Below are 60,948 nucleotides of genomic sequence, written 5' to 3'. Positions count from 1 at the left end.
ATTTGGTGGGATAGTAATATTTTTGTTTAATTTATCTTTGACATTTTTGAGTTTTATTTGCATGGTCATGATAACTAAACCATAACCTGCATACACTCATCCTTTTTGCCAACACCAGTCCAGTCCAGTCCCAAATTTGGAGGGAATTTGGTTATACATGTACTTTGAATAAAGCTTTATGCAGTAGCAGATTAGACAAGTAACAAGTTTAATTCCAGTCCTTAGATATAAGATCAGTTTCTCTATATTCTAAAAGACTAGACGATTGAAAAACGTGCTAGTCCAGCTGAATCATTTATAGTACTTCTCACAAGATTGTCAGACGTATCAAGATTTTATTGACATAGATCTGTTGAAATTATGAAAACTACTAGTCCAACAGGAAAATTGCTAGCCTTAGGCTTGGGACTATTGCCAATTTGAAGCCCAGAATTCTACAGAAGTGAATAGCGAAAAATTAATGCATATTGTATTAATGAATTATGATCAACATGCCTTGAAAAAATGATTGCTAAGCTAAATCCATTTGATATATAAAGGTTATTTTGCCACAAATATGTAGTTTCAGTTCATGACATGTTCAGAAACAAGTGCTGTACAAGCTTGCTTTATCTTGTGCTTAGATACATTGAAGACACTGAATGAATAAATTCACCTGAAGTAGAATTATTCGACTTGCTTTCTGTGGAGAAGTGTTTTTTTCAGCTTGTGAAAAATTTTCAAAATTGCCATTTTAAACTGCTGATCAAAGAGCAGTGCTTTTAAATGCAGATTGTTTACTATCATCAAACCTGTCAAAAATGTTTGTTATCATGTCTTCGTAATCATTTTAAGGACTGTTTTGCAATTTGAAGAAAGAAAAAAATGTTCATCTCGACTTGAGCTCCAGTTTTGGCTTTGAGATAATTATGATTATCTAACATTCATTGTTGCTGGTCAGGCTGGTCATTTTCAAAATCTTGTTTTAGTTAGTCCACCCAGTTGGGAGGATTTTCATGAAATTTAGTATACATTCATCCTAAAAAAAAATTTTGTTTCTTGATAACAAAGGAACTACCCTTTTTGATATTAATTGTGATCACTGTTTAGCCAACTTAAAAAATAATGATCTTATAAACTATCAAGAGGATTATCACAAAACTTTATTGACGTAATCATCTCTAGTTCTGCCTGGTCCTAAATTAAAGTTATGCCCCTTGGATATTTGCTATGCTTGACAGGGTGGCCATTTTGAAAATCATATTTTTTTCTCACCTTTTTATTGTGTAAACAATGCTTGCAACACGAATAATAGTAATAATAATAATAATAATAATAATAATAATAATGAAGGACTGTAAATAAAATTAGATTTAGTATATATAACGTGCTTTGTAGTTAATCTTCTTTTTATACATCGGGAAGAAAGGTAGGGATTTTTATTAATTTTTATACATCAGGAAGAAGGGATTTTTTAAAATCAGTTTTATGAGGAAACTGAAATGTATATACTTAGTGTATATACTCACTTATAAGACAAGTCAAACTGCACAGAGCCAGGTCTGATTTCACATAATGCGCCAGCAGATCTGGGTCAATGCAGTTTGTTGGGAGTAATCATTAAAACAAACAACATAGACCAGATGTCCCTGTCATATAATTTTTTATATTTATTTATTGATGCTTGATTGAAAAAAGGAAGGCAGGAAGGAAAAGACATAATCAGAATGTTCAAATCGCTGCTTATTAGCAAATAAATCTTAATTAACCCCCAGGAACATGAGAAAGTCACCTCGCGGGGAAGGTATTAGCTTTACAGAAGTTAATTTCTACAATGATCTGGTTCTCATGTTCTTGAGAAAGTGGTGTTTTAGCACAGGTGGTTGCTTAAAACAGTATATTTTTACCACAGTTCTGAACAACCATGTATTAAAACACAGGACTGCTTAGCAAACTTTGATCAAAAGTTTGCATTTTTTGTGCATTTTAAAACTGTAGAGTGCCTGTCCAGCATGTATCACTTGTCAAGATTTTACTTGCAAAAAAGAACAAAACCAATGAACTCACTGCTATTTGTAATGCAGATATCACGTTTATTCTTAGATGAAAGTTTTCCATTTTATGAACATTACAAATCCAGCATTATAAATGGTGGAATAAAAGTAGCAATTAAATAAAGAAATACTTAAAAATGAATATAGTTCTCACATATGTAATGAATTTTTGTCATTCGTCAGCAACCACGTTGCTAGTAGTTGAGTACATTGTACGGTGAGCTCACTCTAAATGATGGCTCAAGTTTCACAACACAAAAATATTGTTATCGCCCTTCCCCCTTCCTAAGGTTTCTATAATATTTCGTGTCATCATCGAACCCTGCATCCGTCGCAAAAGAATGTGGTCTATCTAGTCGATCTGAAGGATTCAAGTGGATAAAAAGCCCATTGAAATTTCGAGGTTTTTCTACGCTGTGACTATAATCTTTTAAATTGTCACAATGCTGTATTCTGCCGTCGCAGACTCGGTTAATAGTGAATCAGCGCCATTGAACCCCTCGTCGGTGTGGACATCCTCTGCGTCATTACTGTGTTTTGTTTTCTCCAATATCTTTAACCAGCGTCTTCCTTGATAATAATCCCACTTTGTCGTGTCCTTTTCCTGGGGAACTTTGGTCCAAGAAGTGTTGTATGGTATTTTTGACCGTCTGTTTTGGTTTGGAACAAGGAAATCAGTTGGCTTAGGGTTTCTAGATCGCCTTGAATCGCGCTTTATGCTTCTTTTATTTCGCCTTGATGTCTGATCACGAACTCTAAGTTTCAATCCTGCGCCCACGACTGGTCGTGGCTCTGTTTTCTTTAGATCTGCGTGACTTATGACACTTCTCTGCTGCAAAATTTGATGCCGCAGGGACTCTTCGTTTTCAGACAGATCATTCTCAGAGACTGCACAGGATTCATATTTCTGGAGCCGAGATTCGAAGATTTCATGAATTGTGGTGCGATGACCTCCATTTCTTTTTCTCTTAGTTTTACGATTGGTGGTTTGATCCTGATTACTGTTTTCCGCCATGTTTATCACGTTTTCTTCCGTTTGGTCGGAGAAGTTTTGAGTTTCGTGCAGTGGTTTGCTATCGTCAATGCTATCTGTATTTGCAATTACTGTAATAACACTGATGCTCTTTACCATACATGGGCGTTCAGAAGTAGACGCTGAAGAGTCATCACTTTTGCTGTCGGTCATATCAACCTGAACCATTGCAGATTTTGTTTCCTTTGTTTCTCTTGATAACTTCTCGTTCTTGTTTCTAGATGTTGTCATCTCGTTGAACTGATTCAGATCATTGCTAATATTCTTTGAGTAATTTGATTCGTGTGTGCCCTGGTTGTTTGCTTCATGGCTATGCTCAGCAAATTCATGGCTATGATTATCAAAATCTGCTTTCCATTTACTCCGATTTCGTGAAACGTCCCAGTACTTCGTTGAATTTCCACTTTTGCTCAAGTCATCTACATCACTGGAAGACTCGGACGAACTTTCCAATCTTTCAAATCGTGGTACTCTTGGATCATCTGTAGTAGTGCTCAGATCGGATATACTGCCAGATATGCTGTCCGTTCTCAAGGGTCTTGGACGAAGAAATTGCATGTTTAGAGTCCTACACTGACAAATGAGTGTTGCCTCTTCATAACCCTTAATTTCTTTGGAAATATGTTGGTATTTGCCTTCCAATGACTTGATTAAAATGTCCCTGGCAAAGACGCGCACAGAGCTGGTGTTTAGATGAATGAAAATTCGCTCCCAAAACGAAGATTGATTGCAAAACCGGGGATCCCAATCGATGATATTGTCATATAGGTCGTCATCAATTATTTTGTGTCTCCACAGATCATCCATTATATCCCTCAAGTCCACGGTATTTTTAATTTTGCAGCATAAGCACATTCCTTTTACTTTTTTCTCTTTGGCCTTTTGACTGCAACTGATCTCTACAGCGTCTCTCAGATGCGGATAGTCTTTACCAAGAATTTCTACAAACTTTGCAATTTTTTGAGGAGCCCTTCGTTTGATTGTGCGTATTAGATATCTGACTTTGTCCCCAGGAGAAAGTTTCGTTTCAAGTATTGAGTATTCATCATCAGTTATACAACTGTTCTCAAGAAGCTCGTCTGCTAATGACATATCGTTGATATAAAGGTTGTTTACAAACACGCTAATGTTTTCACGAAGCACTTCGGGTAGATATGCATCCTGCTTGGATATTTCTTTGTCTTCTAAACGATAGAATTCAGATATTACATAACATCAAAAGGAAATTAGCAAAAGTAGCATACAAATTCTCGTTGATTAATTTGGATTGATTTAAATCTAACCTCATCAGTACTAAAACGAAAGCAAAAATGAACTGTTACAGCAAGGGCTAGACAGTGGGAAAATGTACGAACTGAGGAAGATGACTAAGCTATACAAATACAGGTCATCATTGAAAAGCAAACATCTTACATATCTCTGATGTTCCTATTAATTTCTTCTTAAAGATCAGGTTGATATTCAACAAACTGGAGTCCCGGTTGTCTTATTGATAATTATGAAGGAAATAGAACATTGCCAGTCATGTCATTGAAAGTGTATTCTAATCCTCTATCGTCGAAGAAAAACTAGCCAGAGAACACCTTTTTTTGTGCCTTATATCAGAGGTTGATTTAAGAGTCCAGTTAAGATCTTTCTTAAAAATAACTAAAGAAAATTCTTTGAAATCTAATTTTCTACTTTAATTACTGCAGCTTAACAGTGCCAAGACGTGAAAATTATACCAGTTAGGATACCGGTCTTGTGTAAACATTAAGTATTTTGTTTAAAATAAATTATATACCAGGAGTAGCTTGATGCTCAGAAACCTGGTTAGTTTTGTGTCGAGGTCTAGGTGTTGCCTCCCTTCTTTCTGGACGCTGACGTTCCAACGTGGTAAGGCGACCAACTGTTCGGCTGATGTACTCTATATTTGGCTGAGCCAATTTCGTCAGCTCGCAAACCTGTTTTACCATTTCACCCTGCTGCTCCAAAATCTGCCTAATTTCTGTTATTTCTTTTCCTTGTTGGTGCAACGTTTGAATCATGTCAGTAGTTTCTGGTGTGTCTGTAGCTTGTATTGGTTTCATCGGGTTCATTTCATCATGTGACATTTGCATTATTTCGGGCACCTTCTGCAAAATAGCATGGCCTATTTTAAGATAAGCGTTATTTACAACAGTGTATTTTTTATTACATGAGGTTGTCTCTATGCATTTTTGCCACGTGTTATCAACAGTTCTGTAAACTGTCTAGATGTTAATCAATGAATATTTTGCAGAATTCAACGTACTGCAAGTTGCCTTGTAATTATGGTAATAAACAAGAGTATCACACATCATTTTCTGCCATGCTATGGAAAAGCGGCGCTTTGGATAAGAAAGGTTACTTTTCGTTTGATGATTTTAATAATTAAACATGGCAGTTATTCTGTAAACAGTAAACTAACACAGTAAGATGAACAGGTCAGTAATTCTAAACGCAGAAATAGCTTGTATATATGACAGTAAGTCATACATAAAGACATAGCTTCATTACATTATATTACAAAATTTAACACCTAATAACAAAGAATATAATAGCCGTGCTCACATAATTACACATGCTCTCCATTATAGCATTACATACATCCGACACTGAAAAATGGAAGAAAATGTGAACTATGAAAACGGCAAGTTAAAAAGATGTCGAGAGTTAGTTTTCCAAAGTCGTTGATCCTGAAGAACTAACTTGTAAGAAGAAAAAAGAAACGAAGAAAAAAAAAACAAGAAAAAAAAACAAGAAGAAAATAAAATAACAACATAAAAAACCAAGAACATAAACAAAAAACAACAATATAACAAACGTGATATATGAACAACAGTATACATGTAATTCAGCAATGTTGATAAAGCTAACATCCGCATATACACTGGGATACCTATGTACAGGCAAAATTATTGCCTTAAACAGAAATGAGAGTATATATATTCTCGATTCTTGTCATCTTCGCTAGCCAAAGTTCCGATGTGATAACCCTATCGAGTAGATGTTTTTGTGCTTCGGGTCTGAATTTCATTGGATGCGGCGGCAAGCCACTGTATCCAGTCAAAATTAAGCTGTTCAAATTTGAACAGCGTTCCTACATGATAGAGACAAGGGGAGTACCCAATTTGAATGGACTGATAAACAAGCAATTTTCCACTGCCGGTCTGTGTTTTTTGCACAAATACCTTTCACTCTGATAGACCTATAATGGCTTCCCTCCGGTACGTAGTCATACTTTTCGATGTTAAACTTCCAAAGTACCCTTTTTAGATCAATTGCTTCCACCATTTACGGCCAGTGTACAATGCACCATGCAACTGGTTAGTTGGCATTAAATACTAATGGAAGTAACTCATGAAACCCAATAGATGTCGCTAGGACAAAACACCAGTATATCTGTTCGATCCGCCACGGTGTAGATAGGATTATCGTATCGGAACCCTAGCTAGCGAAGATGGATCCTTGTACGATATGTAGCGAACGCATATATTTAATGACAAAATAATGATAATCATATTGGACCAACAAAACTGGCAAAAATGTCAAATTATGTTAGTGTCTGATTTGCACTTAAGCTACGATTAGCTTTTGCGATGATCTTCACACTTGACAGGCTAGTCATTCAGCTTGGTATATTAGTTGGGAAAAAAGTTAAGCATAGGTGTTATTTCTGCATAGGCGTTCATGCTGTATGACTTCCATAAATCTGAACTGTTCTTAACATTGAAAGAGAAAATTGAGAAAATGCCTGTGATTGTTTTATTGTAACTTTTACGTGTCCTACTTTGAACGTTTCTGCATTCTGTCTATAAGGCAATATTATGGTGGGCATAGTGTTGTATTTGAAAACAAAGTTTGTAACTTTTGGGTGTGTACAAGTAAAGCTGATGTTAAGGAAATTTATGTACAAGGACAGATTAACCTAAGCTGGTCATGGAAGGGGAAGTTTGATTTTACTTCAGTCTAGATAACGTATTCATTTAAAGAATATTTTGAGTGTTAGAACAACGAGTCGTTCCGTATACCGGAATACAGGTCGTCTTGCTAATGTTTCTCGATACAAGTATCAAGTATATTCGATAAGCCAAAGTTCGAGCGGAATTTGATAAACGAGTAAATAATGTTTAGTGACGTGAACTGAATTATTGATGGAAATACTTTGTTCGGACTTAATTAACAAGACTTCACTTTTATATCAAGATAGTTCGTAAGAAAAAGAAACTCACATTTGGCACAAAGAGACAGCTATGGCATGCTTTATATGTGGGCCCCTCGACACCTCCCAGCTATATTAGCTGGTAATCTTTAAAGCGTCCTCTCGTATTGCCACAGCTAGCTATGACATGCAAGTGAATTAATCATAACATAACCGACCGCTCCGTTGGCCTAGTGGTTAGAGCGTCCGCCTCGGATGTGGGAGGTCGTGGGTTTGATCCCCGGTCGAGTCATATCAAAGGCTTACAAAAATGGTACTAACAGCTGCCTCGCTTGGCGCTCAGCATTAAGAGGTTAGTGTTAGGACATGTCGGACTGGTGTCATGATAATGCGACTTGGTGGGACATTATGATACATGTCTGCGGCATGATGCCCCAGTGCTAGACATCACTATAAGCTGTTAAAGCTACGTTAAAATTCCAAATCAACCACACACATAACATAACCATGTTTAAATGGAATCAGTTCGTGTTCCAGCGTCCATGTATATCTTTGACAATTTGTTTATGATTTTATTGTACCAGGATCCCATTGATGCTTAATCCGGCATGAAGCGGTACTTGGGCATATAAGCCACTATTTACGTTTCATATGCATATGCGATAAATGACCATCCACACATTTAATAACAGCTATAGAGGTTCCGTTTATAATTCGAAGTATTTCTAACGTTTATCAACATTTTTCAAATAATGTTTCGTCTTCACGGATTTACAATGCTTGTCCAATCGGACGGATTCGGGTGAAACTGGACATGTCGAGTAACACTGGACACGCGCATTCTTATTATTTTAAAATTTAGAACATACAATACAGAGAAACAGTTTGATAATCAATAGAGTTACCGGTAGTTCCATCTGTTCAGTTATGAAGCTATAGTGTACTTATTTGATCTGTTTATTAGGGGATCAAAACCGTGTTTTTATATGTATCACTGTTATGGTTGTAGTAAGAAGCACACATTTACTTTAACAAAATGTTGAAGAAATAAAATAGAGAATTAATGAGGTTATGCATAACTTCAGTAGCTTTTGATTCCACACAGTAAAAACTTTAAACGCATTGTTATTCTGATAGCTTTACCTTATATTTCCCTGTTAATGTTCGAGAAGAGGCGAATGTGTGAATTTTTTGTATTGTGAATTCTGACACCCACGTGCGTGTTTTAATAAGTGTAATTACATATAATGCCATAATCAACACATCGTTTTCTCTAACATGTGACTTATATGTATTTAGTCATTAAGTGGGTATGAAAATAAGGAGCATCAGTTTCATTGGTTAAATGCTTACTAACTGCATACAAGCGCATGCGTTATAATCTAAACACCCATCCAGTTATCCAGAAAATAGAGATAGCTCGATAAATGTTTCCTCGGTCTACATCAGACGATACATACATAGAATGAGGAAGTCGACACGTATATTTAAAGTGCATGATGGGAAGCGTTTGGAAATCAACCAAACACGGTCTTTGGAGTTCCGACCCCTCTGTACTATACGAAGTTATAAATCATTTAAATTTGTACTGTTACATTGGAATTCTGCTTCCTTAGTTTGGGAACTAGACTGCAATATATTAATGTTTCGTACATAATCTCACGTGTGATTTGAACTAAACTAGTTTCAGAGGAGACCAATCTGTTAATTAAGGTTAGAAAGAGATGGTTCCTTTACGTACCAAAATAGATTTGAAGAATTCCCTAGGCCTTTTTTATTTCAAAAACGTCGTGGTACATTACTACAGGTGTATCAGTCTGAGTTTAGAGTATACAAGCCATTATCTGACATTTTAAGCATAACAAAGTCATACAATTTGTATGTAATACTTTCTGATGTTTTTGGAGACCAGCAAACATCCCGTCTGAATAATAATGATGTCAGACTTCTCAGATAACTTAGACCGGCGGATTATTTCTATTCTTAAACACAAACAGCACGTAAGTTTTATGTCCCTCTGCTTCGATAAGAGCAATCAACTGTGACTATCATGCTTTTAGTTCTAAAACATAAGTTGGAAAAGAAACAATCACAACTATTCAGTGCAATACAAACAGCATACGTGCACGTACATTGTTGGACCTATAGTCAGTACCCCCCCCCCCCCCCCCCCCGACAGTCGTCGCAAGCCTCAGGTGAATATCTGTATTAAAAAAAGAAGCGTATCGGATTTTTGTATCGTTGGCATACAACGATGACTCTGGATATACGACAGTAAATCTTAATGACAATCCGACAAACTAAGAGCGAGAAAGAGAGACGGAGGATAAAACACTATTTCGGTCAGCGCAGCGGTATTTATTTCACAATAGTGTCATAGATCAACTGTAAATAACTTTAAATATTTGAATTACCTCCTTTTGGTTCGTCATTTAGCTTAGCATATTCCCATGCCTTTCGATGTACTCACCGGTGATCAAATGGAATGGCCACACTTTCGCTATTTGGGACGCTAGCCATGGACTTTTTGTAGTGCTTGCCTTTTTTAATTTAGCCAACGTTTTTGGTAAGAGAGTTCTTTATTTGATAAATATAAATGATAATATAAGTTCAAAAGTGGATCAAATTAACCAATTACAGAGGAATTTGAATAGCTGCAGAGCAACATTTTGTAGCGGACACATTGGGACAGGTTTTGAGGCGCTCACTCCCGTCAGTTTAGTTTCCTGTCAATTTTAAATCTATCCGAAGTGAAACGTGTATTTATATGTGGTATAAACGAAATATCTGTATATTATGTACGCTGTAACTTTAATATACCACTCTTTGTATAAACAAAGTAATTGTTCTATTAGCCTGAAAAAACGAATTGTTTTATTAGCTTGAAATATCGAATTTTTAAACATTTTCGCTATTGTCAAATTATTCGATATTAGTAGTTAAGGGGGATATTATAGGGTCTATGGGACTTATCATTAAAAATACCCTTGGGACAATATAGGGTCTATGTAAATTTAACATGGAGAAAAATTGTGGGACAATATAGGGTCTATGGGAATTAACATGGCCAAAACCCCCTGGGACAATATAGGGTCTATGTAAATTTAACATGGTCAAAAAACCCTGGGACTGTATAGGGTCTATGTAAAATTGAAACAGGGAGGGTCTCTATTTTTTTAAAAAATAAAATAAAATAAAAAAAGGGGTTGGCAATGGAAAGGCTATCTCTTTTCGAGAAATTTGGCTGGCCCTGAAAAGGGCCTTTGGGTTTTCTTCTTCTTCTTCTAATTTCTTCTTTTCCTCCACCAAGTTCTTATTTTATCTCCTACACTCTTCTTCTCTTTCTTTTTTTTCTTCTCCTCCTCTTCTTTCTTCTTCTCTTCCTCCTCTTCTTTCTTCCTCTTTTCATTTTCTTCTTCTTTTTCAATTTTTTCGTTCCATTTGCGTATTCTTATTCTTTCCTCTTCATCCTCCTTCTCGTCCTTTATCTCTTTCATTACACCACTAATCTTGTCCTTTGCTTTTCTTAAGTTATTAATTTCCATCTTTACACGATGGGGACTATAGGAATAATGGTCTTCAACGAGTCTTATTAGCATCTGTTCCATTATTCCTAAGTTGTCTAAAACGTCTTGCAAGGTTTGTATTTTGTCCATTTGGTTTGACGCCATCTTCTTTTTATTCTTTGCAGAATGGTTTGAACAACGAACACTGTGGGTTCTTATAGTGAAAGCGCGGACGTGAAGGAAAACATCCCCCTAATAACATAAAATTGATCTTACCTAGATCATGACCGAACATCGCGCGTACGTGAAGGAAAACATCCCCCTACTTTCTCATTTCATATAATATAACCACAACTATACTCTCCACATACGCTAAGAAACAATAAAGAAACCCATAATCTACTATTCACACTTACTTCAGCATTTACAAATACAAACACACAAACACATACACTTCCACTATTAATAAAGAGTTAGTGTTTATATTCACACTACTCTACCTACACACATTGGCAAATCGATCGTTATTTCTTTTCTAGAGTATTGGGGTAGCCCTGAAAAGGGCTGTTTTGTTTGGAACTTCATGGACACCTGGTTAATGGTGGCACCTTCCAGGCCTGGCGCCACATACACATCTTATCCCCCAGTTACTTTTTACCTTTTGGGGGGAGAGAGCAGAGGCAGGATATGTCGCTTCAGAATCCCAATTTTCGCTCTCTGGGATTTTGAAATTTCTTCTCTCCTTTTCCTCCTCCTCTTCTTTGTTTCTTCTTTCCTCTTTATATCTTCTTTCTTCTTCTTCTTCTTTATATCTTCTCTCCTCCTCTTCTTTGTTTCTTCTTTCCTCCTCTCTTATCCTTCCCTCCTCGACAATGGCTTCCGCGGCCAGTTCATTTAATATGCGCCTGGCATATTCCAGATGCACATGAAGCTCCAACAGTTTCTCAAGTCTCGTGTTCATTTTTTGGTGTTGATCAATCAACAAGGGTAGCTGGACTGCCGAACGAGTTTCAATTTATACTGAAAGCGCGGACGTGAAGGAAAACATCCCCCTAATAACATAAAATTCATCTTACCTAGATCATGACCAAAAAAACAACAACGCGCGGACCTAAAAGAAACACTCACTCACTTTTTATTCTACCCATCACTATTGTAAAATTTTTTATAAATCACTTCAATAGACTATCCACATACACAAATCAATCCAATCTAACCCCAAATATACACCTCAAACACTAAGAAAAGATATCATTTTGATCTACTATCCACACCAACTTATGTGAGCGCTTACAAACACAAACACACCAACACATACCCTCACATTTTTTAAAAAAAGAGTTAGTGTTTATTTTCACACTACTCTACCTACACATTTTGGCAAATCTATCGTTATTTCTTTTCTAGAGTATTGGGGTAGCCCTGAAAAGGGCTGTTTTTTTTTGTTTGCTATGGCATTCTTTTTTAGTTTCTAAGAATGCGATGTCCTCTGAGGATAGACTTTCTGGCAATAGGTCTGCTTCTTCGGAAAGAGAAGAAGAACTCTTTGGTGTCGATACGGCAATCGACAAAGCCTCTGTCAGGTTCAGGTTGTTGCTGCTGTTGTTGTTGTTGTTGTTGTTGTTGCTGCTGTTGCTGCTGTCTCTGAAGTCTGTACTTCTCTGTCCATTCTTCTTTTTCCCTGTTCACTTCTTCTCTGAAGAGCTCTTCTATTAGGTCTTCAGTGATTTTTAGCATTCTCACATTCTCTATTTCTTCTGGCTTTGGTATCAGACTGTGTCTGACCCTATGCAAATTCACGTAGGCTTCGTTGAGTTTAGCTATTTTGGAGCACATCTTCTTAGGAGGATGAGTCGACAATGGATGGTTAGACTAGAAACAACCCCGGTTCTTAAAGTCAAAGCGCGGACGTGAAGGAAAACATCCCCCACACGGTTTTCGAGCCGCAACGTTCAGTGAGTGTCATGAGAGGGATAGTAAGAAATGAAAGAGCATCAATCCAACATTCTTATAGCTAAACAAACCACAAAGGCATTTTTTTCATAACACAACATTTTTTATTCAAAAATCACTTAACACTAAACAACAACTCTAACATTTTTTAACAATAATCCAACACTACTATAACATCAAACAATTTTTTTTCAAATCACTAACATTTTTTCTCAATGTACAATCTACTTTAAGCAAGGCTGACAACGTTGTGAATGAAATCGTGATTTCCACTGTTGGAAATCATTAGGCCATTGATGGACACTACGTTTCCTAGCTTGAGACAAAAGATAAGCATAATGGTCACTAACCCATTGATCTACTTTCACATCGTTTCTAGCAGAAGAACGAGGATCGAAATGAGTCACTAAATGTTCTAAGGAATAGCCCAGGCTGCGATGATGCAGAAAATACACACAATACTTTCCACACACCAAGGAATCTGTGCCTTGTAATTTCACATTATTGAAACGGGTGATCTGAGCATTTCTTCTCATAAAGTCGATGATATCGTCTTCCAAAGGGGGCAATCCGTACGAATCGAAATATTCCACACATCCTTCTTGAGGAAAGTAGACGGCTACCCAGTGGGTTCCTGGGAGATGACTGTCGTCCGTGTTGATCACGTAAGCTTGATGGTCTTTAGGTTTGCGATGAGGGAGTTCATCTTTAGCACAGACGACAGGATTCCAAGAAGCCGTATACGAACTGTGGTTCAAAAGGTAATGAAGTTTCCAGGTATCCATTTGTGTGGTTTTTTTCTTCTTCTTCACAGGTAATAATAAGTCGTCAATTCGATCCTGACTTTTTGCTTGAAAATGTCTGACGAATAAACGGTTATTCGTTCTGTTTCCTCACTCTGATTCAGGAGAGCTTCGATACGATGGATCTCTTGAGTGGTTAATGGTGGACAAGAATGTTCACGCAAGTCTTTATACCACTGGTGCAACACGTTTTTGTCCGAGATGAGACTCCAAGCTTCGTCCAGATACTCGTCCAATTTTTCTTCTTGACTCAACATCAGGCATTTATCGTGTTGAATTTGACTGGGATGATCGTTTTGACATCCATAGCAATTTTTCTTGATCAATTCTGTTATTTTGTCGACCAAGTGTTTGGCAAAACAGGAGACTAAATGGGCTTCTTGTTCTGGCCATCTCGACTTCATCATGATCACTTCTTCTTCTTTTTCCAGGGTCTCCTCACATTCCATGTCCAAAGTTTCTCCACTAGGTAAAGAGGGATAACAGTCTTCCATGGCTTCTAATAATCTAGAATGACTTCTCTCAAACTGTTGATTTCTATGGTATTATCGAATTCGGCATACAGGATGACGTTCACTGTCTCTGGCACTTTATCTGCAAACTGAAGTTCCACACGAATCTGGCCCGATTTTATAGGGTGGAAATGTCCCTCGTCGCTGCCTTGGTCTGGAGTGAAATCGAAAGCCCACAAAGCATAACCTCCTGCATAATCTTCGTACGTAATACCGTGACTGGTGTTGGTCCCTAACTGACCCGTGGCTTCGTACAGGGACAAGTACGATCTCAAGTAATTCTTCTTCTCAAAGTCAGGTTCGAAAGGTCGGGTACACAAGGTTTTGCCATCGCGACTGACTTCGATTTTCTTCACCTTGAAGTGTTGAAAGTTGAAAGGATTTTTACCCAAAGCTCCGTTGAAGGCTGCATTCTCGACGATACCAATGATTAAACGCTTGGGTAGCTGTCCTTGGAACAGATGATCTTCGATCATGGAATGATGTCCAACGGGAATGGTGAACGTTTTCACTTCCACGCGTCGTATGGGATACTTGGCGGTCGTTCTGCTCAATGTTTGACTGATGTCGTTACCCACTTTAGGTAACACTTCCACGCGTCGTACGTAGAGCCTGGCTACCTCGATGTCAGTTTTGCAAGTGGTACTACCTATCAAATGGAAAGCGGCACTGCTACGATTCAGTCTCAGGCGGATATTCACCCCGTTTAGCAAATATTTCTCTTGCAACCACATGTCCAAATGCAAACGATCCATCAATTCTAAACTCTGTCCATCTATGTTTCTCTTTCTTCGTTCTATAAATCCATCATTGTTTTTTTTTGGCTGTTGCATCAGTTTCGAATGTTTCAAACTCGCTTGCTTCGTCAGCTTCCCATAGCACACAGGCATTGAGATGAGTGTTCTTGGCGTCTATTCCGTACGTCAAGAGATTTTCCAGGCACGCTCGATAAGGGTAAGTATCCATGCTGCTACTGACTAGTTTGTTATTCAAGTACAAGTCCACTCCACTGAACAAGGAATGCATGAAATTGTTGACGGGAGCTATTACCTCATCGCCATCTAGGGTCGTATTATCCTCATCGACAACTTTGACTTTCAGGTACAAGTAACTGCTATTCAGATCGATGTAATCTTCGGGCTGTCCCTTGATTTCAAACTCGATGGGAGCTGAGGCTATCAATGAGGAGACGGGGTGAAATTCCACCCATTGGGATTCTTGCATCGTCATCATGGTGGGGGGCATGGCAAACAGATCCAGTTCCGTCTTGGAACAAGCGCAAGACTCTCGGTGCATCATTTTTTGTTGCTGTGTCTCAATAATCGAAAACGTCTAAGTCTCGAACGGTTCTTCTTTTCTTGGCCTTTCTTGCTTGAAGTCTGGTGAAAGGGTGTTTTCTTCGTCGTCTCCTTCTGCCTTGTCCTTGCTGAATGCCTGATTCGGTAACGTGCAGGGCATTTATAGGTGTGTCTCGTCGACCCAAAATGTCTTTACCCGTTTGCAGCAGGACATTTTTGCCTGCCCTCATGAAGGCTTCTTTAGGGTTTTGTTTGTCGATGATGACATTTTGGAGAAATTCTTTGCCTTGCGTCAGTGCCGCATCTTTCAAGGCATGCAATCCGCGTGTCACCATCGGTTTCAACACCGGGGCCACCGAACGAAAGGCCGATTTTAACATGTCTCCTAAACCGTGTCCTCGCTGTCGTGCAACCCCTCGGTACACTGGATACATGACTTACTTACGAGTCGTGAGAGAACCGTTTTCGAAAATGGAGTTTCACCGTGACTTTTCCTTTGGTGAATGGAATATTTTGCCCCAAATCTCCTTTTATAGTAATGTTGACCGTGTCCAAATACGACTTGCTGACAGGTAAATAGTGAGGATGGACAAATTCGCGGTGGACGTGGTAAGTGTTTCCACCTTCCTCGTCAGCGTTTGCGGCAGAATCCACTTTGAAAGGAATGACACGCAGTAACGGTACGGAGGTGTGTCCCACCACGTTGTACTCCACCACATCGGACTACACGAACATCAAATTCAGTCCTTGGTTCAGTTCTACCGGGGTACGAAAATACTTGGCAAAAGTCTCGTTGTCAGAAATGACTGGTAATTCACCTTTTTCTACTTTCTTCCTCAGCTCCATGTCACCGCCCAACATGTCAAACAATTCAGGACAAAATAAGAAAGACATGATTTTGGGCCCCTCAGGAAATTTTATCAGGAAGCGACGAGCTGTTTTGTGGTACTCCAGGGTGACACTTTTTTTGACACTTTCCAAAGCTTTCAGAAACACACCATTAAACCTGATGGCTATGGTGCTGACCAAATGTTGACCACTAAAATAATAGCCTGGGGGAATGAACAAGTGATAGGTGGTCCACTTTGGATTTTGTGGGCTACGGGTTTTCTTGTCATATTTGCTATGGATATCCATCCACTGTTGCACTTGCTCGTCATGAACTTCCACATCAAATTTATTTTGATTGGGAAGGACATTGAGAACTTGGGTCGGGTGAATCATTTCTACTAAAGCCACTTCCCAATGGGCTTCGTGATCTAAGGGGATGGCCTGAGGTAATTTGGCCGTGTAACAGCACAACGTGTTGTGGGGAAACACCTCCATGGAACTGTCACTGGGTAAGGTTAAGTAAAATTGGTTTTGGTGACTCATAATTCCAGAGTTCTGTGGCTGTCCGAGGGGATATTACTGGACGTCAGAGGCGTGTCTCCGCCCAAAATGGGGTTCTGGTTGTGATTGAAGTGGTGACTGGCACTGGCACTGGACACAAGGTTCCCGGGGTTCCCGTTCGAGGAGAATTTCAGGGAGGGATTTGGAAGCAGGTAACCGATGCAACTGCTCAATAAAATGGTCCACAATTGTTTGTCTCCTTGTTGCAAACTCAAATTGGCGATGGCTGCCCCGATGACACAATACACCACAAAGATTTGGCAGAAAAAGACGATTTGCGTTTTAGGCACACGTTCTCCACACCACACCCACAAGGGTTGTTTTTGTAAATCTTGCACAGAAGAACTAGGTGAAGAAGGAGTGGTCGACGTAGCTGCGTCTGCTGTGTGAAAGGGCATGATGGTCACTTCTTTTTATAGTCGATGACTTGCGAAGCGTCGATCCAAGAATCAAAACTGGGTGGATATCCTTTCCAACGTACTTTGACTTCTTTGACACGTCGTTTGCCCACTTTACGGGTTCTGCGTTCGAGAATGCTTTCGATGTCGTACACGTCGTCTTCTTTTTTGGTGACACGTTGTAACTCGGGTAAATAAAACGTTCCTTTGAGTACTTCTCCGTTCATGTCTTCCAATTTATAGACGGTAGGATGACGACCATGCACTCGTCCAGTGACGCGAAACAATTCGGTCGTCCAGTTAGGTAAGTAACCTTTGTCGAAAGTGCGTTTGGTTTTGCCAATGCGCACCCAATCTCCTACGGTCAACTCTCCACTTTTCTTGGGGACAGCCCTCGTCGGGGACGTACCGAACAGGCGCTCGAACACCAGCACTTCGTTGTCGGGAGTCACGTCTTGCGGGGCACGTCCGATGCTTCGATGGTAAGATTGGTTGTACGCTTGCACCAGGTGCGGTAAGATGTCGATGTACTTCAGAGTGTGGTGATGCGTAAAATATTTCCACATGCGTTCTTTCAAAGTGCGTTGAAAACGTTCCACGATGCTGGCTTTGGTTTCGGGATTCTCGGTGGTAAAAAAATGAATGTCACGTTTCTTTAATTCTTTTTGGAAAGCTTGGTTCAGAAATTCGGTGCCTTTGTCCGTTTGCCATCGAAGAGGGTGACGATCGCTTTGTTTCAACACCCGTTGCAGGGCTCGCACTAACTCGCTGCTCGATTTGGAAGTCAAGGGCACGACCCAGGCAAATTTGGAAAAGACGTCGATGACACAAAACAAATATTTGTAGCCACGATTGTAGCTGGCCAAATGAGAGACATCGGCTAAATCGGCTTGCCATTGATGATCGATGCCTTCCACTCGGGTGCGACTTCTGGCAAACTTGCGTCGAATGGGTTTGTGTAAAGTGTAGGTAGCTTGTTCTTGTAACCATCGTTGCACTTGAGGTAAACGGAGACTTTTCAGTCGCGTTTTGGCAGCACGATACAATTTTTGAACTCCTGCGTAACCTGCAGGATGGGAGGGATCGTAGTAAATGCTGGCTAAGACTTTTTCCATTTTTTTGTGTTGGTTGGTGTGTTAATAAGGCACCCACTCTTGGAGGATGCTACTCTTTTTCTCTTGGGGTATTTTCCTGGATTGCAATGCTTTGCGTGTGCGACCGGCAATAGGTGTCGAAGAGGAGGAGGATGTCTGAGCGGGGGATATCGGTTCTTGTTTCACTTCTGTCTTCACTTCTGTCTTCACTTTCTTTTTCTCTTGTGATGAAGAAGGGGTGGCCATCATCTTTTTAATCCATCCAATTCTGGAGGTAGGTGGTGTTGTTAACTTGCGTACTTTTTCTGGTAGAGTTTGAAACCCTTCTTCTTCTTCTTTTCCTTTTTCTGTCTTGGTCACTGGTACTGGTACTGGTACTGGTGATGGTGCTGGACTTTTCATCAAGGTCTTAAAATCTTTCAGAGTGGGTAGAGCTGTTTCGTCTAAAGCTTTCTGGTGAAAGAGTTGCAGTCGTTGCAAGAGTTGACCGTACTTTTGCGATTTTTCTGTTTCGGACAAATCTTGGCGATCCATCAAGGACTGCAATTCGTGTTGTAACTGGGACATCTCGCTCAAATTGGGATTGGGAGGTAAATGCGGGGTGCGTTGTTCTTGCCACCGATGTTATTCCATCCATCGTTTGTAAGGCACTAAAGCTAGTTTTCGTCCTTCCATGGGGTTGTCAGGGGTCGATTCTGAGATCTTGGGATTTTCGAAGGCCTTTTTATCTTGCTACCATCAGTCCTCCCAACATGGTTCCCAAGACTCCTTTCAGTATGGGGCCTAACAAGAGAGGCAAAATGCCTCCACGTTGGACCAACATCTTCTTTTTTTGACGAATGGGAATTTTCTTTTGAACCATTTGGCGAAGAACGTGACGATGTTTGCCTAAGCATTGTTTCTGGTGTTTGGACAAAGGGATCGTGCCTTTCAAAACGTTCAAACAACATTCGCACACGGTATCGATGACCTCTTTGGAGGCCGTTTGAATGAGTTTTTTTCGTAGGGGTGGAGAAGCTTTGGACAGGACAGATAACAGGTCCCCATGTTTGGCTAAACGTGGTGGCAGTCCTTTCCTTTTCTTTCCTTGGGGTTTTCTGGAGGGTGACATCTTTGAGTCTTTAGGAGCACCAAAAGAACACTGATACCCTACTTGGTCACAGGCCTTTTTTATACTGGAACGCGTCGCCACTGATTGTCTTTACGGCGTATCAACTTCATGACAGGAATGACACGTCGTGCAGGGGTACGCAACGGACTAAATCGAGTCAGTTCTTGCTTGGACAAATCCAGTAAACTTTGTAACATGCCCGATCTTTCATGGACTTTGATTTTGGGAGAAGGTACTTTGTGAGCAGCAGCCACTGCCACTAAATTGGAGGGTCCTGCCACTGGGGAAGTTCTTTTGGGGGTCATCAACGGAGAAGTTCTTGGTGTGATTAACGTCTCCAAGTACTCTTCAGTTCCTGGTGACATCAACGGAGAAGTGGATAAACGTGAGGCTGTCGGAGACGCAGTCACCGCTGTGGCAGGTCGTGGTTTGCGAGTGTAAGGCTGCGTCCTGGCCGCAGTGCCTCTCTTGCGACTAGTTTTCTTCTGTGGACTTTTCTTTTTCTGAGGACGTTTTCTCTGTTTCTTTTTCTGGGGGCTTCTTTTCTTTTTCCGGGGTGGTGACTGGTAAGAGGAGGATCCTGCCACTGGAGAAGTTCTCCTTGGGGACCTGGTCTTTTTCTTTTTCTTCTTGGGGCTTCGTTGAACTTTTGTCTTGGGGATAACTTTGGGGGCATTAGGATCCCATCTTAAGAGTGAGCGAATGATGACCCCTCCTAGAGTACCGCTCCCTCCAGGTTTCAAAATGATTTGTTTTTTGGTTTGAGTGTCGATGCGGGGATCGGCCAGTTGGACCAAAGCGACTTTGTTTCGATCGAAAAAGCGTTTGGTTTGATGAGGAATCTGAATGATTCCTTGGAGTAATTGACGTGCTGTCACCGTGAACCATCGTAAGACTTCTTTGAGACTAGCTTCTAAGACACGAGCTCGTGTTTGTGGATCTTTTCCTCGACTGATGCCATACAAGGCATAAATCAATTTGACGGGAAGATGCGACTGAAGGGACGTTCACACTGTGTGAGACAGACGAAAATGGTCTGAGGTTTTTATAGATTTTTTTATGGGGAGTGAAATGAAGTCGAGGACGGAGACGTGTACAGGACAGGCCCTCCGTCTTGGCACCAGTGGTGAAACAAGTGGGTACGAAATCGCAAATCCTCGGGAGTCGTAGGTTTCAAATCGACGAGTAAATAGGCGTGTGGCGTTTGAGTGGCATCGTCGTACGCCTGAGTCAGCCAAGGCGTTCCTAACTGTTTGGCTAAGACTTGCACTTGCGATTTATCTCGAGGGCTTTTAAACAAGACCACGTAATGTGCATTGAGACTGATGGTGCGATGGGCTTTACTATGTTGAAACAAATTCTGGGTGATGTAAATGACACTGGCATTACGGTGATGCCCTTTGCGCGTGAACCACAATTTAATTTCTTCTTCGTCTTCTCCTAACATGTCGTCGAAAATGACCAAATGGGTTTGACGGGAGTCAGAGACGATGCCGTCGTCTTCTTTAGGAATGCCTTCCACAAACACGATGGAATCGCCTTGACTTTCTCTCAAGAGGCTGTACGCCGATTGCCACTCTTTGTAACACCACACGATCCGTTGAGGGGGTCGATCGATCAAATGATGTTTATGTTCGATCAAACGTTTGACGAATTCGGTTTTGCCTGAACCGCTAGGTCCAGCAATGAGCATGTTAAAGGGATGGCGAAGATACAAAGCCTCCCAACTGGCACGATCTAAGTGTTCGTCGATGACTTTGACAGTAGAGGAAGAGGGAGCAGAGACAGCAGAGGTAGCCATGGTGTGAGAAATGTCACTTGTGACACGAAAAACAAACAAGACAAGAGTTTATATACTTTTTCAGAACACGTTTATTGAATGTTTTTTTTCAAACATGAATACGAAAGACAAAAATACATAAAAGCCAAAGGCTTAAGTACAAGGATAAAAGGCACATGATAACTATGAACGTGGAATAAACACAAGTGTCTGTACAACATGTTTTGGGTAATGTTCTAACCAGTTCTATAGTAGGGGGTAAGGTCACACAAGTGTCCTCCCGAAAGGGTCTTTCAGGTCTGTCCACGACAGTCCTGTCCTGGGTGACGGGTTCTTCTGGCACCGTCACTAACACGGGTTGAAAAGTAACTTTTTTCCTTGAACAACTCTCGTGCATATTGGGCCACTTCTTGGGTCCAAGCCTCAAAACCCCATTCTTTCCAGGCACGGACATCTGTCCAATGGGGATGTAAGTCACAAGCTACACACACATCGTCATACACGTCTTGGGTAGCTAAAAGTTGACGAATCTTTTTTTCCTGTTGAGGTCGAGAAGTATCCAGATGAAACCGCAAGGCTTTGAGCAAAAGAAGTTTTTCGTGACCATTTAAGGCCATGGAGGTGGTAAGTACTGATCGTAAAGAGTCCACAAAGAATCGGCTGGTAAACGAAATCCCAGAAAACAAGTCACTAAGACACACACCACTTGTCGTCCCAAATTGAATGGATACAGTTCTTGTAATAATCGACGGTAATGATCCACGGTTAGAATATGGTCATTGAGTTCCTTCCACGGAATCTGTTGGATGACATACGACATAAGTCGTGGCATAGCAGCCTGTTTTTATAGTCTCTTTGTTTCGAAAAGAATACACGTACTTTCTAGCCAGTGATGTTCGTTTTCCAGTTGGGAATGTAAATCTTGCATACTGTAACCGAAACGTCAGAGTTCGATTAGAAGTTTCCTCTTCCGCTAAGCAGATTCCACGTAACAAATGTTGGTAATCCTTTACCTCGTCTTCCTCAAGGGGTTGCTCTAGGTGAATCTCGAAGTAACCAAAATGATCAACACGTGAATCATCGGGAGCCTGGAAGTATTGAACAAGGTCTGACCATTGAAACAATTTCTGACGAATCAGTTCTCTTATACCATTCAGGTACCAGTGGTTAAAAATCTGGTGACGTAACGGATGCAATTGTTCTTTACGTTTCACTTGTATTTTGACCAGCTCTCGGTAAATGCGTTCTCTCAACTCCACAGGCAAAGCACGAATGTTCTCTAGCAAAGTATCCATGAATAGGTCATACTAAATCCTCTTTGGTCTGACACAAGAAATGTACTCTTTGCACAAACATGGTTTTACTTCAGTGTCGAATTTAAATCGTTGAGTCACTAATTTGCACATTACAATTCGTTCAGAAGTTTCCTCTTTCACCAAGTTGACATTGTGTTTAAGATGCTGGTAATTCGTTAACTCTTCCTCTGGAATTCGATGCAGTACGTTTACAATGATGTAGGTAGAATCGTCCATACCAAACCAATCCTTTTTAAAACTAGAGAATCGTTGATCAATGTCCGTCCGATGGAACACTTTCAATTGAATCAGTCCTTGTATAGCCTTCAGGTACCAGTGGTTCAAACACCGGTGACGTAACGGATGCAATTGTTCTTTACGTTTCACTTGTATTTTAACTAGTTCTCGATAAATGCGTTCTCTCAACTCCACAGGCAAAGCACGAATGTTCTCTTGTAAAGTACTCGTGAATAGGTCAGTCTGTACAATTCACAAAAGTAATCCACATAGTGAGTAATTTCTGACCACTGCCATTCAGGGTAACGTCCAAGAATGTCACTGAACTCTTTTGATGTAAACGGTCTAAAGCGATATAATAGGATGAATGCAACCTTGACCCAAAGAAATCTAACACACTGGTTGACTTTTTTCACTTTCCTCTTATGAATTTCTCGACACAAAAGTTCTACAGTGACCCATTGAGATTTCACTCTGGCAAACCCCTGCCAAACTTCCTTGTAAATCTTCTCTTGCAGTTCTTTAGGTAATGATTCAATATCGTTTTTGAAATGAAGTTTAAATACTGGTCTCGGTGATGTCCAACATTTGACTCCTAGCCAATCTGGTTTCTTCTTCGTCAACGACATGGTAAGTTACTTCAATGTCTCGGTCCCACTAAGGGTAAGTAATGACAATTCGGTGACCATCGAGCATGTTCTACGTAGGCCGAATCTTGCGGTTCCCAGTGGTGAAGTGACACACCGCAACTGAAGCACTTGACTTTATCTCCTTCACCCAAGTAAAAAAATCCGGCTCTGGCTAATTCTTCGGGGGTCGGTCCTCCCAGATACTTTGGCCATTTTCCTTTGAACGATTGAAGACGATTTTCAAAGTAGCAGTATTCCGACAAACGCACAGGGAACGAATATTCGTCTTTCACAGGTTCGTTTCGATGAGGGTTAAGTGACATGGGTAGGAGTTTGCTCAGGGCTGGATGACATCCGTAAGGGGGTAGACGTGAAGGTGAACATTCCCCTTTAAAACGAAACCCAGTAAAATGTCCAAGAGGACGAGCGGCATCACTTTCGCATCCCTCAGGTTTGACACGTACAGCATCCCTTTCCATGATAGGGGTAGGGACACTAAAGTTCCCATGATGCTTTACGGCATCGCTCAGGTCACAACGTACAGCATCGTACCCATCGCAAGGCTCACAATCGCACTCGTCTGCAAACTCCGTTACGCAATTACAATGGTAACCACATGGACAATCGCAGTTTCCTTCCGGACATTTTCCGTCGCAATGCCTGGGTCTTATCCATCCAGTATTAGTCACACTAGAGGAAGATACAACTTTTTTACAATCCCCAAACTGGAACGATGTCTCTTTCAAAGTATTCATCTTGTTCGCTCGGTCTTGGTAGTCCCAATGAACTATCGATCTTGCCTAGGGTTCCTTTTTTATATACAGGCCAATACCGACGTGACCGTACGGTAAGGTGAAGTGATTGGGAAGTCGCACTCGCTTCTGGTATACAATTTGATAGACTTTTTCCAAGGGTCGACTGACGATGTGGTGAGTGGGTAAACGTACAATCTTGTTCGGTTGATAGGTGGTCACTTTAAAGTTTCCATCCTCTCCCGATTGCAAGGCTTCTTTCAATACCCCAAAGTTGACCACTCGACTGGTACGATGATTCAGAGTCAGTCCTTTCACTTTGCACGTCGTGTGCACTTCTCCTTGTTTGTCCCGGTATTCGTAGCCGTAATTTTTGGGACCACCACTGACGAAACTTAGAATCTTGTCGTCGGGATGCTCGTCTGTCCAGGCTCCTAAACGGTCTCCTTCGATGTCAGGGTGCTGTTGAATCGGGTGATGGATGTAAATGCAACTGTCCGTGTCAAAGTACAGGACGCGTTCTTCTAACAGTTCTAAAGCTTCGTACAATTTTAAGCGAGCATGGGCTGTCACGTAAGCCGCAATGATGACATTTCCAAAAGGGTCGTCTTGTACAAAGTCCAGATCTTCTTCGTAATTGACCAAGATTAAATCCTCTCGAACGACGTCCACGTGTTTCATGTATTTGGTTTTGTCGTGAATCATCTGGAAGTAGCGGGAAGGTTCTGTCAAATATTCCGTCTTGGGTAAACACGGTCGTTGTGCCATTTTACCCCACAAGCAATTTAACATCACTTTGGCAAACGATCGCCTGCCTTCGTTTTTCTCGATGTGGTCTAAAGTGATGCCTTCTTGTTCGTAGTATTTCTCTTTGAAATTTATTTGGTCTTCGGGAGTGTGACACCAGGACGGATAGCCGCTGGCTTCTTGCTTCAGTTTCAAAAAGGCATCCACGTAGTCAGCGAAAATACCTTTCTGACTGGGATCACCCTTGCGGTACTGTTGTGTCTTGGGAAAGTGGCAAATTTCGTACACTTCTAACAGTTGGTATCCCATGTCCAGAGCTTTGAACAATTCTACGCTGACCCAGGTTCCCGTCAAGGCCCGTTCTTCCTGGCTGTGATGGCAAGGTTGGTCTTGGTTGCACGTTTCGGCACAAGTACGGCACAAGGGAAACATCAGTTTGCATTGACAATGGTGAGGTAAGACGGGATGGTATAGGTTCGTGGGAGGCAAAACTTTACACTTCATCAAGCCTTCCTATTGTCGAATGTTTTTCAGGTCGATGTGTTCCGTCAGCAATTGCGGGTGCCCTACAGGAAAGCGACAATATTTGCACACGTAGGGATACAGCGAACACACGTCCAAGTATTTGATTTCTTCTCCTTTCTCTTCGTCGGCTTGGTACAGCAAACAGGTGGCATTGGTCCTTCCTCCGTACAAACTATCCCTCGGGTTCAGCGGGTCCATGAACTGGTAACTTTCCACGAGGCGTTTAAACTCGGGATCGGTTTTCATACGGTGATCGTACTCGTGTTCCCACATTTCCACCACTTGGTATCCTTCCTGTTCTAACTTTAGGCGACGCTGACAAGTGTCCTGGTACAAGTCTTCCATGGTTCGTTGCAAAAACTGATTTTTGGTGCCACGGTCAGGGTAACAGACGGGACATCCGTGAAATAAGCAACCGTTAAACTCGTACACGATCTTGGGGTTTTCTAAGTCCCAGCCATCTACCGAATACGTTCCGATGGTCTTTTCGCCCCCTCCGTTGCGGGCATGCTGAATCCACTTGTCTTCCTTGTCGCACAAGTAATGTAACCAACGTAGGGCTTTGACCGAGTATTGACGTTTGACATAGTGGGTCGTTTGAGGACTGATGACAGCCACGGTGTTTTCAGGCATGAATCGTTGGCGGTACAGTAAGGAACACGCTTTGGCAATGGTGCAAGCTTCTTTCAAAGGATCGACCCCTCCGTGTTCCATGAACAGTTCTCGAAATTTTCCACAGCAACGCCGTAAAATGTCCACGTCGGAACGACAATACTTTAGCATTTCTTCCTGAAAGTCGAAAGGGTCCGAGGCGTGAGCCTGGTACCAAGCGTAGAAAGCTTCTCGTTGTTCGGTACGCATGTTGTCGGGGTCGTAATAGTGAGCCTCAGGTAAATGGGGTAGAACGGCGTGTTGATTGGCTTCCGTACTGAAAAAGTGTGGAAAGTACCCTTTAGCCATTTCTGTCATTCCGATCGTTTTAGGCATTCGACTCAAAGGCATGGCCAAGTAACTCATCGAATCTTTAAACTGTACTTGTCCCACTTGCATGAAAATGATTTTGGCTCCGTTCAAAGTCACTTTAGGACGCTCGGTGCCTTGTTCCGTATAGTACCTCAAAAGAAACTGTCCATCGTATCCGGAGAAATTGTGAGCCATCACCGTGGCATGACGATGACAATCTCCGTAACGTTCGATATCCTCTTGGCTCCACGTCTTGTCGACGGGGTCTAAGACCCATTGGGCAAAATCGGCTAACGTGTTCGGCCCCCGAAAGATTTTTTCACGCCCTCCGGGAATCTTGCTGCAGTGAGGGCAATGACTGAAGATAGGTTCTTGAATGCACTTCTCGCACGCTCGATGAGCCACGCAGAAATTAGGAATGTGAATGCCGGTCTCTTGCATGCATTCGAAATCGAAAAAGATGAAATTGCCTTTCTTCTTGTGACCGTCCTCTTTCTCTGGTGGGGGTTGGTATTTTTGCACGTAACATTGGTGTTCCAAGTCCACGATGTGGTGACAAATGTGACATTATTTCTTTCCTGAACATACGTGTGCCTTGGTATTATTGGTACGTATGACTTGTTCACACGTAGAGCACAATCTCAGCAGTTGACAAGCGCATTTCTTCTGTGAACCTTGCGTCTTCAAATGTTGTTGGTAACAGGTAGGGCTGACAAACGTGCGCAGACAAGTTGAACAAGGCACTGGTTCTTCGCTCAGACAGGGTGAAGAGGCCAAACATCCTGTGCATTTCGATCCACAATGCTTGTGTTGCTCTCGATTATTATAACCATGGTCACATTTTTCACAGTAATAACCGTATCCCAGGAATCCGGTGATACTGGTAATGGTATCGAAATGGTCATCGTGATGATAAACGTGAATGTATTTTCCGTCCTTAAAATCTTGCCCTCGAAACAACAGAGACCCGCGCACTTCTTGAGGGTGCACTTTCAAAGTGTATCGTGGAGCTAGGGCATCTTGCAATTTTTGCATCTCAGGAATGCCACAGGGTGTGTCTTTGGACATGCCAGCTTGTCGTAACAGGAGTTCTGCTTCACTTCGTTGTTTGGCTCGGTCCGATTGTCGAATGTTCTCCCAGTCTCTTTTCCATTCTGCCGTGTCGTTCTTGTTGGCATCGGTTCGTCCCACCACGATGGCACGGGCTAAACACATCTGGTCATGAGGATTGTGAATTTGGACAAGGCTACGCTTAATGCTGCGAAGGTCGTTCACCAATAACATCTTTTTGCGTCCGGTCCCTTGAGGAGGAGAGACGTGGGTCATGTCCAATGTGGCTTTTCCATCGGTGATGTCAAACTGGTCATTAGATTGTTGCACGTGTTGAATCTTGTCCATGACTTTGGAAGCGGTCAATTCTGCAGGGGTGCTAAACTCGATCCAAACAGGGGATTTCAAACCGTCGTGTTGTATGGAAAGTCTCAAGCGATCGTCTTCTTTGGGTTGACATTGTCGCTTGAGTGCGGTGAGCAGAGAATCCCACACTCCGGTGATGAACCCTTCTGCTTTCTCTAACGGTACTTCGGACTGGAAATCTTTAAACTTCACCGTGTATTTGTAAGCCGTGGTTCTAAATTTTCTAGAGGAACGCTTTTCCGTCTCTCGAATGGAATAGTATTTTTCATAGCTGACTAAGGGTGGTGAACTTGGTTTAGAGGTTTCAAATTCTGGTTCACTCATGTCCTCTTCAAAATCACTGGCATGAATTTGTGCCAAGATTTCAGCCCTGGTTCGAGGCGATAGATCACGTTTCTGCCTCTTACTTTCTTCTTCTTTCTTCTCGAATGAATTAGATCGTTTCATCTTGAAAGCAAAAAGTCAAATGACTCAAGTTCAAACACCATGAGCTTCTTTATAGTCATAGCAGACCAGCGTATATAAAAGGGTGTGTGTCTTGTCCTTTCACTATTCATTTCACTCTCAAGTCGAGCACAACGATGGAAGAGACTAACCAGATGGAACGTTTCGTCAGAGCTTTGCGAGGGGTCATTAGAAAATTCTCTTCAGACCAGCCTACGGGCTACTCTCCTTCCTTTAGAGATAAAAGTCAAGATACTTGCTATATCTGTCAGAAGAAAGGGCATTGGTCTTCAGAGTGTCCAGACCGTCAAAAAAGAACAAAAACAGGGACTAAAAAAGACAAAAGTCAAGATACCTGTTATTATTGTAAAGAAAACGGACATTGGTCTCCAGATTGCCCAAAAAAGAAACAAGAGGAGTCAGAAGAAAAAAAGGATTCTTCAGAAGAAGAGAGGGATTCTTCGGAAGAAGAGAGGGATTCTTCAGAGGAAAAAGAGGAAGAAAGAAGACAATTCTATTTACAAGAGGCAAAGAAACAGGAGAAGAAAAGAAGAAGGGAAGAAAATGAGGAAAAGACGGTGAAGAAATTCAAAAAACAGAGAGACTAAACAAGGAGAAAGAAGAAGTCAATGAACTTTTTATTAAAGTGTTGTGTGGTGAATTGTGAATTGGATTGTAAAAAATGGATAAAAGAATAAATTAATGATATAAGGTAAGTGTCTTTGAGTTTTGATTTTAAAATAAGAACGTACACTCACGCACTCATACACAGACACGTACTATAAGGGTAAAATGGGTGGGTTATTTTTTTTTTTTGGAGTTATTGGCAAATTGAAATTGTATTTCTTTTCGAGAAATGTGCGTGGCCCTGAAAAGGGCCTTGGTGTAGGGGTGAGTTTAAGCAATCAACTTTAACTGCCTTAAGCCTTTGCCACGGCCAAGGCCTACTTCTGGACTACGTACTGTTGATGATGATGATAATGATTGAGTTGAAATCACTAAGGGTGGTACGGTAGGCTTAGTCACAGGGTTGACGTGTTTAGCTCGGGAAGGTCGTATTCTCTTCGGTCGTGATAAAGAAGTCTGATACATTTGTTTCAGACTTCTTAACTCCGCTAAAATGTCCAACAGTACCGTGACCGTTTGATTTTCGCCCTCTTGTTTCTTTGCTGCTACTTCTTCTTCTTGCTGTTGCTGCTGTTGTTTTTTTCTTACCTCTTCTTCTTGCTGTTGCTGTAGGAGAAAAGCCTGTTCCGCTTCCTTTTGTCGTTGTATAAATTTCTCCAATTCTTCTTTCTGTCTCTGTCTAAAATTCTCCACTTGCGGTAATGAAGAAGGTAACGCAGGTTCCGGAACAAATTCTTGCGAGGAGAGAAAATCCACAAAATCCCAATTCACCTCTTCTGAAAGTAAGTCCGGGTTCCCTTGGGCGGTCTCCGCTGCTGGTACACCCCATTGGATCGTTTTCTGAGTTTCCGTCATGTTGAATCACTGTCGCATAGATTGACTGCACACAAGCGCTAGCAAATCTATATTGACTACGTGACGTCACAGACTGCTCTCTTCGGATTGGATGAGGCTGGCTGAATTTTGTAACGCGTGTTCGGATTGGTGAATGAACTCAATCCGTTTCAATCCTACCTGTACCTATAAATAAGCGCCGTTGACTGCATTGATTCACCTGTTTCTCGGAGCCTCAAGATGTGGACCGACGTTCAATCTTCAACCCTTGTGTCAACAATGATGTTCAGAACGGACATGCTCATGTATGTCCGGTCCAAGTGGACTGTTGTTGATAGGACAGATACAAGTCTATGGATGAGGAGAGTTTATATAGAAAGACAAGGATGTCTCAAGAGGGTACTTGTGTATGGACCGGCAGTTAGAAGGAGTTTAAGAAGAAGAAGAAGATGTAACAGATGCCATCTATGTTAATATTAATATTAACATAAACCCAAAGGCCCTTTTCAGGGCCAGCCATATTTCTCGAAAAGAGATAGCCTTTCCATTGCCTACCCCTTTTTTTATTTTATTTTATTTTTTAAAAAAATAGAGACCCTCCCTGTTTCAATTTTACATAGACCCTATACAGTCCCAGGGTTTTTTGACCATGTTAAATTTACATAGACCCTATATTGTCCCAGGGGGTTTTGGCCATGTTAATTCCCATAGACCCTATATTGTCCCACAATTTTTCTCCATGTTAAATTTACATAGACCCTATATTGTCCCAAGGGTATTTTTAATGATAAGTCCCATAGACCCTATAATATCCCCCTTAACTACTGATATTTAATTATTTACACCATATTCTGAAAGACAGAAATTCCAGAATTATATGAAGTGGGTAAGCTGTGTGTGTGTGTGTGTGTGTGTGTGTGTGTGTGTGATTTGGATTTTTAACGTAGCTTTAAAATAATTTCAGCCATATCGCTACTATGTCCGCAGTGTGGCAGTTTATAGCGATGTCTAGCACTGGGGCATCATGCCACATACATGTAGCATGATGTTCCATCCAGTCACATCACCCTGACGCCAGGCCGACCAGTCATTACACTAACCTCTTAATGATGAGCGCCATTTTTATAAGTCTTTGGTATGACTTGGCCGGGGATCGAACCCACGACCTTCCGAATCCGAGGCGGACGCTCTAAACACTAGGCCAACGGAGTGGTCTGGTAAGCTGGAAAGGATACTGTAGAGTTTTATGTATTTCTTTTATCTAAAATGTAAAGTTAATGTAGATGCATTTCTGTATCTAGAAAGCAATTTCTAAACTCAACGAGTTCAGTAACGTTCGTTCGGTCAGACTTCATCATTTCATCATTGTTCATCTTTCTTGCAGTCGATTCTGGACCTCGCTCAGCCTTCCCCAATGACGTAGACAAGGTTAACACTGTTGGGAGTGACTCCCCTTAAGGGAGCGTGAACGCTCTCACTCTCTCCAACAATGTGTGAAAGACACCTATGAGTCAAAACATTTATTAATAAGAATTGAAGAGGGCGAAAGACACGTCATAAAAGGTTATGAATAATAATGTCATAAATCAAGAAAAGTGTTTTGAAATATTTGTTGAAATAGACATTTGTTTAAATTCTTGTGTTATGGAACACATTACCATATAAATGGGGGCCCCGAGTGGCCGAGTGGTCTAAAGCGCTCTCCGTTACGGATCACTGCCATCTCACCTCTGTCTGCGTGGGTTCGAGTCTCGGATTCGGCTAATGTGGGTATGTGAGAAAGCTCGCCAGTAGCTTATCGTGGGTAGGTGGTTCTTTCCGTTTTTTTTCCCGGTTTTTTCCTCCACCATTAATACTGGCCGCCATGTATAGCCTATCGTGTGCTGAAAATTGGCATCAAACCCTACAACAACAACAACCATATAAATGTCTTATATACTTTCATTCTTAACACTGCTGAACTTAGGACAATATGACTACACATTTCTACATAATATATATATATATATATATATATATATATATATATATATATATATATATATATATATATATATATATATATATGATCTTTTATGGTTAAAATTATTTTTTAAATTTGTATTTTAATATACTGTACGGACTATGCAGTCTTAAATAAAGAATTTTTATTTAATGCATTATCTGTACTGCAGCTGATGTGCAAGGCGATGAACCGCTGCGGTAGTCTAGTGGCTAGAGCGTCCACCTCGGATGCGAATGGTCGCGTGTTCGAACCCTAGCTGAGGCATACCAAAGACTTATTAAAAAATGGTACTAACAGCTGCCTTGTTAGACCCTTAGCGTTAAGAGGTTAGTCCTAGGCCTGGTCGTCCTGGTGTCAGGATAATGTGACTGGATGGGATATCATTCTACGTCTGCGGCAAGATGCCCCTGTGCCAAACATCACTTTAAATTGCCAAATTCAATTTTTTTAAAGCTACGTTAAAACTCCAGATCACTCGCACTCACTTATACTCACAGGCAAGGTGAAGGTAGATAGGCACATGCTGTATTGTATTTAGCAACTTTGATCAGCATAATTACACATCGAACCAGTATGTTACACAATATTTGATTTGATTTTTAAATAGGCACAATCAATAATGACTCAGTCTATCATATTCGTCTTATGCAAATGAATTAGGCTGTTTGGTTGATGGGAACAATTTACTTTTGAGTACACACACACGTACGCCCCATCACCTCTTTTAAATTCGTTCCGGAATCTATCAACCCTACGGTGTATAAGATTTGCAATATATTTAATATTCATTGAAGAAAGACACGGTCAGTGTAGATTTTCTTCCGAGAAACTTATTCGTGTGTAGATATGGGGTGGAGTAGATCACCGTCATGAGATGGCGGTATGGGTATGTGCCCAAGTAATAACCCATTTTTTAAATCAATACTGACTGTCCCCAAATAGTCCCCCAATCAGTAGTGCGAGTCCGAAAGACCCAAATTTTCAAGCTGAATCGCTTTGTACACTCCTTTTTGAGCTAGCGGGCACGCAGTGATTGAATTTAGATCTGGCACCAAACACAAAGGAGACCAGATATGGGCACTTGTAGTTCCAAAAAGTTTGAATTATTTGTGGGGGTGGGGTGGGGATTTGGTGGGTGGGTGTTTTCAGGGTAATTAAGACCTGTCCTTTCAGGGCCGTTGAATTTAGAAAGACTTATATCTAGCCCGGCGGGGCGCATCCTGGCAAATTTGATGCAGTAGTTAGTTCCCCACCTCACGCCCACGCTTGTGATTCCCCTGCCCCTCGACCTCAATGGGGCACTTTGACTTACGGGCATCGTTTGTCGAGTGAGGCTAAAAGCCAATACAGAGGGAGATATGCACCAGAGCAAAATCTTGCACCGTACTCCTCCATTATATGATGTCAACTCGAATTCCTACTCAGCAGAAGCACTACAGCTTTGCTTGTTTTTAAGTGGAATGAAAGCTGTGATGGAACAAGTACATCCGAACTGCTATGATATAATACATGCACAAAGTACGCTTCATTTACTCACCTAATTCATTATCGGTTATATATACTCCACGACAACGAGATCAACACTGAAAGGACCAACATCATCTTCATTCAAACGAGTACTGATTTTCTTTTGTTCCTTCAGACTTTTTTCCCTTGTGGAAAAGGTGTATCAATGCAGTAAATAACACGTATTTCCTCTCAGGACGTGACCCACTTATCGGTTTCCTTCCCCTAATACCCTACTTGAAATTTCCAAACAGCTATAAATAAATTTCTACCGTATACAATAACACGTGATCGACCAAAGCAAGGTTACTGGGAATCAGTAATTTAAGAAACCTGCGTGCATTATTAAAGTTGTTGTTCTAGAGTTTAACGCCATTTTTCAGCACAAGATAGGCTCTACATGGCGGCCAGTATAACTGGTGGAGGAAGAACACTGAAAAACCCAGGGAAGAACCACCGACCCACGAGAAGCTACTGGCCATTATTAAAGGAATTAGGAACATGAGAAGAATTCTTTTTTTTTTTAAATTGAAATAATTGGATGTAGTAGTATTAATAATAATATAAGAAAATGGATAAAGAAGTTTGACTAGCATGTTTAACATTTAAATATAATACACGATATACTAGAACAAGATTATTATTGTTTAAAGTTGAGATTTGTTAGGGGACAACGGTGGACGAATGGTCTACAGCTCTCGTCCTCACAGATCAATGGTACTTCAACGCTGTCTGCGACGGTTCGAGTCTCGGTTCTGTCAATGTAGATATGCGAGAAAGCTTGTTAGTAGCTTCTAATGGGTTGTTGGTTCATGCCGCGGTTTACCCAGTTTCTTCGATCACAAATATAATGTACTGAAAAAACCAAAATTATTAGTTAAATTGAAGTAAGAGATATTAAACGTGATAATTTGTTGATCTGGTATAAGCCAGTTCTAATGTTCTAAAAATATCAGCTGGTACTGTACGGGAAATTCCCTTGAAAATCCCTAGTTCGAAATGTGTGATTCGTTATCGAAATATGACAATCAATGTGTCCTTCATAGTTGACCCCAACGGGATTGACACAAATTCCGTGTACACTCAAAGTTACGTTAGGGACAGGAGAAAATGTTTTAATGTGTGTGTGTGTGTGTGTGTGTGTGTGTGTGTGTGTAATAGTGTAATATAGGGGATGTACCCAAGTTACTATACTTTGGTCTCGGTCATGTAATATTGATCAAATCCAATATCAATCTTCGCGGTATAGTCACAAATGTTTCCGCATAGGGCGGATTAAAATTACGGTTTAATCGTATTGGTGACTGAACTGTTCCCATTCTTGATTTGAGAAAATGAATTTTATCATATCCGAGCGAAGTAACTGGCAAGAAATATGTACAATCTCTTTGAGGTCTATTAGTCAACTGATATCAACACAGATTCTTTCAAATGATTAAATGAAAGTCAATGTTCTTAGAAAAAACAAAGGACACGTAATATTTTACTAAATTTATTCGGAAAACAACGACCCGCCGAAGAATCTTCGAGAAAAGCAAATTCATCACGCAGACAGAAAGTCAATGCGTTAGTCACGTGATTATAACAAAATCGAAAAATAATCGTACCAACTGGACAGAAGCTAACTGCTTTTTATAACCGACGAAACCACGCACCAAACGGAAGTATTATTTGAAATGCCTAAATATCGAATTACGCTTAGGATTCAAATAGTTTAAAATTATGTTGCAAAAATTGTATTAAAGGCACACGAATGCATAATTTGCTTGCAGCCCACTGTCGTCTTCCAGCCATCTGAAATAATTAATGCGAACGTCCTGCAAGTGTCACAGCCGTAACGAGTGTAATTTGTAGATTCTTGATTCTTTCCCAAAATAAGTTGGAGTTTATTGAATAGCGTAGAAGTTGTAGCGGGTCAAAGGGTCTCCACCATAATGGCAGTCCGAATGACATGCAAAGCCAGATTTCATTACTAAGAAGAAACGTGAATAGGGCGCAAGACGTAACGTATTGCAATACTTGAGCTAATTTGCTTTACTTTTGAGTATCTTCTCCTCAGATCTGTATGAGCATAAGTTTCATCTACTTTTATATCCACTTTGCCATAATGTTACTGGTGTTGAGGTTTAACGCCATTTTTCAGCACAAGGCAGGTTATGTCGCAGCACTCTCGAAAAGGTCAGATTCCTCATGTAGAGAGCACGTCAGTGCTGTAGTCACGTGATACAGTGAATTATAATACACAAAAACAAATTAGGACCACCTGGACAGCTTCCGGTTGCCATAAAGGCCAGTACATATTGTTTTAGGAAGAACTCAGGGGACTCGTATGGGAAAAATCATCGACCCACAAGAAGCTAATGGCAAGCGTTCTCACATACCCACGTTGGCAGAACCTGAACCTCGAACCCTCGCGGATAGGGTGAGATGTCAGTGTTCGGTAATGTCCTTGGACACCTCTACTCTCTCATATACTCTTCCGTAATGCAATGTTGGGTACCTTTTTGGACATGATGAATTCTCAAACTGGATGGAAGTAAACGAGAAAAAAACCAGAAGGCTGTTGTGTTTGCTGCTACAAACAATTTGCTTTCATATTTAGTATAACACATAAGTGAAAGGCCAAATTTTGTACAATATCAATGATTGAAGATCTTTGAATAAGTCTTACTGACTCATACATGAGCAGACAACGACATTTCATGGACTAGACTAAGAATTCCCTGTGGATACGATTAAGGAACAACAATTTGATAGCTTGCTGACAACTCATCATCAGCGGGTACCTCAGTTGACCACCAGTTTGTCATAAGGATCCCATTCATTAAGAAGTAAAGGGTTAGTTCCTGTGTGGCTTCATTCTCACCCACAACAAACAGGAGATCTATGGAAGTTCTTCATGTACGACAACTAGCGAGCGTCGTTTATCACCCCACCTATATTTGATAGAATGTGTATCCAAATGAGTAGCCAAATATTTCTTGATTGATCTAAACAAGGAGCAAAAGTGACTTAATTAAATCCTGACCCAAAAGGTTTCCGCTATAGGAATAGCATCTATTCAACAACATCCTTATCAAGAGCACGCTTTGCCGTAGCTCTAGTTACTGCGCAGGGATTTCTACTTCGGTAGGATCAACTCTTCTCTCCATACAAGGCTTGTCAGTTATAAGCGGATTAACGACTACCTTACCTCCAGCAAAGTTACAAATGAACGCCCTGAATAGGTAAAGAAGTCACATTTTAACTAATCCCGAGTGTACGTATGATGACAAATTAGCACAAAAGGTGAGGGATATTAATATACCCACATTCTACTCCTTGTATTAGAGTACATTCACTAAAATAGGACTTCTCAGAAAAAGGCAAAGTACTTACTATCCAAATACTCAGAGAAGTTTCTGTGTCTCTTAATATCTTAGTAGGAGTACCTTATCTAAATTACCAACAAGTGATACTGAACCCTTCGACATGAATGGTTTGTAATTCTCCATAATAAAATCTGTCTGGGGTATGCAAGTATATTTATTTCAATACATGATCGTGATTCTTAGAAACAAGAGCATTTGAGACTGCAGTGTTAGAACTGTGCTGCCTTCTGACCAGTTTTATCAGAAATTTGATTAATCACAGTTATATCAGAATGAGATTTGTAAGTACCCAAACGTGACTGAAATGGTTTCTTAAGATGAACCTGTTGAGATGAAGATTTTTTATTTTACAGATAGAATCTTGTGAATAAAAAAATAATAACCATTTGCTGTAATAGCCACCTTATCTAAAGTTTGTATCCCATTGTCGTCAATGTATGTTCTAATGTCTCTACTGACATGATTCTCCCACTCTTAATTTCTCTACGTATTTTCATCAGATCTTCTGCTTTAAGCAGACGCTCTCTTGACATAACTTCCATGTATAAATAACCTAATGCCTTCGCCTTCCCCATCAGTTGCGTGAGGACAATCTGATGCTTTATGCACGTTACACGCTCTATCAATAAATCCAACCTTTCCTTTTTCCTAATCCTATCTCTCTCCTCCTCGGTAGAATTCAAAATAAAATTCTCCACTTTGGATGTCATGGTGAAATCTTGCTGGTTTCACTATTAATTTCCCAGCTATGAGATAAAAGCATCAGAGATTACTCAAATTTCAAACAATGAAGTTCAAGCTTCAAAAAACAATTTTCTGAAATATCAAAATCGCAGAAATATTATAACTACAAACATATTTAAATATATTCAAATCCTGAAAATATAATAGTGAGGTTTAAATTCCGAGACGAGTTCCCATTACTTTTGTTACATCTAGTGATTTACATTATGTAACAAGACAAGGTACAATCAAACAAGCATTAAATTTTCCAAAACATAAATTTATTTCAATAAAATATAAAGTCAAACAAAGTAAAAGATTAAAAATCTTAGTGTAAGAATTCCTAGAATATCCGAGATTGTACTATCAATTTCACAATAATCCGGAAACTATCAAAAGTATTCTGAATAAAGGTTCTAATGTGTTTATGTGCTAACGTGCTAGCACCACTGACAAATCACTGTTCTGAATCCAAATGATATTACTTGAAGGTAGTCCCGTGCAATTAGAATATCACTGAATTCCCTGAATGTTTCACATAATCTGACTGAATTATTTAAATATTCATGTCGTTGAATAATTTATATAATCCGATAAGAATTGTTTAAATTACACGTTTTCCAATCTGATATTGTGAAAACAATATTATAAATAAATCTTATTTCCTCGCTCTCTTACAGAGCAGTCAAAACTGAAGAATAATGTACGTGGTGCTAGAATTCTCGATATATAGTCTCTTTATACGCACCAAATCAACAAAAGCTGAATCGCTAAAATATCGTCGAAGAATTTAAATCATTATTCTCTTTCAAAATTCTTTGATCGTCAACAATACTTGTTAGTAGTAAATAGGGGCACTTTACGTACAATGGGAATTAGCATTACAGACCCCCCCCCGGTCAGATTACCGACAATGGAAATTTAACATGGCGAAAAATCGTTGGTCAGATTACCGACAAGGGGAATTAACATGGGAATAAATCGTGGGTCATTTTACCGACAAGGGGAATTTAACATGGAACTATAGTGTGGGTCTGTCTAGCGACAAGGGAAATTAACATGGGGAATAGAGTTTGGGCTTGTCTAGGGACAAGGGGAATTGAACATGGGATTTTTTATTTTTTTTAAAAAAAAATTTTTTTTTTAATTTAAATTTAAATTTAAATTTAAATTTAAAAAAGGGGTAGGCAATTGAAAAGTCATTCTCTTTTCGAGAAATATGCGTGGCCCTGAAAAGGGCCTTTTGTTTTTCTTCTTCTTCTGCTTCTAATTTCTTCTTTTTCTCCACCAACTTCTTATTTTCTCACCTACACTCTTTCTCTTCTTTTTTTCTCCTCCTCTTCTTATTCTCTTCCTCCTCTTCTTCTTTCTTCCTCTTCTCATTTTCTTCTTCTTTTTCAATTTTTTCATTCCATTTTCTTATTCTTATCCTTTCCTCTTCATCCTCCTTCTCCTCCTTTATTTCCTTCATCACACCACTTATCATGTCCTTTGCTTTTCTTAAGTTGTTAATCTCCATTTTTACTCTATGCGGACTATAAGAATTGTGGTCTTCATTGAGTCGTACTAGCATTTGTTCTATCACGCCCAAATTGTCAAGGACGTCTTGCAATGTTTGAAATTTATCGAGTTGGTTCGAAGCCATCTTCTCTGTAGAATGGTTTGAACGACGAATACTGTGGGTTTTTATACTTAAAGCGCGTACGTGAAGGAAAACATCCGCCTAAAACATAAAATTGATCTTACCTAGATCATGACAAAACAACGCGCGGACGTGAAGGAAAACATCCCCCACTTTTCTCATTTCTTATAATAAAACCCAAACTATACTCTCCACATACGCTAAGAAACAATAAAGAAACCCATAATCTACTATTCACACAAACTTTACTTGAACAGTTACAAACACAAACACAAACACTCGCACTATTAATAAAGAGTTAGTGTTTATATTCACACTACTCTACCTACACACATTGGCAAATTGATGGTTATTTCTTTTCTTGAGTATTGTGTAGCCCTGAAAAGGGCTGGGTTTTTTTGGAACTTCATGGACACCTGGTTAATGGTGGCACCTTCCAGGCCTGGCGCCACATACACATCTTGTTCCCCAGTTATTTTTTACTTTTTTGGGGGAGAGAGCAGAGGCAGGATATGTGGCATCAGAATCCCAATTTTCGGTTTCTGAGATTCTGAAATTTCTTCTTCTTCTCTCCTTTTCCTCCTCCTCTTCTTTGTTTCTTCTCTCCTCCTCTTCTTTGTATCTTCTCTCCGCCTCTTCTTTGTATCTTCTCTCCTCCTCTTCTTTGTTTCTTCTTTCCTCCTCCTCTCTTATCCCTCCCTCTTCCACAATGGCTTCCGCGGCCAGTTCATTTAGTATGCGCCTGGAATATTCCAGATGCACATGAAGTTCCAACAGTTTCGCCAGTCTCGTGTTCATTTTTGGTGTTGATCAATCAACAAGGGTAGCTAGACTGCCGAACGAGTTTCAATTTATAGTGAAAGCGCGGACGTGAAGGAAAACATCCCCTAAAAAACATAAAATTGATCTTACCTAGATCATGACCAAAAAAAAAAAAACAACGCGCGGACCTAAAAGAAACACTCACTCACCTTTTTATGCTACCCATCACTATTTTAAAATTTTTTTATAAATCACTTCAATAGACTATTTACATACGCAAAGCAAAGCAATCCAATCTAACCCCAAATCTACACCTCAGACACCAAAAAAACATTATTTTAATCTACTATCCTCACCAACTTACGTGAGCACTTACAAGCACACACAATCCTATACACAAACACATACCCTCACTTTTTTTTAAAAAAGAGTTAGTGTTTATTTTCACACTACTCTACCTACACATTGGCAAATTGATGGTTATTTCTTTTCTAGAGTATTGGGGTAGCCCTGAAAAGGGCTGTTTTTTTTGTTTGCTATGGCAATCTTTTTTAGTTTCTAAGAATACGATGTCCTCTGAGGATAGACTTTCTGGCGATAGGTCTGCTTCTTCGGAAAGAGAAGAAGAACTCTTTGATGTCGATACGACAATCGACAAAGCCTCTGTCAGCTTCAGGTTGCTGCTGCTGCTGTTGTTGTTGTTGTTGCTGCTGTTGCTGCTGTTGCTGCTGTCTCTGAAGTCTGTACTTCTCTGTCCATTCTTCTTTCTCCCTGTTCACTTCTTCTCTGAAGAGCTCTTCTATCAGGTCTTCAGTAACTTAGCATTCTCACATTCTCTATTTCTTCTGGCTTCGGTATCAGACTGTGTTTGACCTTTGCAAATTCACGTAGGCTTCGTTGAGCTTAGCTAGTTTGGAGCACATCTTCGTAGGAGGATGAATCGACAATGGATGGTTAGGCTGGAAACAACCCCGGTTCTTAAAGTCAAAGCGCGGACGTGAAGGAAAACATCCCCACACGGTTTTCGAGTCTCAACGTTCAATGAGTGACATGAGAGGGATAGTAAGAAGTTAAAGAGCATCAATCCAACATTCTTATAGCTAAACAAAAGACAATGGCATTTTTTCAAAACACAACATTTTTTATTCAAAAATCACTTAACACTAAACAACAACATTTCTAACATTTTTAACAATAATCCAACATGATAACATCAAACATTTTTTCTCAATTTACAGTCTACTTTAAACAGCGCTGACAACGTTGTGAATGAAATTGTGATTTCCACTTTTGGAAATCATTAGGCCATTGATGGACACTACGTTTCCTAGCTTGAGACAAAAGATAAGCATAATGGTCACAAAACCATCGATCTACTTTCACATCATTTCTTGAAGAAGAACGAGGATCAAAATGAGTCACTAAATGTTCTAAGGAATAGCCCAGGCTGCGATGATGCAGAAAATACACACAATATTGTCCACACACCAAGGAATCTGTGCCTTGTAATTTCACATTATTGAATCGGGTGGTTTGAGCATTTCTTCTCATAAAGTCGATGATATCGTCTTCCAAAGGGGGAAATCCGTACGAATCGAAATATTCCACACATCCTTCTTGAGGAAAGTAAACGGCTACCCAGTGGGTTCCTGGGAGATGACTGTCGTCCGTGTTGATCACGTAAGCTTGATGGTCTTTAGGTTTGTGATGAGGGAGTTCATCTTTAGCACAGACGACAGGATTCCAAGAAGCCGTATACGAACTGTGGTTCAAAAGGTAATAAAGTTCCCAGGTATCCATGTTTTGTGTGTATTTTTCTTCTTCACAGGTAATAATAAGTCGTCAATTCGATCCTGACTTTTTGCTTGAAAATGTCTGACAAATAACCGTTTCTTCGTTTCGTCTCCTCACTCTGATTCAGGAGAGCTTCGATACGATGGATCTCTTTAGTGGTTAATGGTGGACAAGAATGTTCACGCAAGTCTTTATAACACTGGTGCAACACGTCTTCGTCCGAGATGAGACTCCAAGCTTCGTCCAGATATTCGTCCAATTTTTCTTCTTGACTCAACATCAGGCATTTATCGTGTTGAATTTGACTGGGATGATCGTTTTGACATCCATAGCAATTTTTCTTGATCAATTCCGTCATTTTTTCGACCAAGTGTTTGGCAAAAACAGCAGACTAAATGGGCTTCTTGTTCTGGCCATCTCGACTTCATCATGATCACTTCTTCTTCCACAGTCTCCTCACATTTCATGTCCAAAGTTTCTCCACATGGTAAAGAGGGATAACAGTCTTCCATAGCTTCTAATAGTCTAGAATGACTTCTCTCAAACTGTTGATTTCTATCGTATTATCAAATTCTGCATACAGGATGACGTTCACTGTGTTCCCTGCATACAGTGGACTCGCAAATTGAATTTCCACACGGATTTGGCCGGATTTTATAGGGTGGAAATGTCCCTCGTCGCTGCCTTGGTCAGGAGTGAAATCAAAAGCCCACAAAGCGTAGCCTCCTGCATAATCGTCGTACGTAATGCCGTGACTGGTGTTGGTTCCTAACTGTCCGGTAGCTTCGTACAGGGACAAGTACGATCTCAAATAATTCTTCGCGGCACCAAAGTTAGGCTCGAAAGGTCGGGTACACAAGGTCTTGCCATCGCGACTGACTTCAATCTTGGACACATTGTAATGCTTAAACTCAAAAGGATTTTCGTTGTAGACTCCATTGAAAGCTGAATTCTTGACGATACCAACAATCAAACGTTTGGGTAACTGTCCTTGGAACAGATGATCTTCGATCATGGATCGCTGCCAGCAGGAATGGTGAAGGTTTTCACTTCTACGCGACGTATTGGATACTTGGCGGTCGTTCTGCTCAACGTCTGACTGATGTCGTTACCTACTTTAGGCAATACTTCCACACGACGTACGTAGAGCCTGGCTTCTTGGATGATGGTTTTGTAAGTGGCATCATGAGCAGCCATCAAATGGAAAGCGGCACTGCTGCGATTTAGTCTCAGGCGGATATCCACCCCGTTCAACAAATACTTTTCTTGCAACCACATGTCCAAATGCAAACGATCCATCAGTTCTAAAGTGCGACTTTGCTTGATTTTCAGTCTTCGAGCTATATATCCCGCATTGTGAGGATTGTCAGCTTGTGATGCAATAGCTAGGTCGTTAAACGTGGTTGTACCCGCTGTGTCAGGTTTCCATACCACGCAAGCATCCAGATGAGTGTTCTTGGCTTCTTTTCCGTACGTCAAGAGATTTTCCAGGTACGCTCGGTAAGGGTAAGTATCCATGCTGCTGCTGACCAGTTTGTTATTCAAGTACAAGTCCACTTCGCTAAACAAGGAATGCATGAAATTATTGACGGGAGCTACTGCTTCATCATCGGCTAGGTCAGCGTTGGGTGGTTCGATCGCTTTCACTTTTAAGTATAGGTAACTGCTATTCAGATCGATGTAATCTTCGGGTTGTCCTTTGATTTCAAACTCGATGGGAGCGGAATCGGTCAATGAGGAGACGGGATGAAATTCCACCCACTGGGATTCTTGCATGGTCATCATGGTGGGGGGCATGGCAAACATATCCAGTTCCGTCTTGGAACAAGCACATGACTCTCGGTGCATCATTTTTTTGTCTCTTTCTCAATAATCGAAAACGTCTAAGTCTCGAACGGTTCTTCTTTTCTTGGCCTTTCTAGCTTCAAGTCTGGTGAAAGGGTGTTTTCTGCGTCGTCTCTTTCTGCCTTGTCCTTGCTGAATGCCTGACTCGGTAGCGTGCAGGGCATTTATAGGTGTGTCTCGTCGGCCTAAAATGTCTTTGCCCGTTTGCAGCAAGACATTTTTGCCTGCCCTCATGAAGGCTTCTTTTGGGTTTTGTTTGTCGATGATGACATTTTGGAGAAATTCTTTGCCTTGCGTCAGTACCGCATCTTTCAAGGCGTGCAATCCGCGTGTCACCATCGGTTTCAACACCGGAGCCACCGAACGAAAGGCGGATTTTAACATATCTCCTAAACCGTGTCCTCGCTGTCGTGCAACCCCTCGGTACACTGGATACATGACTTACGAGTCGTGAGAGAACCGTTTTCGAAAATGGAGTTTCACCGTGACTTTTCCTTTGGTGAATGAACTATTTTGTCCCAAATCTCCTTTTATAGTAATGTTGACCGTGTCCAAATACAACTTGCTGAACGGCAAATAGTGAGGATGGACAAATTCGCGGTGGACGTGGTAAGTGTTTCCACCTTCCTCGTCAGCGTTCGCGGCAGAATCCACTTTGAAAGGAATGATACGCAGTAACGGTACGGAGGTGTGTCCCACCACGTTGTATTCCACCACATCGGAATACACGAACATCAAATTCAGTCCTTGATTCAGTTCTACTGGGGTACGAAAGAACTTGCTAAAAGACTCGATGTCGGAAATCGCTGCTTGCTCACCTTTTTGTTCAACTCTCTTTTTCATCTCCATGTCTCCGCCCAACATGTCAAACAATTCAGGACAAAAAAAGAAAGTCAGGGTTTTACCCCCCTCAGGAAATTGCATCAGGAAGCGACGAGCTGTTTTGTGGTATTCCAGGGTGGCACTTTTTTGACAATCTCCAAAGCTTTCAGAAACACGCCATTAAACCTGGTGGCTATGGTGCTGACCAAATGTTGACCACTAAAATAATAGCCTGGGGGAATAAACAAGTGGTAGGTCCACGTTCGAGTTTTGTCATTATAGGTTTTATTGTCATATTTGACTTTCTTATCCAACTCCTGTTGCAATTGCTCGTCATGAACTTCCACATCAAATTTATTTTGATTGGGAAGGACATTGAGGACTTGGGTCGGGTGAATCATTTCTACTAAAGCCACTTCCCAATGGGCTTCGTGATCTAAGGGGATGGCCTGAGGTAATTTGGCCGTGTAACAGCACAACGTGTTGTGGGGAAACACCTCCATGGAACTGTCACTGGGTAAGGTTAAGCAAAATTGGTTTTCGTGACTCATAATTCCAGAGTTCTGTGGCTGTCCGAGGGGTTATTGAACGTCAGAGGCGTGTCTCCGCCCAAAATGGGGTTCTGGTTGTTGTTGTTGCAGTGGTGACTGGCACTGGCACTGGACACAAGGTTCCTGTGGTTCCCGTTCGAGGAGAATTTCAGGGAGGGATTGGGAAGCAGGTAACCGATGCAACTGTTCAATAAAATGGTCCACAATTGTTTGTCTCCTTGTTGCAAACTCAAATTGGCAATGGCTACCCCGATGACACAATACACCACGAAGATTTGGCAGAAAAAGACGATTTGCGTTTTAGGCACACGTTCTCCACACCACACCCACAAGGGTTGTTTTTGTAAATCTTGCACAGAAGAACTGGGTGAAGGAGGAGTGGTCGACGTAGCTGCGTCTGTGTGAAAAGGCATGATGGTCACTTCTTTTTATAGTCGATGACTTGCTAAGCGTCGATCCAAGAATCAAAACTGGGTGGATATCCTTTCCAACGTACTTTGACTTCTTTGACACGTCGTTTGCCCACTTTACGGGTTCTGCGTTCGAGAATGCTTTCGATGTCGTACACGTCGTCTTCTTTTTTGGTGACACGTTGTAACTCGGGCAAATAAAACGTTCCTTTGAGCACTTCTCCGTTCATGTCTTCCAATTTATAGACGGTAGGATGACGGCCATGCACTCGTCCAGTGACGCGAAACAATTCGGTCGTCCAGTTAGGTAAGTAACCTTTGTCGAAAGTGCGTTTGGTTTTACCAATGCGCACCCAATCTCCTACGGCCAACATTCCACTTTTCTTGGGGACAGCCCTCGTCGGGGACGTACCAAACAGGCGCTCAAACACCAACACTTCGTTGTCGGGAGTCACGTCTTGCGGGGCACGTCCGATGCTTCGATGGTAAGATTGGTTGTACGCTTGCACCAGGTGCGGTAAGATGTCGATGTACTTCAGAGTGTGGTGATGCGTAAAATATTTCCACATGCGTTCTTTCAATGTGCATTGAAAACGTTCCACGATGCTGGCTTTGGTTTCGGGATTCTCGGTGGTAAAAAAATGAATGTCACGTTTCTTTAATTCTTTTTGGAAAGCTTGGTTCAGAAATTCGGTACCTTTGTCCGTTTGCCATCGAAGAGGGTGACGACCGCTTTGTTTCAACACCCGTTGCAGGGCTCGCACTAACTCGCTGCTGGATTTGGAAGTCAAGGATACGACCCAGGCAAATTTGGAAAAGACGTCGATGACACAAAACAAATATTTGTAGCCACGATTGTAGCTGGCCAAATGAGAGACATCGGCTAAATCGGCTTGCTATTGATGATCGATGCTTTCCACTCGGGTGCGACTTCTGGCAAACTTGCGTCGAATGGGTTTGTGTAAAGTGTAGGTAGCTTGTTCTTGTAACCATCGTTGCACTTGAGGTAAACGGAGACTTTTCAGTCGACTTTTGGCAGCACGATACAATTGTTGAACTCCTGCGTAACCTGCAGGATGGGAGGGATCGTAGTAAATGCTGGCTAAGACTTTTTCCATTTTTTTGGTGTGTTGATAAGTCACCCACTCTTCGGTGATGCTACTTTGGGTGGGTCGAAAGGGTAGTTTAGAAACGGATTTACGTGTCCGATGGGCTACGGGAGTAGAAGTCGAAGGTAGTGGTGGTGGTGGAGGTGGCAATGGAATGGCTTTGGTTTTCTTTTCTTTTTTCACTTCTGGTTTCCCTTCTTTCTTTTTCACTTCTGTCGAAGGAGGAGTGGACATCATCTTTTTAACCCAAGCTTTCATTTCTTCTCGTTGGGGTGTGGGGGACGGGGTCAACAAGGATGCTACAATCTTACTCGAAATGGGAGCTGCTGACGGTGTTTGAAACACTTCTCCCATCTCTTCTTCCTCAGGTCTTCGTGGGGTAGCATCTCTGGTGACCCCTGGGGATGGTAGTAGTGGTGGTGGTGGTGGTAGTGATGATGGAGCTGGACTTTTCATCAAGGTCTTAAAATCTTTCAGAGTGGGTAGAGCTGTTTCGTCTAAAGCTTTCTGGTGAAAGAGTTGCAGTCGTTGCAAGAGTTGACCGTACTTTTGCGATTTTTCTGTCTCGGACAAATCTTGGTGATCCATCAAGGACTGCAATTCGTGTTGTAACTGGGACATCTCACTCAAATTGGAATTGGGAGGTAAATGCGGGGTGCGTTGTTCTTGCCAACGATGGTATTCCATCCATCGTTTGTAAGGTACTAAAGCTAATTTTCGTCCTTCCATGGGGTTGTCAGGGGTCGATTCTGAGATCTTGGGACTTCCGAGGGCCTGTTTATCTTGCTCCCACCAGTCCTCCCAACATGGTTCCCAAGACTCCTTTCAGTATGGGGCCTAACAAGAGAGGCAAAATGCCTCTACGTTGGACCAACATCTTCTTCTTTTGACGAATGGGAATTTTCTTTTGAACCATTTGGCGAATAACGTGACGATGTTTGCTTAAGCATTGTTTCTTGTGTTTGGACAAAGGGATCGTGCCTTTCAAGACGTTCAAACAACATTACACACGGTATTGATGACCTCTTTGGAGGCCGATTGAATGAGTTTTTTTTCGTAGAGGTGGAGAAGCTTTGGACAGGATAGATAACATGTCCCCATGTTTGACTAAATGTGGTGGTAGTCCTTTCCTTTTCTTTCCTTGGGGTTTTCTGGAGGGTGACATCTTTGAGTCTTCAGGAGTACCAAAAAACACTGATACTCCCGACTTGGTCACAGGCCTTTTTTATACTGGAACGCGTCGCCACTGATTGTCTTTACGTCGTATCAGTTTGAGGACAGGCATGACACGTCGTGCAGGGGTACGCAACGGACTAAATCGAGCCAGTTCTTGCTTGGACAAATCCAGTAAACTTTGTAACATGCCCGATCTTTCTTGGACTTTGATTTTGGGAGAAGGTACTTTGTGAGCAGCAGCCACTGCCACTAAATTGGAGGGTCCTGCCACTGGGGAAGTTCTTTTTGGGGTCATCACCGGAGAAGTTCTTGGTGTAATCAACGTCTCCAAGTACTCTTCAGTTCTTGGTGTCATCAACGGAGAAGTGGATGAACGTGAGGATGCCGGAGACGCAGTCACTGCCGTGGCAGATCGTGGTTTGCGAGTGTAAGGTTGCGTCCTGGCCGAAGTGCCTCTCTTGCGACTAGTTTTCTTCTGTGGGTTTTTCTTTTTCTGGGGACTTTTTCTCTGTTTCTTTTTCTGGGGGCTTCTTTTCTTTTTCCGGGGTGGTGGTGTCTGATCAGAGGAGGGTCCCGCCACTGGAGAAGTTCTCCTTGGGGACCTGGTCTTTTTCTTTTTCTTCTTGGGGCCTCGTTGGTCTTTTTTCTTGGTTATAACTTTGGGGGCATTATGATCCCATCTTAAGAGAGAGCGAATGATGACCACTCCTAGAGTACCGCTCCCTCCAGGTTTCAAAATGATTTGTTTTTTGGTTTGAGTGTCGATGCGGAGATCAGCCAGTTGGACCAAAGCGACTTTGTTTCGATCGAAAAAGCGTTTGGTTTGATGAGGAATCTGAATGATTCCTTGGAGTATTTGACGTGCCGTCACTGTGAACCATCGTAAGACTTCTTTGAGACTAGCTTCTAAGACACGAGCTCGTATTTGTGGATTTTTTTCTCGACTGATGCCATACAATGCACGAATCAATTTGACGGGAAGATGCGACTGAAGGGACGTCATGTTGACGTTGTGTGAGAGAGACGAAAAAAGGTCTGAGGTTTTTATAGATTTTTTATGGGGAGTGAAATTAAGTCGAGGACGGATACGTGTACAGGACAGGCCCTCCGTCTTGGCACCAGTGGTGAAACAAGTGGGTACGAAATCGCAAATCATCGGGGGTCGTAGGTTTCAAATCGACGAGTAAATAGGCGTGTGGAGTTTGAGTGGCATCGTCGTACGCCTGAGTCAGCCAAGGCGTTCCTAACTGTTTGGCTAAGACTTGCACTTGCGATTTATCTCGAGGGCTTTTAAACAAGACCACGTAATGCGCATTGAGACTGATGGTGCGATGGGCTTTACTTTGTTGAAACAAATTTTGGGTGATGTAAACGACACTGGCATTACGGTGATGCCCTTTGCGCGTGAACCACAGTTTAATTTCTTCTTCGTCTTCTCCTAACATGTCGTCGAAAATAACCAAATGGGTTTGACGGGAGTCAGAGACGATGCCGTCGTCTTCTTTAGGAATGCCTTCCACAAACACGATGGAATCGCCTTGACTTTCTCGCAAGAGGCTGTACGCCGATTACCACTCTTTGTAACACCACACGATCCACTGAGGTGGCCGATCGATCAAATGATGTTTATGTTCGATCAAACGTTTGACGAATTCGGTTTTGCCTGAACCGCTAGGTCCAGCAATGAGCATGTGAAATGGATGGCGAAGATACAAAGCCTCCCAACTGGTACGATCTAAGTGTTCGTCGATGACTTTGACAGTAGAGGAAGAGGGAGCAGAGACAGCAGAGGTAGCCATTGTGTGAGAAATGTCACTTGTGACACGGAAACAAACAAGACAAGAGTTTATATACTTTTTCAGAACACGTTTATTGAATGTTTTTTTCAAACATGAATACGAAAGACAAAAATACATAAAAGCCAAAGGCTTAAGTACAAGGATAAAAGGCACATGATAACCATTAACGTGGAATAAAAACAAGTGTCTGTACAACATGTTTTGGGTAATGTTCTAACCAGTTCTATAGCAGGGGGTAAGGTCACACAAGTGTCCTCCCGAAAGGGTCTTTCAGGCCTGTCCACGACAGTCCCGTCCTGGGTGACGGGTTCTTCTGGCACCGTCACTAACACGGGTTGAAAAGTAACTTTTTTCCTTGAACAACTCTCGTGCATACTGGGCCACTTCTTGGGTCCAAGCCTCAAAATCCCATTCTTTCCAGGCACGGACTTCTGTCCAATGGGGATGTAAGTCGCAAGCTACACACACATCGTCATACACGTCTTGGGTAGCTAAAAGTTGACGAATCTTTTTTCCCGTAGAGGTCGAGAAGTATCCAGATGAAACCGCAAGGCTTTGAGCAAAAGGAGTTTTTCGTGACCATTTAAGGCCATTGAATTGGTAAGTACTGATCGTAAAGAGTCCACAAAGAATCGGCTGGTAAACGAAATCCCAGGAAACAAGTCACTAAGACACACACCACTTGTCGTCCCAAATTGAATGGATACAGTTCTTGTAATAATCGATGGTAATGATCCACGGTTTGAATATGGTCATTGAGTTCCTTCCACGGAATCTGTTCAATGACATGTGACATAAGTCGTGGCATGGCAGCCTGTTTTTATATTCTCTTTTTTTCGGATGCAATACACGTACTTTCTAGCCAGAGATCTTCGTTCTCCAGTAGGGAATTTAAATGTTACATACTGTAACCGAAACGTCAGAGTTCGTTTAGAAGTTTCGTCTTCCGCTAAGCAGATTCCACGTAACAAATGTTGGTAATCCTTTAACTCGTCTTCCTCAATACGTTGCAGTAAGTGAATGTCGAAGTAACCAAAATTATGAACATGTACATCATTGCCGACCTCAAAGTTTTGAACAATGTCTGACCACTGAAACAATTTCTGACGAATCAGTTTTCTTATACCATTCAGGTGCCAGTGGTTAAAGATCTGGTGACGTAACGGATGCAATTGTTCTTTACGTTTGACTTGTATTTTCACCAGCTCTCGGTAAATCCTTTCTCTCAACTCCTCAGGCAAGCCCAAAATGTTCTCTTGTAAAGTATCCATAAGTATATACACTGTTTTTGGAATCGTTGGGTGGTGGCCAATAACCTCGTTTAACTTTGTGCCTAATGTAATATCCACTCATAATCAGTCTTCTTGTACTTTGGATCAGAGCATAATTTAAAAACGGTTCAATAACTTTGCGTTTGCGTTTCACTTGTATTTTGATCAGTTCTCGGTAAATGCGTTCTCTCAACTCCACAGGCAAAAGCACGAATGTTCTCTTGTAAAGTATCCATGAATAGGTCATACTAAATCCTCTTTGGTCTGACACAAGACATGTACAGTTTGCACAGACATGGTTTCAATTCATTGTCGAATCTAAATCGTTTAGTTACTAATTTACACGTTACAATTCGTTCAGAAGTTTCCTCTTTCACCAAGTTGACATTGCGTACAAGATGTTGGTAATTCGTTAACTCTTCCTCTGGAATTCGATGCAGTACATTTACAATGTAGTAGATAGAATCGTCCATACCAAACCATTCCTTTTTAAAACCAGGGGTCGTTGATCAATGTCTGTCCAATGGAACACTTTCAACTCAATCAGTCCTTGTATAGCCTGAAGGCACCAGTGGTTCAAACACCGGTGACGTAACGGATGCAATTGTTCTTTACGTTTCACTTGTATTTTCACCAGCTCTCGGTAAATGCGTTCTCTCAACTCCACAGGCAAAGAACGAATGTTCTCGTGTAAAGTATACATGAACAGATTATGGTAAGTTACTTCAATGTCTCGGTCCCACTAAGGGTAAGTAATGACAATTCGGTGACCATCGAGCATGTTCTACGTAGGCCGAATCTTGCGGTTCCCAGTGGTGAAGTGACACACCGCAACTGAAGCACTTGACTTTATCTCCTTCGCCCAAGTAGAAAAATCCGGCTCTGGCTAATTCTTCGGGGGTAGGTCCTCCCAGATACTTAGGCCATTTTCCTTTGAACGATTGAAGACGATTTTCAAAGTCGCAGTATTCCGACAAACGCACAGGAAACGAATATTCGTCTTTCACAGGTTCGTTTCGATGAGGGTTGAGTGACATGGGCAGGAGTTTGCTCAGGGCTGGATGACATCCGTAGGGGGGTAGACGTGAAGGTGAACATTCCCCTTTAAAACGAAACCCAGTAAAATGTCCAAGAGGACGAGCGGTATCACTTTCGCATCCCTCAGGTTTGACACGCACAGCATCACTTTCCATGATAGGGGTCGTGAGAACAAAGTTCCCATGATGCTTTACGGCATCGCTAAGGTCACAACGTACAGCATCGTACCCATCGCAAGGCTCACAATCGCATTCCACTTCAGAAGCCTCACACTTGAATTGTGCCTTTCTAAACAACTTGTTCTGTGTTTCTCTGAAAGTATTCATCTTGTTCGCTCAGTCTTGGTAGTCACAATGAACTATCGATCTTGACCATAGCCCCTTTTTATACTAGTCGCAATGCAGTCTCCAGCTTGTACATCTTTCCTTTTTTATGTTTTTTATGTCTTGTTCTGGAAGGTACCGTGTCTAAGGTACCGTCAACATTGTACCGTAGTGTGATGGGCGGAAAGGCCATAGAAAGGTAAGGGCAGTGCGGAGACCATCGAGTATGTTCCAGAATAGCTGAATCTTTATAGATACATAGATCCATTCGTAACTTCACTCCGCAAGCGAAACACTGTACCTCGTATCCCAATCCTGACTCAGGTCCCAAGTAGACAAATCCTGTTCTAGCTAAAACATGCGAAGAAGGTAATCCTTCCCTATCCGTAGGCCATTTCTGAAACGTGTCCAATCGACGGGCACAATCACAATAGTCAGGCAAGAAGACTGGAAAATGGTAGGGTTTGAACTTGGAGTTCTCATCGGGTTTCTCACTCGATTCTTGCTGTGGCAAAGTCATCCTTCTAGCAGGTGACTATCCTCTTACAACCAATGTTTTATACCAACGTGTCCATACGGTAAGGTGAAATGATTGGGAAGTCGCACTCGCTTCTGGTACACGATTTGATAGACTTTTTCCAAGGGCCGACTGACGATGTGATGAGTGGGTAAACGTACAATCTTGTTCGGTTGATAGGTGGTCACTTTAAAGTTTCCATCCTCTCCGGATTGCAAGGCTTCTTTCAATACCCCAAAGTTGACCACACGACTGGTACGATAATTCAGAGTCAGTCCTTTCACTTTGCACGTCGTGTGCACTTCTCCTTGTTTGTCCCGGTATTCGTAGCCGTAATTTTTGGGACCACCACTGACGAAACTTAGAATCTTGTCGTCGGGATGCTCGTCTGTCCAGGCTCATAAACGGTCTCCTTCGATGTCAGGGTGCTGTTGACTCGGGTGATGGATGTAAATGCAACTGTCCGTGTCAAAGTACAGGACGCGTTCCCCTAACAGTTCTAAAGCTTCGTACAATTTTAAACGAGCATGAGCTGTCACGTAAGCCGCAATGATGACATTTCCAAAAGGGTCGTCTTGTACAAAGTCCAGATCTTCTTCGTAATTGACCAAGATCAAATCCTCGCGAACGACGTCCACGTGTTTCATGTACTTGGTTTTGTCGTGAATCATTTGGAAGTAGCGGGAAGGTTCTGTCAAATATTCCGTCATGGGTAAACACGGTCGTTGTGCCATTTTACCCCACAAGCAATTTAACATCACTTTGGCAAACGATCGCCTGCCTTCGTTTTTCTCGATGTGGTCTAAAGTGATGCCTTCTTGTTCATAGTATTTCTCTTTGAATTCTATTTGGTCTTCGGGAGTGTGACACCAGGAAGGATAGCCGCTGGCTTCTTGTTTCAGTTTCAAAAAGGCATCCACGTAGTCAGCGAAAATGCCTTTCTGACTGGGATCACCCTTGTGGTATTGTTGTGTCTTGGGAAAGTGGCAAATTTCGTACACTTCGAACAGTTGGTATCCCATGTCCAGAGCTTTGAACAATTCCACGCTGACCCACGTCCCCGTCAAGGCCCGTTCTTCCTGGGTGTGATGGCAAGGCTGGTCTTGGTTGCACGTTTCGGCACAAGTACGACACAAGGGAAACATCAGTTTGCCTTGACAATGGTGAGGTAAGACGGGATGGTATAGGTTCGTGGGAGGCAAAACTTTGCACTTGATCAAGCCTTCGTATTGTCGAATGTTGACCAGGTCGATGTGTTCCGTTAACATTTGCGGGTGCCCTACAGGAAAGCGACAATATTTGCACACGTAGGGATACAGCGAACACACGTCCAAGTATTTGATTTCTTCTCCTTTCTCTTCGTCGGCTTGGTACAGCAAACAGGTGGCATTGGTCCTTCCTCCGTACAAACTATACCTCGGGTTCAGCGGGTCCATGAACTGGTAACTTTCCACGAGACGTTTAAACTCGGGATCGGTTTTCATACGGTGATCGTAATCGTGTTCCCACATTTCCACCACTTGGTATCCTTGCTGTTCTAAATTTAGGCGTCGCTGACAAGTGTCCTGGTACAAGTCTTCCATGGTCCGTTGCAAAAACTGATTTTTAGTGCTACGATCAGGGTAACAGACGAGACATCCGTGAAATAAGCAACCGTTAAACTCGTACACGATCTTGGGGTTTTCTAAGTCCCAGCCATCGACCGAATACGTTCCGATGGTCTTTTCGCCCCCTCCGTTGCGGGCATGCTGAATCCACTTGTCTTCCTTGTCGCACAAGTAATGTAACCAACGTAGGGCTTTGACCGAGTATTGACGCTTGACATAGTTGGTCGTTTGAGGGCTGATGACAGCCACGGTGTTTTCAGGCATGAATCGTTGGCGGTACACTAAGGAACACGCTTTGGCAATGGTGCAAGCTTCTTTCAAAGGATCGACCCCTCCGTGTTCCATGAACAGTTCTCGAAATTTTCCACAGTAACGTCGTAAAATGTCCACGTCGGAACGACAATACTTTAGCATTTCTTCCTGAAAGTCGAAGGGGTCAGAGGCGTGTGCCTGGTACCAAGCGTAGAAAGCTTCTCGTTGTTCGGTACGCATGTTGTCGGGGTCGTAATAGTGAGCCTCAGGCAAATGGGGTAGAACGGCGTGTTGATTGGCTTCCGTATTGAAAAAGTGTGGAAAGTACCCTTTAGCCATTTCTGTCATTCCAAACGTTTTAGGCATTCGACTCAAAGGCATGGCCAAATAGCTCATCGAATCTTTAAACTGTACTTGTCCCACTTGCATGAAAATGATTTTGGCTCCGTTCAAAGTCACTTTAGGACGCTCGGTGCCATGTTCCGTATAGTACCTCAAAAGAAACTGTCCATCGTATCCGGAGAAATTGTGAGCCATCACCGTGGCATGACGATGACAATCTCCGTAACGTTCGATGTCCTCTTGGCTCCACGTCTTGTCGATGGGGTCTAAGACCCATTGAGCGAAATCGGCTAGCGTGTTCGGTCCCCGAAAGATTTTTTCACGCCCTCCAGGAATCTTGCTGCAGTGAGGGCAATGACTGAAGAATGCACTTCTCGCACGCTCGATGAGCCACGCAGAAATTAGGAATGTGAATGCCGGTCTCTTGCATGCATTCGAAATCGAAAAAGATGAAATTGCCTTTCTTCTTGTGACCGTCCTCTTTCTCTGGTGGGGGTTGGTATTTTTGCACGTAGCATTGGTGTTCCAAGTCCACGATGTGGTGACAAATGTGACATTTTTTCTTTCCTCGACATACGTGTGCCTTGGCAGTATTGGTACATATGCCTTGTCCACACGTAGGGCACAATCTCAGGAGTTGACAAGCACATTTCTGCTGTGAACCTTGCGTCTTCAAATGTTGTTGGTAACAGGTAGGGCTGACAAACGTGCGCAGACAAGTTGAACAAGGCACTGGTCCTTCGCTCAGACAGGGTGGAGAGGCCAAACATCCTCGGCATTTCGATCCACAATGTTTGTGTTGCTCTCGATTGTTATAACCATAATCACATTTCTCACAATAATAACTGTATCCCAGGAATCCGGGGATGGTGGTAATGGTATCGAAATGTTCATCGTGATAATAGACATGAATGTATTTTCCGTCCTTAAAATCTTGGCCTCGAAACAACAGAGGCCCACGCACTTCTTGAGGGTGCACTTTCAAGGTGTATCGTGGAGCTAGGACATCTTGCAATTTTTGCATCTCAGGAATGCCACAGGGTGTGTCTTTGGACAGTCCGGCTTTTTGAAACAGGAGTTCTGCTTCGTTTCGTTGTTTGGCTCGATCGGAACGTTGAATAGTGTTCCAGGTTCTTTTCCATTCTACCGTGTCGTTCTTGTTGACATAGGTTCGTCCCACCACGATGGCACGGGCTAAACACATCTGGTCATGAGTGTTGTTAATTCGGACGAGACTCTTTTTGGTGTTGCGAAGGTCGTCCACCAATAACATCTTTTTGCGTCCAGTCCCTTGAGGAGGAGAGACGTGGGTCATGTCCAGTGTGGCTTTACCATCGGTGATGCCAAACTGGTCATTAGATTGTTGTACGTGTTGAATCTTGTCCATGACTTTAGAAGCGGTCAATTCTGCAGGGGTGGTAAACTCGATCCAAACAGGGGATTTCAAACCTTCGTGTTGTATGGAAAGTCTCAAGCGATCGTCTTCTTTGGGTTGACATTGTCGCTTGAGTGCAGTGAGCAAAGAATCCCACACCCCAGTGATAAACACTTCTGCTTTCTCTAACGGCACTTCAGCCTTGAAATCTTTAAACTTCACTGTGTATTTGTAAGCCGTGGTTCTAAGTTTTCTAGAGGAGCGCTTTTCCGTCTCTCGAATGGAATAGTATTTTTCAGGGTTGACTAAGGGTAGTGAACTTGGTTTAGAGGTTTCAAATTCTGGTTCACTCATGTCCTCTTCAAAATCACTGGCATGAATTTGTGCCAAGATTTCAGCCCTGGTACGAGGCGATAGATCACGTTTCTACCTCTTACTTTCTTCTTTCTTCTCGAATGAATAGGATCGTTTCATCTTGATTGTAAAACGTCAAATGACTAAAGTTTAAACACCATAGAATTATTTATAGTCATGGCAGACCAGCGTATATAAAAAGGGTGTCTGTCTTGTCCTTTCACTATTCATTTCACTCTCAAGCCGAGCACAACGATGGAAGAGACTAACCAAATCGAACGTTTCGTCAGAGCTTTGCGAGGGGTCATTAGAAAATTCTCTTCAGACCAGCCGACGGACTACTCTCCATCCTTTCGAGATAAAAGTCAAGATACTTGCTATATCTGTCAGAAGAAAGGGCATTGGTCTTCAGAGTGTCCAGACCGTCAAAAAAGAACAAAAACAGGGGCTAAAAAAGACAAAAGTCAAGATACCTGTTATTATTGTCAAGAAAAAGGACATTGGTCTCCAGATTGCCCAAAAAAGAAACAAAAGGAGTCAGAAGAAAAAAGGAATTCTTCAGAAGAAGAGAGGGATTCTTCGGAAGAAGAGAGGGATTTTTCAGAGGAAGAAAGCAGACAGGTGAAGAAAAAGAAACAGGAGAAGAAAAGAAGAAGGGAAGAAAGTGAGGAGGAAGAAGAGAAAAAGCCTGTGACGGTGAAGAAATTCAAAAAAAAACAGAGAGACTAAATAAGGAGACAGAAGAAGTCAATGAACTTTTTATTAAAGTGTTGTGTTGTGAATTGTGAATTGGATTGTAACAATGGATAAAAGAATAAATTAATGATATAAGGTAAGTGTCTTTGAGTTATGATTTTAAAATAAGAACGTACACTCACGCACTCATACACAGACACGTACTATAGGGGGGTAAAATGGGCTGTTTATTGTTTATTTTTTTTGAGTTATTGGCAAATTGAAATTATATTTCTTTTCGAGAGACGTGGGTGGCCCTGAAAAGCGCCTTTTTATTTTGGTGTAGGGGTGAGTTTAAGCAATCAACTTTAACTGCCTTAAGCCTTTGCCACGGCCAAGGCCTACTTCTGGACTGCGTTATGTTGATGATGATGATTGGGTTGAAATCACTAAGGGTGGTACGGTAGGCTTAGTCACAGGGTTGACGTGTTTAGCTCGGGAAGGTCGTATTCTCTTTGGTCGTAATAAAGAAGTCTGATACATTTGTTTCAGACTTCTTAACTCCGCTAAAATGTCCAACAGTACCGTAACCGTTTGATTTTCTCCCTCTTGTTTCTTTGCTGCTACTTCTTCTTGCTGTTGTTTTTTTTTTTACCTCTTCTTCTTGCTGCTGTTGCTGTAGGAGAAAAGCTTGTTCCGCTTCCTTTTGTCGTTGTATAAATTTCTCCAATTCTTCTTTCTGTCTCTGTCTAAAATTCTCCACTTGCGGTAATGAAGAAGGTAACGAAGGTTCCGGAACAAATTCTTGCGAGGAGAGAAAATCCACAAAATCCCAATTCTCCTCTTCTGAAAGTAAGTCCGGGTTCCCTTGGGCAGTCTCCCCTGTTGGTGCACCCCAATGGATCGTTTTCTGAATTTCCGTCATGTTGAATCACTGTCGCATAGATTGACTGCACACAAGCGCTAGCGAATCTATATAGACCAACTGACGTCACAGACTGCTGTCTTCGGATTGGATGCGGGCTGACTGAATTTTGTAACGCGTGTTTGGATTGGTGAATGAACTCAATCCGTTTCAATCCTTCCTCTACCTATAAATAAGCGCAGTTCACTGGATTGATTCACCTGTTCTCGTCGCTTCAAGATGTGGACCACAGTCGAATCATCCACCCTTGTGTCTTCCATGATGTTTAGGACGGACATGCTCATGTATGTCCGGTCTAAGTGGACTGTTGACCACAGGACAGACACCAGTCTGTGGATACGTAGGATCTACGTAGAAAGACAAGGATGCCTCAAAAGAGTGCTGATTTACGGGCCAACAGTGAGACGCAGCCTAAGGACAAGAAGAAGACCAATGCGGTGCCCTTTATGTTAATGGATACATTAACATAAACCCAAAGGCCCTTTTCAGGGCCACGCACATTTCTCGAAAAGAGAATGACTTTTCAATTGCCTACCCCTTTTTTAAATTTAAATTTAAATTTAAATTTAAATTAAAAAACATTTAAAAAAAAAAAATTAAAAAAAAATCCCATGTTCAATTCCCCTTGTCCCTAGACAAGCCCAAACTCTATTCCCCATGTTAATTTCCCTTGTCGCTAGACAGACCCACACTATAGTTCCATGTTAAATTCCCCTTGTCGGTAAAATGACCCACTATTTATTCCCATGTTAATTCCCCTTGTCGGTAATCTGACCAACGATTTTTCGCCATGTTAAATTTCCATTGTCGGTAATCTGACCCGGGGGGGGGGGTCTGTAATGCTAATTCCCATTGTACGTAAAGTGCCCCTATTTACTACTCTTGTTTTATTTATTATCCAGTCAGCGGCTAAGGCGCTCGTGATATTTATATAGTACAAATGTACTTCCTAGAATCGTGTTATGTTGACATGACCTACATTCAAATAATGCATGGAGTACTTGATCGAAATATTTGTTGACTTGAACTTGGCAATCAGCCATAACTCAAGAATGTAATTCTACACATAATGTACAGGTACAATGCTACAGTACTAGCCATTGAATTAAAAAAATTAAAATATAAACTTCATACACCCAAATGACTGAAATAATACTGTATTATAAATTTGATAGCCGATACAGCTATCCTTAACATCTTAGATTTTGGTCTTTAGTCAGTTTTGCCATTTCATATTCAATTTCATGTGGGATTGCAGATACTTATGGTTCGAATCCAGGAGTGCATACAAATTCGGGTTCGAGTTCACGTAAAACTGTTTGCCGCCTGGGTTCTCGCTTAAATATTTTCCTCCTTTTAATTTTTCACAAAATTCACAAACATTACTTCGCCTTTCTTTAAGTTTCCGGATTGATTTGTATCAAGTATTTTACACTATTCTTCCCACACCTCGCGAGCGGTTTGTTTGTACCTGGTAATCTCCGTAAATACCTACCTAGGCCATATGTCGCCCAATGATCCAGACGGTGTTTTCAACATGCACTGCTTCCAATCCGGGAGTATACGTAGATTGTCATATATAGGATTTTGAAAGATCCACTGCCCACCTTGTTGATTAAAAATGTGTGGTCTGTTTTCAACATTGATTTGTACACCGGTAGTTGTATGGACGGAGGATTCTCATTTGTCTCTCTCACGTCTACATCAAGTATACGCGTGTGGTTTGCAAATAAATCAACAGTTTCTTCAGTTTCAGTTACCTTTTTTGACCTCCGCAATCGCTCTTGCAATGATTCAATAGTTTCCGCAGTTGCCCTTACGGCTATCTTAATATCTTTGACGCGTTTAGCTGTCTCAAGAACTGGACTCGGTTTTTGTTCTGTTCTTGTCAGCGCTGCCGCCTGTTCCAAGTTTGCGACCTTATTAATATCCTCAAGACGTTTCACAGTTTCACGTGTAGATTTGATCAGTGGTGTAAACGTTTTTTTGGAAGCTTAGATCTTCCCATGCAATTGTCTTGACTGTAACATATCTTTGACGCATTTACGGACAGCTATAACATTACGAATCAGTTCCTCGTGTTCTCAGGCAACTTTTACGGCGTCCCTCGTCATACCCTTCTATGATATGACTGGCGGAAAGAGCTGACTTTGACAGTTATATGCTTATTGTGGTTGTTAAATCGTTTCACCCTAACCTGCACGATATTTTCTGGACGTTCTTGTTAAACTATTAGTGAGGAAACTATAAGGCTCCTGCATGACCTTACAAATAAATTTCGAAACTATGCCTACTGAACATCTGCAGCACACCAATTTCAACGAATATTCGCGAGACCATGCGCATCAACATTGCGAAATATCAACATCTTACATTTGTCTCGGATTACCTCAGGCACGTGTCGATATCATTGTGTCTGATATATTACGCTTGCATTTTGGTGTCGACCTCGGGAAAATATTCTGGCAGGATTGTTTTGTTCAAGTATTACATTGTAGGAGCACAAAATTATTTACACTTGAATCAAGCTCATCAATGGTAGGTATCTCATTGATTGTGGAAGAGAAATCAAATGTGGACGATTTATATCTTGGTGTTACTTGAAGCGCTACCGTAAAATCTTTCACGTAACAGCAGGGTTGTTGCTGACGTTGACCAGGTGAGCTTGTGATTTTTGACGATAAAACTGGAAAATTATCAATCTCAAACTTGGACTTTCAAGACATTATTACAAAGCTGCAAGACGCTGCTGAAAGGACCGTTGCGGAAGTCACTGAAAAAGGTGAAAACAGGGACGGTTGCCTGTCGGTTCCTTTAATCAAACACTACATTTAGACTGCCATTGTCGGGATGAAACGATACTTAAAGGGGCAGATCTCAACTCTGTCCCTACCAATACGCATAGTAATTTCATGGAGACTAATTCAAGGAACATTAACCAAAGATGGAAAGGAACAAATTGTCGAGGTAACCTTACCAAATAGTTGAATTATTTTCAATCCATATCAAAATGGTTTTGATAGACCTAAACTCAGCATTTAGTGGTGTGTGACACCGTGTTATACTTGTTTATAATACCGAAGTAGTGGTAAGTGTGTTCGAATAGGAATGTTTATAAATGTTAAGCGGCATCTTTTCCTTGATTTTGTAAGTTTAATATCACTTATGAGAAAATTGAAATAAGCGAATTTTACTGATATTTACTATCAA

General features: G+C 41.5%; 1 protein-coding gene across 1 annotated transcript; it reads right to left on the bottom strand.

Annotated features, from left to right (window-relative positions):
- Window positions 1–2,037: 2,037 nt before the first annotated feature.
- LOC149802792 (uncharacterized) lies at window positions 2,038–33,285 on the bottom strand. The gene is made up of 3 exons (XM_089952225.1): window positions 33,087–33,285; window positions 4,850–5,180; window positions 2,038–4,250 (listed from the first exon to the last, which is right to left on the bottom strand). Exons 2-3 carry the CDS (start codon window positions 5,163–5,165, stop codon window positions 2,464–2,466), a joined length of 2,103 nt encoding a protein of 700 aa, XP_089808351.1. The 5' UTR covers window positions 5,166–5,180; window positions 33,087–33,285; the 3' UTR covers window positions 2,038–2,463.
- Between the last annotated feature and the right edge of the window lie 27,663 nt (window positions 33,286–60,948).

Source organism: Sinohyriopsis cumingii, chromosome 3 (assembly GCF_028554795.1).
Source record: "Sinohyriopsis cumingii isolate HCF-2022 chromosome 3, ASM2855479v2, whole genome shotgun sequence".
Lineage (NCBI taxonomy): Eukaryota > Metazoa > Mollusca > Bivalvia > Unionida > Unionidae > Sinohyriopsis > Sinohyriopsis cumingii.
The sequence above is the reverse complement of the archived record's forward strand: the minus strand, read 5'-3'. Positions and strand labels throughout refer to the sequence as shown.

Excerpts from the sequence above, each read along its gene's own strand:
- LOC149802792 (XM_089952225.1), bottom strand. The coding sequence starts at position 5,165 with ATGCAAATGTCACATGATGAAATGAACCCGATGAAACCAATACAAGCT. Across the intron at positions 4,251-4,849 it reads TGAGCATCAAGCTACTCCTG|AAGACAAAGAAATATCCAAG; the intron begins GTATATAATTTA and ends TCTATCGTTTAG.